Here is a 72,089-nt window from a genome sequence, read left to right on the forward strand (position 1 = left end):
CCATTTTTAGACACCTTATATTTTAAATAATTAAGATACTATACAGTTATACATCAACTTAATAATGAACATGTGACACAAAAGAATGTTCTAATGCTTTACAATAAGTAATTAACGCAATTATTTGAAACTTAAGTGGTAGTAAACTTGTACAAAATACCAGTGGTGCAGCCAGTGCCGGTTCTAGACCAATTTGACTGGGGGGGGCCAGGCTGGGGCCAGTTATTTTCTGGGGGGGCACAATAAATGACGAAAAAGATAAAGACAGTATGAAGTAATTGCGCATACACCTAAGAAAACAATGCAATACAGTTATTGGTAATTGTTTCATTACACATTATTATTGCTTACCTTTGTGTGCTGTTTGGGTCTGTGGGACCCGTTTTCAGTGTTTACTAAAAGAAAATGTATGCAATTTAATTATTTGAACCTGCCTTATTTGGGGGTGAACCTTCGCTAGGGGGGTCCGGGGGCATGCAGCCCGGGGAAGATTTTTTTTTAAATGTTGAAGTTAATTGCATAATCTGGTGCACTTTGAGCACAACATGAATTTATGGATACACTCTCAACACTCAGATGAAAGAGAGCTGTATACTTTTCAATAATCCAAACATCTTTAGAATATGATCACAACCAATAACAAATAATTTAAACTGTTTATTCTTATCTTATGTTACCTATAGTTAGTATTCATTCTTTTTATTTATGCATATTTTACCAATCACTCCCCTTTCAAATTTTTTTTTTTACTGTCCTATAGTACACATTGGAATGATTTCTTTTTTTTTTACAACACATTAAATAGATAAAGGTGTGCTCTCTCTAGCTCTCTCTCTCTGTCTCGCTCGCTCACAGAGCGTGACGATGACGGCGTGCGCAAAAAAAAAATCGAAAACCTATTTGTAAAGTGGGGGCTATTGAGGGCTTGCGAGATACCGGTAGCTCGTGATCGACGTGTTGGAGACCCCTGCTCTAATGGGTCCGACTAGAATGACAAATATCGTTACTTCCGCCTATTCCGTCAGCCAAGAAATCGTTTAATCATAAACTATTTTTATTTTTTATTTTTAGGGGGGTCCAAAGGCAGTGTTAGGCACTCACCCCCCCCCCTAGAACCGCCCCTGGGTGCAGCTGTTGTCATGTTCTTCACAGATCCCTCACAAATGAATTGAGCAAGTCACTAGTTTTTGGTCATCCGTGTCTCCCTTTCAAATGTGGGTTTTCCTGACCTTTGTGCTGACCCCCCCATAGATCCATTGACCCTTCAGCATTGAAGTCTTGGATTGGCCAGACTAATACATGTCTAATGTAAAATAATTAAAACCATTCACAGTTAAGAATTAGATATTAATAGTAATGTTTTAACTGTAAAATTAATATGTCTATATTTCAAATGTGTTGCCTTTTTATCGAAGTGATTATAATTTTATGCCAATATTTTCCTATGGTAAAGTTTCGTTTTGCACTTTTATTTTGGTAGTAATAAGATCGGGACTCTTATTTTGAAGGAACTTTTACCGGAAGTGAATGCACAACGGAGCAGAATCATGAGCAGAATGTACATATATATTTTGCCTCCCCAGACTTTACACATTTCCTCTTTGCTTTTCGTTCGGGTTCACCTTGCGCTCTATCAGTTGAATCACTTTGAACATTCGTTTGAGATGTTGACGGGTTGGCCGAACTTTTTACCCCACAGTCAAACAACTTAATTTGCTTAGCCGTTTTTTGTAAAAACAAACACACGGCGCACGTGCATCGCTTTCTGGCTCCGTAATCACACCAATTCTTTCACACACACATACGGGTATTGGGCCGTGCGCGACACCGTACTTCCGGTATCCACCGTTTTACACGAGGTGCAAGCAGCCGTACACCGTCTAGGTATTGCTAAGCTTCCTGTACTGAATATCATAGTCTATTGCCTTAATCAATATCTAGTCAACTCTAAAATACCACATATATGCAATGGCATGATAATATTATTGTGACAAGTGGGGTATTCACCTGGTGTTTCCAGAAGATAGACGTAGATGCTGCCAAAATCGACGAAGGCCACTTTCGAGAGTCGTTTTTCCATACATCTGCAGGCAGTCTGTAAGGGCAATCGGACAACCCACACAGCTCTAGTTTACGCTGGTAACGACCTAGAGCACACCCCTCAAGTCCAGAGATGTAATCCGAAGACATGCAGCGATTTCTTCGGTCGTTAATTCAGAAAAAAAACCTAGTGCGCTCTGCCTGGATAGTTAGCTAGCTGTTTATATTAGCGCCTCCAGGATATTTGCACCTCCAGGAAAATGGCGTATTTATATATATATATGGCGCGTGTTGCATTGTGGGTAGCTCGTGGCGTCACTGTGTGTGAAAGAATGCACGTGCAACTCAAGTCTCAGGTTCCGACTGGTCACAACAATAATTAAATATCACTCTTAATACAACAGTGAAGTCTGTGTCCAAAGCATTGGAGGTTGGGCCACTCAGTCAGTCTCAAGGCTTTAATCATGTTGGAACCGCTGTCCGTAGTCATGCAAACAAGACGGTCTTCTCGAAGCTTCCAGGAGGCCAGCGAGTCTTGTAACCCTTGGGCTATTACTTCGCCAGTGTGGTCGTCCGGGAAGTACGATGTCTGCAGGCACATGCCTCGCAGGGCCCATTCTCCGTCAATAAAATGCACGGTCAGACTCAAATATGGGTGTGTGGTTCGGCTGGACCATAGGTCGGTAGTGGTGGAATAATAAACTACGTTTTGCAGCTGCTCTGCGACTGTAGCTCTTGTTTTGTTATATAAATTGGGCAATGCAACTGTGGCGAAATGCTTGCGGCTGGGCAGTTGATATTTCGGGTCTATCGTTTGCAGCATCTTAATGAACCCGTTTTTTTCTACGGTATAGATGGGGACCATATCTTTTGCGATGTAATATGTCACCGCATCTGTGATCGCCTCCCACCGGGGCCCTTTCTTGTCATAAGGAATGACTGTTGAAAATGCTGCTGCCAAGGTTAACTGCTTTTTTGCAGGCGCTTTGTGGCTTGAGCTAGCATCTGCATCTCTTAGTGCTACACACTGCTGCCATTCCACTGCATGTCTCTGTCGCAGGTGCTGGAATAAGTTGGTTGTGTTCCCATGTTTTGCAGCGATCGTCTTTCTACAGACCTTACACAGAACAGTTGTTTGTTCTATGTCTGACTGCTTGTACCCGAACCACTTCCATACAACTGAACTTACTGAAGTGGTACCTTTTTTAGGAATGAGTTCTTCTTCATCTGTGTTCGTGGACATTTTTATGCTACGTCTGTCGTAGTGATGTGTCGGTCGCAAACTATTTAAGTGAACGACGGGAGCCGGCTCTCGCCCGCGAACGAGCCGTTTTTTTTGCGGAGGGATCGGCATGAAGGCACATTATGCAATGTGCAATGTGCACATTATCCCGCTCATCACATGGCCAAATTCTCAGCAAAGTAACGACATGACTCCCAATATTAATTGAAATGCTTTTATGGATTTAGAAAATGATTTTATTGATGTAAAAAATAGTTTTGTATTGATTTAAATTGACATGCATCCGCTAAGAAAAATAGTGCGTTGTTACCGTTTGAACTAACGTAGCAACGGCAGGAACTGCTTCGATAGTGTTTTTGAGGAGCTTTTTGATTACAGATCCAAAAAAAAAATCGCGGTTTTTCGGTTTAGCCATTTCACAAACCGTAGGAAAGTAAAAATGCAATTAATCGTGAAAACCGAAAAAATCGCCCAGCCCTAGTCATAGCCTTAGATCTCAGCAGTTCTCATCCCTAAACTTTAAGCGCCATGTCCTCTATAGGTGTGTGTATACTGTGCACAACAATTATTGTGTACAACCTGAAAGAATAGACCTATGCTCAGATCCAAGAAGCCCCATGAACTTTTTCATTTGATTAATGCTTACAACCTTTTGTTCTATCAATATATATTTTTCAGGAATGTCGGGAGTCATGTTATTCCTCTCATTGTTTCCTAGCAGATATGTCTTTGAGGGAATTAGGTGTTGTGTCCTATGTCTGATATTTGCTCCCTTTGGTAGAGCCGGTGTGCCAAACGTTATGTAGTGGAAAGATTAAGAACATCTATCAAATAAATCAATAGTCACGGGGCGCCATTTCATTCTGGTTTGAAGGTGTGCATACTCCCAGGTGCTGTGAAATAAATCTTTTAAGTTATACACAAGTTGTTGATTCAGCTTGGCATAAAATACCTTTCAATGAATGCTTGCCAACAGGACAGACTGATATCAATCTACGAGGATGATGAATACTATTCGCAGAGTCCATTGCTCTGTAAGCAAAACTGTCTTTCTTCCTTTTGCAGAATATGGCTTCGGTGAATATGACAAACTGGTGCGGAGCGATCACGCAGGAGGAGAGGGGAAGAGGACGATCTGGGAGGTAAATAATGTCATGTTTTACAAAAAGACAGCAGTATTTTATACACAAGCTGCACAGGAAGTCAAATTAAAGATTCATATGCTTGCAGGCAGCATAGTTCTCTTCATATACAAAACACTACAATAACCTTAATGACGATTTTCCTATATCTTTCCCTGTCTTTTCTCGTGGTTTTAGCAGGTAAAATATGCCCTTCCTGGCGCCTTAATCCCACCTCCACCTGTCTCCAATATAACCTAATCACCTCCTGCCCAAATCACCGAAGGCCCAAAGCTGCGTTCAAATAAAAGCATTAACAAACTACTTTATTTAAGGCGAGACACGGCAGGCAAAACATCGTTTTTCAAGTACTGGTCAATTTTGAGATTTTGTGCTATTTTGATTCCATAACATGTTTTCTTTCAGGCTTTTGAAGGAAAACGTACAAAATACACATTTAAGTGTTCATTTTACTATAGTTTGTCTATTTGCGTCTGTAGATTCTCCTAAATTCAACCAAAAGTTAGCATTTCTAACGTAACATAAAGTACCGCGACCGCTGTGTGCACCATGTCAACAGAGGTATCGCTGGAAAGCTCCGTCTCTCCTGCACAATCTCATCGGATCCAAATATGGTCATTTCCTTTGATCAGCAACAATCGTGAAAGCACAAAGGGGTCTGAAACCAAGAAACGAAATCTCATTGGTTGGTGTCAATTTCTGACAACGTGATTCGTTCAGATGCGTCACGTGGTGTGCTAAAACACTTCCTGGTTAGCTTTCCGCTAGAAATTGAAATCTCAAAATGCCAAAAAAACGTTCACAGAGAAGACGACAACAATTGTCACTTGCACGAAGCAAAGGTTATAAAAAAAAATGACCCCGAACATGAAATACCTTCACGGAGTGCGTCGATGCGCAAGCTGTCATCCAAAGAACAGAGGGTTTAGCTAGCGCCTCACTGCAATCTTTAAAGGTCGTTTTCTCAAAATGAGTTTTTTCTCCTACTCTGAGTTCGAAATTTCAACTTAAGTAGCACGTAGATTCACCAAACCTTCCAGTTATATTCCTATCAATATTATGAAGGCTTTTACAGAAGGGTTTGCTCATATATAATTCATAGCCTGAATTATACAACATTGTATACCTAAAAACATGGCGAAAATGGATATTTAGGGCTGTTGACAGTATTTTCTGATTTATGGAGTGAAAAAGAGATATCCAAAATCCCTTCTGTAAAAGCCTTAGATACTAATATGACTACAAAATGAAACAAGAATTTTGAATCTGGCTATATCCAAAGTTCATAACTCAAATAATTGCCTATAAAAGCAAGAACATGTATGTTTAGGGAGGCTGTGGCTCAGTGGGTAGTGTGCTGGACTTTGAACAGGTGATGGCAAGTTCAAACCCCCTCTGCAGTCAGCATGTCGTCTGTGTTTGGATTAAAAGCGGACTAACAATGACATGTCATGTAATGTTTAACTATTAAATAATATTAACAATGCCTGGCTCCAACATGTTCTATTTAATATATAACATAGGTATTACGAATATCAATCATTTAGTCATCAACATGTAGTATGGTAGTACGATAAGGAGGTGAACCAGTAAGGAGTGTTGGTTTCAGTAGTAGTGTCAATCAAATCAGAAAAGATCTTTAAAAAACCTTACTGGGATATAAAAGCATTTCTACTCACAGAAAGACATTATTAGTTAATACAAATAACACTCCGCTTGTTATCTGTCTTCTCTAACCTCTTAATGGTTGTTTGTTTCCCGTTTAAAGTGATTTGGAAGAAGATCTGCTTGGAGAGGATTGGCTGTCGGGGAAAAAGGTAAGAACATACAAAATCTCACTGTTTTATGTTTTCGTGCCAAAAGAACACTTGCATGTCCGTATGTTTCTCTGCTTACATGCAGGAAACAGAAAACATTGTCTGTGTGTTGGTAGAACATTTAGAGAAGAGAAGTGACTGGTGGCAGGTGGCTCCTCCACAGGGGGAAGTGTTGATGTGAAGCAGGAGGAAGTACAGTAGACAAAACAGAGCAGTGTGGACCTGCCCAGATTGCCTTCACCACATGGGAATCGATCCTCTGGGGTTGGAGGAGGTCCCCTGCCCTCAGGCCTTACAAACAACCCAAAGAAGACAATATTTAAAAAGCACTCAATAACAGATGACTTATTTATAGGCAGTGTTAGAAAATGTTTTTAGAGAGTCCATGGACAAGTGAGTTTGGCAATTTACTTGTCCGAATAAATGCAGGTCACCCTTGAAAAAGAGATCTTTTGATCTCAAGGGGCTTTCACCTGGTTAAATAAAGGCTACAAACAAAAATGTTTCTCTTGTAGCTATACGTTGTGTAAGGGAAACTTCTGCAGCAATGGAGAGTCAGGACTCAGAGAGACACGAGGAGAGTTGGAGCTTTGATGTCAAACAATGATAGTTTATTGCAAGGATACGGCCGGAGAATTCACATCACAAGTCACAGCAGCAAAAGGTTCTGACTGCACGGGTGGGTTGTCATGTCAATTCTGATCATCCTCGCATCTCGATAGACCTTTTAACTAGTTTACAGAGAGTCAAATCCACATATTGGGGATGGGCGTAAACATCTGCAGACACAGGAGATGTCTCTCACATCTGTGGAGCTTAGAAAGCCAGCTTTCTCACAGTTGTAACCCCCCCCCCTGTGCCCGGCAGGTCAGGCCATAAAACTTGACACTAAGTGCTGGAGCACATTCCTTAAAGCTGGCGTCACAAACAGGATTTGTTATTAACGTCAACAATAAGGTTAAATGTCTTAGGAGTAAGGAAGAATTATTCTCTAACACTTTGTACATGCTGCACCTATTTTAAATATTATTAAATATCAACATAAAGCATACAAGAATCTGGGTTACTGTAACTAACATTTTATTGTTTATTTGGCAAGAATTATACACTAGACTAGTAGTAGTGATAGCACAGTGTCAGTGGGTGCTTCTCAATGTCGAGGACGCTTGCTTGGTAGCACACGTCTTCCGAGTCACTTGCTTCAGAAGCGAGGCAAGAATCCTTCCTAGCCTCGGAAAACAAAGAATGGTGGAACAGGTGTGCGTCATATGCGAGGCCACGCCTTAAATGGAGCGCGATTTCCGCCAAAGTCCGGTGCCTTGCTCAAGGGCACCACGGCAGGGCAGGAGGTAGCAGTCCACACTCCATATTTAGGTCTGGTCAGGGACTTGAACCGGCGACCCTACGGCTCTCAGTCCAAGCCCCTACTGACTGAGCCACTGCCGGACGAAAAGGTCTCTGCATTTGACCCATCCTAGTGTTAGGAGCAGTGTAGGGAACGGTGCCTTGCTCAGAGACACCTCGGTAGCACTTGGTCTTTCCGGGAATTGAACCGGTGACCTTCCAGTTGCCAAGCCAAGTCCCTTCGACTTCGCCACCGCCGCCCTAAAATGGAAGTGATTAGTAAAATATCCATAAGTCGTTTTGATAAAATACAGTTTCAGTTGCACTTTTAATGAGAACATGTACGTTGTTTTGTACAGCTTATACAAATACTTTTCAGTCGTAATTTGTCCGCAGCTCATTCTGTAAAAAATAAAAAATCGTGAACTTAAAATCGTGTATCGAATCGTGAGTTGAGTGTATCGTTACATCCCTACTTCTTTCTGTTTCAGAATCCCTCAGAAGTGTCGGATGAAGAGCTGAATGACGACCTCCTACAGAGTGATGATGAAGAAGTCACCATGAGGTCAGCTGAGTTTTAGTGGATTGCAGTACAGTATCTCTTTTATCTGCAACCTACCAATAAATAACCTGAACCTTTTTTTGGTTGATTCTAAACAAACAAAGTCTTGGCTTTCAGAATATCAAACTCTTATTGTCATATTCAGATGAGCAGTGTGTGTGTGTTCAGTAAATACACACACTTACACACTCGTACCCAAACTGACACTCGCCAGCTTTCATCTGAACGTTCTCTCGTCAGAGGAAAAATAAATGCCCTCGTCCTTGAGGCTACTAGCTTAAATTGATTGAGCTTAATCGATAAGAATACAAAGATTTCAGAATGACAGCTAATCCAGTCGTGGGTCTTAGGTGGGGGGCAAGGGTTACTTTTACCCCAAAATATGAAGCCTCTTAAAAAACTAAAACCAGCAACCTTTGAACGTCTTTTCCTCAGAATCCTGTCTTGGTACTAGTCATGATGTTATCTGAAGTATTTTGCTGAATATTTGGAGAGTAAACACCATGATATCTTTGGAAAGCTAACCATATGCTCTCAAAATGTGTCTGAGCTCGATGTCTTTACTCACCACTGTTTTCCCACCGTGTGTTTTATTTTCAGCGGTCAGGGTGTCAACGCCACAGTCAGCTTGGGCGCATCCTCGCAGGTGGCAGAATACACAGATGACGTCGTGAACCTGGGTGAGGAGGAGGAGGAGGGTTACCAGCAAGAAGAGGAGGGATACACACAGGAATACAGCCAAGACAACAACAACACACAGATGCCTGAAGAAGAAGAACCAATGGATTACACTGGAGAGCAAAATGAGGGTGACGACGGCTACCAGGATGAAGTGCTAGACATCCAAATCAATGAGCCCATAGATGGGGAGTTTCAAGTGAGTTCTCACATTTGTTTACTCGTAAAAACACACACACACACACACACACACACACACACACACACACACACACACACACACACACACACACACACACACACACACCCCCTATTGTGTCAGAGATAATGTCACACTCGCTATAAACGGACAGTCGGGATTGAAAATCTATTCAGGAGAAGGAGATGTTTTTTGGGGATTCATCACCACGGTAACACTTTATATTACGGTACACACATTCACCATCAACTAGTTGTTAATTAGCATGCATATTAGCAATATATTGGCTCTTTGTTAGTCATTATAAAACACTTATTAATGCCTTATTCTACATGACCATATTCTCCCAGTACTACTACGAGTTTTTCCTCAATAACCCTCTAATTAGTACTCATTTATTGTAAGTAAGGAAGTTGTTGTACATGAGTTTTGGTCTTAATATGTTCAATAGTAGCAGTACCACAAGAATAGTCATTCTCCCATAATAACACCACACAAATATGGTATATTCTCATGTAGCAAGAAATGAAACTACAAGTGTTAATTGTGTCAAAATAACAACAAAAATGTGGTGTTTCTAACTCAGAATATGTTCCCTATTTGAAAGTGAAGTCTTGTTCATAACAAATAAGCTAGTAGTTTGTCTCTAATATGTTAATTAACAACTAGTTGAGAATGAATAAGTCCAAAAAACGTCCATTAGGAGAAACTGGAAACAAATCTGAAAGAGCTGAGGTTGACGTGATTTTTACAGATTTCATACGAGAAAAGGCAAAACAAATATTATTCTCTCTAAATGTATTTCTCTTAAACAATTAGTTAAATATACAAAATATTACTCAATACATTTTCTGCTAAATGCAAATAAACTACCAAACAATATCTTGTATATTCTCATGTTAATTAAAAAGTATTTCTAACTCAGAATATGTTCCCTTTTTGAAAGTGAAGTCTTGTTCATATCAAATAAGCTAGTAGTTTGTCTCTAATATGTTAATTAACAACTAGTTGATGGCGTTGTTTTAGGGATACATTCTCACTTCCTGCCCGTTCATTTCTCCGTCTTGCTGACAGAGTTTGTGTTGACAGCTTGTTTGGTTGCTGGCTCCCTTTTTTAAATCCCCGTGCCTTTGTGACCTTGGGTTCTGTATCTTTTGGGGCAGTAAGGAGCTGCTTTGTGTCGAGGAGATGTGCTGCCAATCGGCGGAGGTTAATGTGGGGGGCTTTTATCTCGTGCTGTAGACTGCATCTGATAAAGTCTCATGCAGGTGAAAAGATTATTGACCTTCCTGAGGACACCCCGTACAGTTTTCCAATGATTGATGCGAGTTTCCCTTTCATTCCTTTCCCTTCCCTCTTAGCCAGGACTAATAGGATCAAAGATAAGACCAGATCCATGTGCAAATGTCCGTTATGGTCCATTTACTAAGGTGCGATGGTGTTTGGCACCTGACGGAGATATATCAGCCTTCCTCCATTTCCCCAAACAAAGATAACAGATTGACCTTCTTACTCTGAAGCCTATTCACCATATTTTGGGGGGAATGTGTGCACGTGTGTTTGTACTATGTATAATATCTGTTTACAAGGTCACTAAACTGCCTGGCCTTGACATTATGCTTGCTGTGGTTTTCATTGAGTGCTATGTGGAACAGTTTAAAGGATTAAGCCGTTGTGTTCCCCCGAGGGCAGCCTGTCCATCCCAGTTTTTTCTGCATTAATATGTGCTGCTGTTTGGCAGGTTAATGGAGCGCAACACCAAACACCACGGTGTGACCTTCTGTCTGACCTTCTGTCTGACCTTATTTAGGAATGAGTTTTTGAGGGTGTTACGCAGAAAGTATGAGTGACTAAAAAGAGCCTATAGTGTTTGTTGTTAAGGATCAGATGTTATCTCTTTTCTGTAGGCTAATACTTTAAGTGTGAATATATACGCCTGAATCTGCTTTATGGTTCTCATGCAGCAGTTTATTGGCACTATGGGAGAGTAGAACGTTTTTTCACATTTTTGAGACGTTATTTAAAATGTTACCGTTAAAACACTCTCTATCAAAGACTAGAATTCACTACGGAGCTTTTTGTAATGGATTACATGTAACGTAATCAGACAAGAAAGCGGTATTCCCTTACAATTAGTGGTGCACGATAATTATCGGCCCGATATTAGGAATTATGACGTCATCCCGATAAACCCGATAACAGTATTAATAGCCCCGATAATATACAATATATTTTTTGGGTAAAAAGTAAGAAAGAAATACTGCGGTGTGGGTGGATTGGGATGAGGGGCGCTTGTTTTTCACTCAGCTCCTCCCGTTTTGCCAGTACTGTGGTATTAGTGGTTTAGGAAGAGGGGAGTTCTTCACAAATCCAGCGCTCCCTAACTCGTGCCTGGCTGTGACGTAAATGGTGTGCGGCCGTGAAGCCAGGACAGTAAACAAACATGTCGTCGGTAGTATGGGACTATTTCAAAGCTTCAGAGTTAGATAGGTCGCTTGCTATTTGTATTAACAAATGCAGAAGTTCCACGAGGAGGGAAAAAGGCAACGAGCTATAATACTTCCAACCTGATTAGTCACCTGAAACATCGCCATCGCTACGACGGTGTGTTAAAAGCGTACGAAGACGCCTGCGCTGCTAAACTAGCGGCGAATCCAAAGCCAGCTGCAAAGGCACCGGGGCTTTTACCGATCGACGAGGCTTTTGGAAAAGGCAATACTCAAAAAAATACTCAATTTATATTTATTTGGGAAAATAAATATGGTCACTTTGAAGAGTCAAAACTGTTCTTGGCTTTGTTTTGTTCATAGTAGTAACGCTCACGTCATTTGCTCACTACTAGTCTTTGTTTTACCACCAGGTGTGCAAAAGCTACAGGTACATTTAATATATATATTATATTATTATCGGTCTTGAGAAGCAGGAAGGTATCGGTTTCAAAAAACCAATATCGTGCATCCCTACTTACAATCACTTGAAATGGGGATAACGATGGGACAATACATCAATTAAAGATCCTATACATTAAATAGTGTGTGTTAGGGCTGCTCAATTAATCGTATTTTAATCGCAATTATGGATTGCAACGATTACGAAAACAACGTAATCGAAATAATTAAATAAAAATATTATTATTAATCTTTTTTATTTTTTTTTTATTTTTGGTTTTTCAGTTGAGTTATCCTTAAAGTTCAGGGTAATCAACTGTTAAAAACATACGGTTCACATTTTCTCTCCAATAAATGGATGTTTTCAAAGTAAATGGATAATCGTTTTTAATAATCGTGATATCAATTCAATAATTGATATCACGATTATTTGGGTCAATACCCAAATAATCGTGATATCAATTATTGACCCAAATAATGGAGATTATGATTTTTGCCATATTCGAGCAGCCCTAGTGTGTGAGCTTAACTGTGTTAAACTAAAACGGAGCAAGCTTAGATTTTATTTCTGCTTTTTTAAACTCGTGTTTCACGAAAGGCAGGTTTTCCTATCAATCTGTTAATTGTAATGAAATACACGTTTTTAAAGTAACCTTATCCCAACCCTGGATAAGACATTGTTTGCTGGATTATATAAAATGAATACGTCATGTTTTACTCGCTAGTAAGAACTGATTTGTCCTCCCTCACAATGTTTGTTTTTTCGGCATGGAGTCGTGAACTTAACGCAGTGATTTGCGCGGAGTCAGTCAATGATATTTTCACCATCAGTGAACTGGGAAGACGTGCTTTTATCCGTGCCTGCTTTTCTGTATATCATGTCAACATTTACATCTCATTGAATTTCAAATGCTGTCAGGAATAGTAATGAAGCCTTGCTCCCACTGTTATGGTAATTTGGGCTGGGAGAGAGGAAGAGGAGAGGGGGGGGGGGTTACATGGTGTCTCCCCCAAATCCTCCATCACATTTTAATGTCTGCCGTATGCTCCGTATACATTTGTTTTAATCTGTTTAACGTGCGGATATTCAAAAGTCTAATATCATTTTCTCCACGTTTTTTCATTTGTGCCTTTTTGGAAATTGTCCTCTTTGATGTCACTTATTGTTTTTTACTTGTACTTGTGTTCTGGTGTGTGCGCTGAGCCGTGAGTTGTTTGTCTGACTGTGCAGCACTTTGGTCTGGGGGTGTTAAAGTGCCTTATCAATAAAGCTGTATTGTCTTTATCGTAGCATAGTCACCATGTTATCAATATCCATGTGATCTATAAAGGATGATGAATACCAAACGTCCTATGAGCATGGAGTCCATCAGGAGGCCCCAGAGGAGCAGCAGCACGAGGAGGAGGAGGAGGTAGAGGGGGAGGCGCAGCAGGAGGAGGAGGAGGAGGATGAGGAAGAACCAGCTGATGGTTCCCAGCTCTTCGACAGCGAGGAGGTTTGTTGACACAATAAAAACACTTTCTGAATCGGCCGTTGAAACGCAGCAAAGAGGCGGCAGATATTTATTTATTGTGTGTGTGGTTTTAGCAGTGTATGTATGAGTAAACATTTTAAACGTTTAGCTTAAAATATATGGTTTGAATATGGATATTTAGTGTTAAATGTTGAACAGTATAACATATTTTTATTATAGATTGGACTGCCTTTTTCTTGATTGATCTATTTTATGATTTGATCCGATTAATTTCCTAAAAGTCTGTCACTATTTTCTTGAACTCTAGATGTCTCTAGATCTTTGAATAAGTTCTAGAAGAAATAATAATTAAATATCTTGTCTATATCCAAGGCCAAGATATTTGGTTCTAGAAGACTTAGAAAGCCAGAGAATATTTACTTTTAGAGGCAAATCTTATTCATTTTTGAAGCTGGAACCAGAGAATACTTTGCGTTTTGGCTTAAAAAGATGACGTGAAATGTATTTTGATTATCAACATTTGGGTAGATTTAACTAAAGGATCAAATGGGACCAAAACGGCAAAAAATGTGTATTTTTCAACTTTTGAAAATGCTTTTTTCTTGACTGATCTATTTTATGATTTGATTTTGATTAATTTCTTAAAAGTCTGTCCCCATTTTCTTAAACTCTAGATGTCTGTAGATCTTCAAATATCTTGTCTATATCCAAGACTGAGATATTTGGTTCAACAAGACTTAGAAAGCCAGAGAATATTTACTTTAGAGACAAATCTTGTTCATTTTCTGAAACCAGATACTTTTTGCTTAAAAAATGACTTTTTCTCTATTTTCTTGATTCTTCATTTGATCTATAAAATACCATGAGGTCTGTCACTATTTTCTTAAACTCTAGATGTCTGTAGATCTTCAAATATCTTTTTTATTCAGGCTAACTATCCGAAACCCAGATATAAGGTTCTAGAAGAAATAGAAAGCCACAAAATATTTACTTTTCAGGCAAATCTTGTTCATTTTTTTGAAGCTGAAACCAGAGAATTCTTGCTTTAAAAAATGCTTTTTCTCTAGTTTCTTGATTCATCTTTACCATGAGGTCTGTCACTATTTTCTTAAACTCTAGATGTCTGTAGATCTTTAAATATCTTGTCTATATCCAAGACTGAGATATTTGGTTCTAGAAGACTTAGAAAGCCAGAGAATATTTACTTTTAGAGGCAAATCTTATTCATTTTTTAAGCTGAAACCAAATAATACTTTGCGTTTTGGCTTAAAAAGATGACGTGAAATGTATTTTGATTATCAACATTTGGGTAGATTTAACTAAAGGATCAAATGGGACCAAAACTGCAGATAAACACAGCCAACAGTCATTCAAAAAAAGTGTATTATTCGACTCTGAAAATGTCTTTTTAGGTCGAAAACGAAGCTGGGCCTGCAGAGGAAACAAAAGAGGAATCGGATGAAGAGGATGAGGAAGATGAAGACGCTGGTCGCATACGGTTCAAATCCGAAAGGAAGGATGGCGCTGTTGTGCGGCTGGCTGATGCAGGAAGTAACCGGAGGAATATTCCCGAAACACTAGGTACGCATTATTCCTTTATGTATTTATTTGAGTGCTATTACTACGGACCTGTGTTTCAAGTCTTCCATCTTCCCTTCATTAGAACTGTCTGAGAAAGCCAAGCAGGATCTGATGGAGTTTGAAGAACAGGAAAGACAAAAGAAACAGAACCGCTTATGGAGGCCGAGGCATGAGAGGAGGAATGCAAGGAGGAAGAGGAGGAAGAGGAGGAAGAGGAGGAGGCTTCCCATCTTTTGGAATGGGAGATTTCAGAGGAGGGAAACAGAGGGAGAATGATGGACCAGAGGCACTCTCTGATGGGAGTTCCTATGAGCATGCAGGTAAACAATCATCCACCATTTAAAGAGTCCTCTCCTGCTGATGTTCAGGTGTATATCAGTATGTAGTGTCTCTACTTTAAAGAGTCCTCTCCTGCTGATGTTCAGGTGTATATCAGTATGTAGTCTCTCACTTTTAAAGAGTCCTCTCCTGCTGATGTTCAGGTGTATATCAGTATGTAGTCTCTCTACTTTAAAGAGTCCTCTCCTGCTGATGTTCAGGTGTATATCAGTATGTAGTGTCTCTACTTTAAGAGTCCTCTCCTGCTGATGTTCAGGTGTATATCAGTATGTAGTGTCTGTACTTAAAGAGTCCTCTCCTGCTGATGTTCAGGTGTATATCAGTATGTAGGTCTCTACTTTAAAGAGTCTTCTGCTGATGTTCAGGTGTATATCAGTATGTAGTCTCTCTACTTTAAAGAGTCCTCTCATGCTGATGTTCAGGTGTATATCAGTATGTAGTGTCTATACTTTAAAGAGTCTCTCCTGCTGATGTTCAGGTGTATATCCAGTATGTAGTGTCTCTACTTTAAAGAGTCCTCTCTGCTGATGTTCAGGTGTATATCAGTATGTAGGTCTCTACTTTAAAGAGTCCTCTCCTGCTGATGTTCAGGTGTATATCAGTATGTAGTGTCTCTACTTTAAAGAGTCCTCCTGCTGATGTTCAGGTGTATATCAGTATGTAGTGTCTCTACTTTAAAGAGTTCCCTCTCCTGCTGATGTTCAGGTGTATATCCAGTAGTAGTGTCTCTACTTTAAAGAGTCCTCTCCTGCTGATGTTCAAGTGTTATATCAGTATGTAGTGTCTCTACTTTAAAGAGTCCTCTCCTGCTGATGTTCAAGTGTATATTCAGTATGTAGAGTCTCTACTTAAGAGTCCTCTCCTGCTGATGTTCAGGTGTATATCAGTAGGTAGTGTCTCTACTTTAAAGAGTCCTCTCTGCTGATGTTCAGGTGTATATCAGTATGTAGCTGTCTCTACTTTAAAGAGTCCTCTCCTGCTGATGTTCAGGTGTATATCAGTATGTAGTGTCTCTACTTTAAAGAGTCCCTCTCCTGCTGGTGTTCAGGTGTATATCAGTATGTAGGTGTCTCTACTTTAAAGAGTCCTCTCCTGCTGATGTCAGGTGTTATGTCAGTTATGTAGTGTCTCTACTTTAAAGAGTCCTCTCCTGCTGATGTTCAGGTGTATATCAGTATGTAGTGTCTCTACTTAAAGAGTCCTCTCCTGCTGATGTCAAGTGTATATCAGTATGTAGTGTCTCTACTTTAAAGAGTCCTCTCCTGCTGATGTTCAGGTGTATATCAGTATGTAGTAGTCTCTACTTTAAAGAGTCCTCTCTGTGCTGTTCAGGTGTATATCAGTATGTAGTGTCTCTACTTTAAGAGTCCTCTCCTGCTGATGTTCAGGTGTATATCAGTATGTAGTGTCTCTACTTTAAAGAGTCCTCTCCTGCTGATGTTCAGGTTGTATCTCAGTATGTAGTGTCTCTACTTTAAGAGTCCTCTCCTGCTGGTGTTCAGGTGTATATCAGTATGTAGTGTCTCTACTTTAAAGAGTCCTCTCCTGCTGATGTTCAGGTGTATATCAGTATGTAGTGTCTCTACTTTAAGAGTCCTCTCTCCTGCTGGTGTTCAGGTGTATATCAGTATGTAGTGTCTCTACTTTAAAGATTCCTCTCCTGCTGATGCTTCAGGTATATATCAGTATGTAGTGCTCTCTACTTTAAAGAGTCCTCTCCCTGCTGATGTTCAGGCTGTATATAAGTATGTAGTGTCTCTACTTTAAAGAGTCCTCTCCTGCTGGATGTTAGGTGTCTATACAGTATGTAGTGTCTCTACTTTAAAGAGTCCTCTCTTGCTGATGTTCAGGTGTATATCAGTATGTAGTGCCTCCTACTTTAAAGAGGTCTCTTCCTGCTGATGTTCAGGTTGTATCAGTATGTAGTGTCTCTACTTTAAAGAGTCCTCTCCTGCTGGTGATCAGGTGTATATCAGTATGTAGTGCCTCTACTTTAAAGAGTCCTCTCCTGCTGATGTTCAGGTGTATATCAGTATGTAGTGTCTCTACTTTAAAGAGTCCTCTCCTGCTGGTGATCAGGTGTATATCACCTGATCATCAGCACCCTCTTGTTCAGGAACTTTGGGATTTGTGCCCTTGCAGACCATTAACATGCATTAAAACCTACTCCAGGGGAAACCCCAGAAAGCAGAGCTTCTTGAAAGGGATTATCTTTTTGAATATGACATCATACTGAGCCACTCCTCCTGAAGAGCAGCTCAAGAAAGCTTCACTGGATAACATGATTTGAAACTGCTTGACTTTTTACCTCCTTGTATCGTCAGTTACGGCGAGGCTTTGTACTTCACGTGTGTTTTGATCTCTCTTCACTATCCAAGACCTTCAAGTCTTTTGTTGGTTTACGCGCGACAAAGTCTGCTATCTATGTTGATATATGGATTATAGCGAATCATTTGGCAGTCATCCATTTAGACGGCATTATGCGAAATTACATTTGCCCAGGATTTAGTTTCTTGTGGGCTTTTAATATTAGATATCAATCCAAGCATTTAATCCTTTGATTTACATGGCTCATCAGTTCATACAAGACCGGTTTGAAGGTCTAGGGAAAATATCATGGCTACCCTGAATAAAAGAGTGAGGACTGATTAGCAGGGGAAGGTTATTCAAGTCCAGCTCTCGTTGGAACCATAATACCTTTCCTTAATTGTGATATTTAGGGATTTTGACAATCTGCCGATACCGATTTTTCCCGATCTTTATGCAATGCATTAAGGAAAAAAAAAGAGTTATTGTTGGAAGGCGATGTTGAACAGATGAGTTTTAAGGGTTGATTTGAAAATGTTGAGAGAAGGGGCGTTGCGGATTTCTGCAGAGGGTGGGGGCAGCGACACTGAAGGCACGGTGCGGGGGCGTGAATGGGGAATGGAGAGCAGGCCGGAGTCTAAGGATCGAAGGGTGCGGGACGGGGGGTGGAGGAGATCTGTGAGGTACTGCGGGGAGAGGGCATGGAGGGATTTGTAGGTGAGGAGGAGGAGTTTGTCGGTGATGCGGGACTTGAAAACTTAAACAAGCCCAAAAGAAGCAACACATACATGTTGTGTAATTTAAAACTAAGGCCTCAGGATGACTTTAAGACGTGAACATGGGCATTTGGTTTTGTAACATTAAAGGTGGGGTAGGTAAGTTTCAGAAACCGGCTTGAGATACACTTTTTGTTATATTCCATGGAATGCTCTTAACATCCCGATAGCAATGAATATCTGAAGTGCTTTGACAACAAATCCATACTATATAATACTGTAAAAAGTACAATTGCCGCCCTGTCTGTCAGCCTTCCATCTCGTGCACGCACAAATGTATCTCGTGCCCTCATTGGGCGTGCCCTCATTGGGCGTGTATTGCGCATTCATGTGTGTTGGAGGAGGTGCTCTGAAGGAAGGGGCGGATTCTTTTCGGCTGTGTACTTTCAAATGTTAGTGTACTCGAGCCGGTTTCTGAAACGTACTCCACCTTCAAATAAAAATAATAAAAAATATTGTATAAAAAAAAAAATCCCGATCCCCGATTTTTCTCTCCCGATTCCGATCTTTTGAAAATCACGTGATCGGATCGGGACATCTCTAGTGATATTCAATCATTAAAGGGGCCCATTACGCTTTTAGGGCTCTCCATATCCTGTCTGTGTAGTTGTTGTGCTGCAAAGGAGTTTCCCACATGCTTTTTCACCATAGCAACCGTTCCCATAAACAAAACTGTGCTTGAATAATAAATACGTGTTCAAGCGATTGTCCTCAAGTTGTTTGACTTTTCACTCCTGCTGCTATTATCATTATTATTTAATTCATTTATTAAAGGCTGTACAATTAAAAACATAAACACTGGACATACATAATTAATGACAGATGGACGACACGCCATGAACATCGTGCTGTTAATGAGCGTGTACTTTTTAAAACGTACTGTATATTTAACCATGTGACTTATTTGGTCACTGGCTTGTTTGTTCCTTAAACAGATAGACTTGCCAATTACCAAGCACTCATTTCAAACTTTGCTTGGTTGTTATTGTTCACTGGCAGCACATCACCCCCACCCTGATCCACCTCCACTGGCTCCCAGTCAAGCACCGTATCACCTATAAACTCCTTCTTCTGACTTACAAATCCCTCCATGCCCTCGCCCCCCAATACCTGTCTGACCTTCTCCGCTACCACACTCCATCCCGGAAGCTAAGATCATCTGGACAGGATCTCCTCTCCACCCCCCCGCACCAGGTTGCGGACTTTTGGTGACAGAGCCTTCAGTGTGGCATCCCCCACCCTCTGGAACTCTCTCCCCCCCCGAAATCCGCGGCGCCCCAACCCTGGACATTTTCAAAAAAGCCCTCAAAACGCACCTTTTTACCAAGGCTTTCGCCACTGTATAGTTAGGTTTATTTTTCCGCTACTTCCCCCCCCCCCCCCCCCTTAACCTGTCTGCCTTTTTTCCCCTACTCCCCCCCCCCCTACCCGACTTGTAAAGCGACCTTGGGTTTCCTGAAAGGCGCTATAAAAATATTATTTATTATTATTATTATTATCATTTATCTGTTGTTGATGCGTCTCCGGTTGGTATATTTAGATGTTGAAAGACTTCTTAAAGGCGTCCTTAAAGAGCATAACTCTTCAGGGGGAACTTTTTATTAAATCCATTTCGGATGACATCATCCATCTAGCTTGTGAATTGATTTGTCGGCGTGTCTGCAAGCACTTGATGTATCATAGATGTGTTCTAGCTTGTTTTGATTCCCCTTCCTCTCCTGGCCCCATTTCTCCTTCCAATTAGCAGCAATCCTCCCGAATGCCTCTTCCTCATCAGCCTCATCAGCAGCAAATGCACTCTCAGCATCACCCTTCACGTCCGAGAGGTCCTCCCCCCTTCCAGGACCACGGGCGTGCGATTACCCAGCAGCCATTGCAGCCCCTCATCCCCCAACACATGGCTCACCGCTCCCCCCCCATGAGGCCCCAGATGGAGCCACCACCACGGATGATGAGTTCTCCGCCACCAAACTTCCCCCAGCAGCAGCAGCAGCACCACCAACAACAACCCCCCCCACAGTCCAAAAACATCCACATTAACCCCCATTTCAGAGGGCCAACGTCATCCCCCGTGCAAGGTACGTCAACCCACTATAGTGTGCTCCATATTAATAATAATAAAGCTTTATTTATATTGCACTTTTCATACAACAGATGCAGCTGTATGTTGTAACGTGTGTTGTCCTGTCGCCTGTATCTACTTGTCTCTCATCCCTATTTATAACTAATGCTGTTGATGTGTTGTGATTTTAAAAAGGTGTCTATTTTCATCTGGCCGGGGACCACAGCTGGAAATGAGCAATGTTGACTAAAGCTAATGCTGCATTTACTGTTTTTGTGCCGGTTGATCAATAGAGAGGCGAAGTCTACGTCTACTTCCGACCCATGGGACCTTATTTCGGAAAAATTGTATTGAAGTCAATGGAGAGTTATCTTTCTATCTCGTTTGAATTGTGCCATGAATTTACACACATGATGTTTGTCAATTTAAAAGATAATTTCCATGTCAAAAAAGTCAGTTTGTCGTAAAACTGTTGAAATATAAGACTATGAAAAATACGCAACTAGAAAGACTACAAATCCCAGAGTCCCGGTCCCGCATGCTGGCTCTCACGGAACCGACTAACTCCCCTTGTGTGTATGCACAGCTCTCAACGCGCCCAGACTTGGAGTGATTTCCACCTCTTTTAATACTTTCCGCCTCGTTCTGAAAGAAAGAAGTGAAATGTTTCAACGTGACGGCCGTCTCGGTGTGTGGAGCGAGGCGGGAGATGTAGTTCATTGAGCGGTTTCAAACACACATGTTCAGCTTCACAGTTTGACGACACATTTTAATTTTCTTGACTTGCAAAATGATCTTTTAAATTGACAAACATCATGTGTGTAATTCGTGGCACAATTCAAACGGGATCGAGAGATAATCTTTCTCTCTCCATTGACTTCAATACAGACTTTTTCTGAAATAAGGTCCCATGGAGGAAAGGGAGGGACTTCGCCTCTCTGTGGGGACTCTCCACGACTCTATAAACAAATACACTAAACAAAATGACACATCACAAGTTAAAAATACACAACAAGAAATTCCCCTCAGATTATTTATGAAAGTACATGCGGCGAAATATAACATTTTAACAGGTTAATAGACTCGAGCCATAATTCTAATAAAGGTTAAACGATTAAAATATATAAAAACCAACATACAAATAAATATTGCTATTATGAAGCTGTTTTATATTTAAAATTATCTGGCTTTACAATAACGTCAACCCACCATTTTTGTTCTCAATAGTTTCCGTCATGTTCAAAGGGGGCAAGAAGAAACGTATCTGGCTTTCTAATCAATATAATCGAAGTCTTGCAGTCTCGCGTTGCTCGCTTCAAAAGTTGTGTTCAACTTTTCAAGCTTCGACGGAAGCGTCAGCCAATCAAATCATATGCCAGTACGAGCTCGAGCCAATCAAACCGCGTGCTTGTGGGTCTGGGGCGGGAGATTCATGTGATTGGTTGTTGGTCGAGTTTCAGACACGCCCACCGGCAAGCTTCAACGCACGCCGCCGTGTGGACGCTTCCATATCCACCAATTGGATGATTGATGTATTTTTTTGCCAGTCATCATCGTGTTAAATCCCATTTCTCTCTTATATAATTAGTTAAATACATTTTGGATCATACTTTACCACGATATTTATCCCTAATTTAAACATTTTCTCCTGTGAAATAACCCAGATCAGAATCAGGATACCTTTATTAGTCCCACGGAGGGGAAATGTGCGTAGTTACAGCAGGACAAAGAGCCACACAGCTTAATGTTACATCATTTAAAAAAATACACATCCTGTAACAGCTCTTAGGATTTAGCAGCCAGGTATATATCACACAGTTATTAACCACATTTATATATTGCACATAGTTTGTTGGATTTAGCAGCAAGGGGTGATATAGCCTGTGTTGTGTGTGTGTGTGTGTGGGGGGGGGGGGTCAACTAGGGGCTGTGCTGGTTGTATAGTCTGACCGCTGCAGGAAGGAAAGACCTGCGGTATCTCTATCTCAGATTAACTAGCATGTAAGTCATACATCATATCCTTAAGTGTCCATATCCACGCATTGACGATGATTTGATGTATTTTTTGGCCAGTCATCATCGTGTTAAATTCTATTTCCCATTTTTCTCTCTTATATAATTAGTTATATACATTTTCGATGATACTTTGCCAGGATATTTATCCCTAATTTAAACGTTTTCTCCTGTGAAATAACCCAGATATACAAGCATGTAATTAATAGACACATCATATACTTCTATCTTTTGCAAAACTCCATATTCTCTCCATATTTCCTCTGAGCCCTAAGTGTCCATTTCCACACATTCATAGATGATTGATGTATTTTCCAAATGTCTTCAACTTGTTCAATTCTATTTCCCATTTCACGTACACCATTTCCTAGATATAGCTTTTTTGCCAGGATATTTATCGCTAATTTAAACATTTTCTCCTGTGAAATAACCCAGATTAACTAGCATGTAATTCATAGACACATCATATCCTTGTAGTCTCTCCATATGTGAGTATTTCCTCTGAACCCTAAGTGTCCATATCCACACATTCATAGATGATTGATGTATTTGTTGCCAGTCATCATCGTGTTAAATCCCATTTCTCTGTTATATAATTAGCTAAATGCACGGTTCATACTCTAACATTTTTGATGAAATCCACATTTCCTTGTACCCAAACTCGTGCATCCCTGGTTTATTTAGGAAGCTTCTGAGTTGAGGTGCATGCTACGTCTGGCACTCTGACATCCTGAAAGGTGTCTGGATTAGAATGTCATTTTGTTGTTTGCTTGAATGACAAGTGAATAGCTCTCTCAGCCAGTAATGGGTTTATTTTATTTTTTCTGGCGGCATCACCATTTCATTCCCTGAGGTGTGTGTGTGTGTGTGTGTGTGTGTGTGTGTGTGTGTGTGTGTGTGTGTGTGTGTGTGTGTGTGTGTGTGTGTGTGTGTGTGTGTGTGTGTGTGGTGTGTGTGTGTGTGTGTGTGTGTGTGTGTGTGTGTGTGTGTGTGTGTGTGTGTGTGTGTGTGTGTGGTGTGTGTGTGTGTGTGTGTGTGTGTGTGTGTGTGTGTGTGTGTGTGTGTGTGTGTGGCTCCTGGGAGGAAGATGTGTTCTGGAAAATCAGGGATTGCCTGTGGTTATGATTATGTTTTTGTGTCTTTATTTATTTATATATTCTTTCAAGAGATCCAATTGAATGTTGACATACAATTACCCTAATTTTAAAGCAGCATAAAAAACCACATGTCAATCAGTTAATTGAAATCATTCTCATTAAGATGTGAGGTTATACATAATGGGAAAAAATTACCTTTTCTCTTCGCTTACAGATGAATAGATTTACTCTCACTGCAGTCAAACATAGACACAAATAAGAGTGGTAAGAGCAGAGCTGTGCATATTCACACTCAGTCTATGTACAACACTGTATACATGTAGTGTATTTCTAACTGTGTCCATAAAGGGTTAGAGCCATAAATATGTCTAGTAGTGGTATTATTACGAAAACATCCCTTCTGTTATTGTATGAAGTTCATGAACGTTGGGTAAGATGCACATCAATTAAAGGGGAGGGTTTCGATGTATATTCAACGGTTTTATTGTCATATGCACAAAGCTACGGTGTAGAAATGCTAATGAAAATTCTGTATACTGTTCCCTTATTGCAAATGTTTACTTCTCCCTGTAACTGCAAATATATTTCATTGCTGTGAGGTTATAAAATGTACGTCTTTGTTACAGCCGTAAGCATGGAGATGTCTAACGTCTGTCTCCTCCCTTTTTCTTCCATCTCCCCCCTCCCCGTCTCACCCCCTCTCTTTTCTCTCATTGCAGTGCCCTTGATGCCTCCTGCTCAAAGCCAACCCAGACCTGCTGTGGGTCCTCAGAGGTTCCCTGTGAGTAGCAGCTGCTCCTCTCCCTCCCCTTTTTTTTACCTCACTTTCTCTCCCCCTCTGCACACGGTTATTCTCCTCGATATCATTACGGCAATTAGAGCGCCCGCCCTGGCCAAATACTGTTAAAGCAAATCTGTAAACACTGATACGGCACAACTGGAAGTGCGTGATAGCGGCTTTAAGCGGTGGACTTTTTAGTAGGTCGGGGGTTTCTGCAGTTTGCAACTCTTCATGGGATGAAATGCAGCTTAAGAGCAGCCAGCTTGGCAGATAATGGAATTGTGAAACTAGGATATCCTGCCAGTTAAAATGCACTTTTCACCAAGTTTCTGTCCCAAAGGCACGGAGACCTTTTTTGCTGTGAACGGTATTTGAATTAATCAAACACACTGGTGGTGTAATGGAGCCTTTTTTCTTGCACCATATATTCTGAAAGCTGGATTTCACGTCAGATGTTAAGTCAGTGATTTTGTAAGAAAGGGTGCTTTATTTCACTCGCACAGAGCCAAGGGATGACGGAAATGCCTTTTTAAAGTAATTACTGTATTGGTTGGAGTCTGCCAAAGGGCCTTAAGTTACTTCGTCCTTCTAGTTAATGAAGCCCAGGCATCAGGTGCCGCTGCTCCTGACTGACATATCCCTGGAAAGTGCATTTTATATGGATTTATGCAAATGAAGCTTTGGAAAATAGCTGCGTCCAATTGCATGTGGATTTACAACCAGTTGCCAAATGAGCCACATCTTTGGACGGAAAACTGTATTTTTATTTACCTCCTTTCCAAATTTCCTGTGTGATTGTGGTAGATATTGATAGAGTGAGAGCCCTCTTATCAGACGGTAGACGGTGGGTTTTTATATTATTTTGATGAAAAGCATAGTGTCGTATTCCCCAGCTGTTTAGGCCGTTGCTGCCAAGGACACAATTTGAAATGCAGGTGACATTAACTCTCCATTTACCAGTGGGCACCTGATTACTCGTGATTATCATACATTATCATCCCATCACATTTAATTGTTAAAAGAGGGGGGGGGGGGGTCATAGCTTCTAATATTAATGCATTACATTTTTCCTGGTGGTTTGAAATATTAATCTCGGCACCAATTAAAGGTATTAGAATATTTCATCTTTTCGCATAATGACATTCAGTTTGACCGGGAAATATAGATGCCACAATTTATACTATATGGAAATGGTAAAGGCTTTGATTTGTAGTAGTTGAAGCTTTAAATGTGTTTATACATATATTTAAATCATTTATTCTATCCTCTTTGTCATTCCTAGTTAAAAGGTAGCAGTCAAAGCTCAATTTCTCTCTTTTAGACGGCATTAAATCCTGAAAACACAGAATATTTGTTCAGTTTTACCACAAAAATAATGATTTTAAGAAGCCACCAACCATAGTATGTTTAAATGTTGTCACTAGGGGTTCATTTATAGTATTAACCTTTTAATTTATATATTTGTTCCCTTATTATGGCCTCCTTGTTACTTATATTGACATTTTAAAGTCATCCTTGGTTAATTGGTAGCAGTCAGAGCTCCATATCTCTATTTTAAACGGCATTACATCCAGAAAACAATGATATTACACATGCTTATAGTATGTATTAGGTGATCAGTTTAACCATATATATTTGTTATAAACCCTTATCGTGTTCTCCTTGTTGCGTATATTGTCATCCTCGGTTAATTGGTAGCAGTCAGAGCTGCTTACCATATCTCAATACGTTGCAAAGCTTAGACTTTACATACAAGGCATGAAACCTAGAAACACAAGCTCCATTTAAACTCAGATTTCCATTCTTTATTTAACACTTTGACATTCGGCCCCTCTCCATTATGCTTGTCTTGGATATCCCCTCCCTGCTGAGCATCCGTTGCATATTGAGCAGCCCGCAGTCTGTTTATCAAGGATAGAAAAGCGAGAGGATGAGCGATTTGATTGGAGATTTATTACATGGACACCAGAGTCTCCATTGTGCAAACCTGCCTGTCTGACCCTTTTTTAGAAGCGCTATGATTGTGCCCTCATTGTGTCTCTGTAAGCCTCTTTGATTAACTTTCTGTTAAGCAAGTTTTTGGGACCTTCTAGCTTTTTTTTCTAACACCTAAATACCTGGAATAAAGATGGATTAAGCCTTGATAGCATCTTAAGTAATTTACAATGGGCTTGGAGGAGGCGAAGCAGCCCATTTGTGGAAGTGCCACGTGTTGAATAGCAGGTTAATTTTTCAACACAGATGGATGTTTAACGGAATAAAGGAGAAAGTTAGGAGGGGGGTTCGAATTCCAAGGAGGGATTAAAGTGTTGTTATCTAGTTTCCCCTCGGGAAGGTAGTAATGCAGTGAGTAGAGAAAGCTGTGGATCGTATAAAGTCCTGAAACAAAAGTCCTGAAATACCCGTTGAGAAGGTTTATCAACAAAGCCTCGAGTCGCAACTAGAACCGCCAACGGGTCAATTTTACCCGCAGCTGTTTTTTGATTGTATGTAACTTCTTTTCAATACAAATATTACGGTCTCCCAGTCCGTGACTCTTCCTGAAAGGGCGTTATGTAGCACCCTCTGTTGTTAAAAAGTGTCTATATGAAGTCAGATTGAAAAAAATCAGCGCCCCGCGGGGTAATATTTACCTCAGAAAATGCAGCGTAAACATGACGTGTTGCTATAGCAACGCCTTTTGTCGACTGCGGTTCCTTATAGATAGAGATGGATTGAGAGATAGATAGATATATAGATGGATGGATAGATAGGTAGGTAGGTAGGTAGTTATAGATAGAGATGGATTGAGAGATAGATAGATATATAGATGGATGGATAGATAGGTAGGTAGGTAGGTAGTTATAGATAGAGAGATTTGTACCAAAACACAAGTCTAACACCAAGCGTTTAAATCAGCACTGGTAGCGATATTTTATACTTCAAGCTATCTGCACAAAAGCTGAGAGTCCACAGATTCTATGGGTATAAGTCTCATCCCTGTGCGATCAAAACTCACTGTTCTGTATGATCAATAAAGAACATTGTACCTTAGCTGGTCAATTTGACCCGTTGGCGGTGTTAGGTACAGCGACCTCTGGCGGTTCTGGTGTTAATGCAGGTTTGCTCACAAATTCAGGCCAGCGTGTTTTTCCTTAATATTGCCATGCATATTGATGTTTGCAACTCTACATTCTGTGTCTTTTTTAATGACCCCATCCTTTCAATTACACGCAACAAAGTCCCATTTTTCATTAGTTGAATTTGTTTGTGATTATTGAGTTCCCTGCCTGGCCCTATAATTCATGAGTTCTGTGTTTTCCCAGGGTCCCGGAGACTTCCAGCAGCACATGTCAGGCAATTTTGGCCAATCTCAGAGGCCCCTTCATCACATGGAGCCCTTCAGGAGCCAGCCATCGCAAGGCCCCCAAGACAGAGAGCCTCTCTTTATGGGCGGTGAGTCTTCCAAAGCTCTCTTGGCATATTTAATCCAATTCAACATAACCTCTGGCGGTATACCTACAGGGTACGCTGCTAGCTTCCTGCTCTATCAGCTGCGCTCATGTTAAATGCATGTGTGTATATATACATCTGAATGAGCCTTTTGGAACTGCATTAAATATTTGTTTTCCCACTGTGTTAATGCAGTTTTACAAACACCCCAGCTTTGTTTACCTTGATGGAGTTGTCTGTAGATGCTGATATTGGCTCACAATGCACAAAAACTAACGTCATCTGAATGAGCCTTTTGAAACTGCATTAAAAATCTTTATGTTAGATATTTTTCACTGTTTTAATGCAGTTTTACAAACATTGTTTACCTTTCTCCAGCTGGTGTTGCGTATCAAAATGGGCTTTTTTTGACGTCTTTCCTTGGTGCATTTCTTCGCTCTTCCTCCACAGATCGTGCAGAGTCCACACGGTTTCCAGGGCAGCACATGTTTGATCACCAGGGCCCAAACTCTCTGATGAACAGCAACCACAGCCTCCACCAGCAGCAGCAGCAGCAGCAGCAGATTCAGGGTCACATGGGTTTCGGCCCACCAGGACCCACGTTCAACCAGCCGGGCCTAGGTCTTTTCCCCAGAGAACCGCCCAGACCCAACCTCCCTCCCCACCAGGGGCACCAGGGGATGGTAGGAATGAACCAACAAGGACCCCCAAATCAGCCGAGACCCTTCATGGGCCCTCGGCAGCCGTTTGGCCAGCAGGGGAGCCTTTTCCCACCTCCTGACGTCCAGTTTGGGATGCAGGTACGACTGAGAGTAAGTGATTCCTGTAGCTAATATATGTTTGTGTGTTGTGCGACAATTTGATGCCGTTTCTCCCAGTTTTCTTGCTAAATACCGTCTTATTTCAACCATATATTTTCTTTATCATTGCATATCTACCCTATAGCCACTGTGCATATAATAATAATAAATAATAATACGTTTATTTAGTATAGCACCTTTCACAAGAAAGAACAGTTAAAATGAAGACCACAGAAACATGAATACAATAACAACATGAGGCAGAAATGTAAGGTTAACATATGACAATGAAGCACTTTGAACCTTTGAAATAAGGAGTTTAAACCAAAGTATGGTGGTTTTTAAAGCATCCTCCCTTACGTATGACAACATGCTTTGTGTGCCATGAATGAATGATTTGTGTGCTTTAGTCTAGATTATTAATATTTCTGTAGCCAGAGCGATGACTGGAGTACTGTACACATGAATAAACTAGACAAGTTATTATATTCACTGCTATTGAAGCGTTAAGGAAAAACAGACTCATTCTCAGTTTGTTTGGCACCAGCTTTTTGTCACGAGACGTAGACAAGAGCTCCCTCTAGTGAGTGAATCACATGGAGGTTAATTATATGCAGGAGCTGTCCGATTCAATTTAGAGATTACTGATGATAAAAGAGGTATTATTACAAACTTCTGTTATTGTTTAAAGTTCGTTAACATTGTATAAGATGGATGGATGGATGGAGAGATGGATGGATGGATGGATGGATGGAGAGATGGATGGATGGATGGATGGAGAGATGGATGGATGGAGAGATGGATAGATGGATGGATGGATGGATGGATGGATAGATGGATAGATGGATGGATAGATGGATGGATGGATGGATGGAGAGATGGAGAGATGGATGGATAGATGGATGGATGGATGGATGGATGGAGAGATGGAGAGATAGATGGAGAGATGGATGGATGGATGGATGGATGGATGGATGGATGGATGGATGGAGAGATGGATAGATAGATAGATGGATAGATGGATAGATGGATGGATGGATGGATGGATGGATGGATGGAGAGATGGATAGATAGATAGATGGATAGATGGATAGATGGATGGATTGAACTGTGTTTTCATAAAGGGTTATAGTAACCAAAGGATGCAAGTAAAATAGCCATAAATATTTCTAAATAGTAGTGGTATTATTAGGGATGGGTACCGAGCCCCGGGGCTGAATTATTAAAGACTGTGGTACCGTTAAGCTCCAACATTATCGGTACTGGAGATATCTAAAACATTTGTCATCTGTATTATCGCTACACACACATTATATTGGAGGTTTAGTGTCGCCAACTCGGTTTCTAACACGCAAAAAGACTGCAAAATGCGACTATGATTATTTTTAGTATTTTCGATTTTTCCAATCCAGACGAGAGATCTCTCTCTCCCGTCTGTGTGCGAGGGGGCGGGGCAGTTTACACACACGCAGCTGCTACATGCAGCAACACACACACACACACACACACGGAGGAGATGGCAGAGAGAACGCGCTCCGAGGTGGTTAAACTTTACCCGTCTCGATGCTCGTTACCTAAAGTGCAATAAGAGTTCAGCATGTAAGGGCGGCAACACGAGCAATTTGTCTAAACATGTATCAAAAGCGCTCCACACCCAGACGGAGGAATGCACCGGGTTCCACTGTCTTTCTAGCAGCTCTGTAGCCCTGTCCACGAGTAACGTTTCCACGTCAGGTGTTCTGTATGCTAGCAGCAACACACGGAGTTAACTCAGTGATACAAACATGTGTTAATGATTAGAGGAAACTGAGTTATTTAGTCTGTTAAAGTTTCAGCTATTGTTTACAGTTCTGTCTTCAGATTATTTAATACGATTTGTTAAAACACTGTTGTTTCTTTTGATGTGAAATATTATTTATTTAATTTAAATAAAAAGCAATTTTAGTTTTGTTCACAATTAGTTTTGCCATTTTTTCTCCAAAAGAACCGTTAAAAGACCGGACCGATAAGCGGTATCGATAAAAGTTGTAGTACCGTTAAAACCTTAACGATACCCATCCCTAGGTATTATTACGAAAACATCCCTTCTGTTATTGTATAAAGTTCGTGAAGATGCACGTAAATTAAAGGGGAGGGTTTCGATGTAGATTCAACGGTTTTATTGTCATATGCACAAAGCTACGGTGACGACAATGGCAATGAAATCCTTCTCCTGTATACTGTTCCCTTATTGCAAATGTTTACTACTCCCTGTAATTTATATATATTTAAATCAATCATTCTATCCTCTTTTGTCATCCTTAGTTAATTGTTTTTTTTCAGGTATTATTGCTTGAAAAAATAATATGATTTGTCGTCTTTCTCTGTGATTCCAGGGCTTAATGGGACCTCCCGTTTCCCAGCTTCCCCATCAGCCCATGCACCTGCACCAGCAGCTGCATCACAGGCAGGACTTACCTCATCATCAGCATCAACATCCAAATGTCAATGAGCCGCGTCCCATGATGCACCACGGCCAGAATCCTTTCCACCAACAGCAGGTGCATGGAGGCCCCCGACAGATGAGTCCCCGCCCTCAAAACCCCCAACAGAGAAACATGTCCAACAGGCAGAGGATGGTGAGAAATTAATACGTTACATCAATTGTGAAGAAACCGCAGAAAGAATTGGGTCATTCTGCGAACAGTATGTAGTGTCTCTACTTTAAAGAGTCCTCTCCTGCTGATGTTCAGGTGTATATCAGTATGTAGTGTCTCTACTTTAAAGAGTCCTCTCCTGCTGATGTTCAGGTGTATATCAGTATGTAGTGTCTCTACTTTAAAGAGTCCTCTCCTGCTGATGTTCAGGTGTATATCAGTATGTAGTGTCTCTACTTTAAAGAGTCCTCTCCTGTTGATGTTCAGGTGTATATCAGTATGTAGTGTCTCTACTTTAAAGAGTCCTCTCCTGCTGATGTTCAGGTGTATATCAGTATGTAGTGTCTCTACTTTAAAGAGTCCTCTCCTGCTGATGTTCAGGTGTATATCAGTATGTAGTGTCTCTACTTTAAAGAGTCCTCTCCTGCTGATGTTCAGGTGTATATCAGTATGTAGTGTATCTACTTTAAAGAGTCCTCTCCTGCTGATGTTCAGGTGTATATCAGTATGTAGTGTCTCTACTTTAAAGAGTCCTCTCCTGCTGATGTTCAGGTGTGTATCAGTATGTAGTGTCTCTACTTTAAAGAGTCCTCTCCTGCTGATGTTCAGGTGTATATCAGTATGTAGTGTCTCTACTTTAAAGAGTCCTCTCCTGCTGATGTTCAGGTGTATATCAGTATGTAGTGTCTCTACTTAAAGAGTCCTCTCCTGCTGATGTTCAGGTGTATATCAGTATGTCGTGTATCTACTTTTAAAGAGTCCTCTCCTGCTGATGTTCAGGTGTATATCAGTATGTAGTGTCTCTACTTTAAAGAGTCCTCTCCTGCTGATGTTCAGGTGTATATCAGTATGTAGTGTCTCTACTTTAAAGAGTCCTCTCCTGCTGATGTTCAGGTGTATATCAGTATGTAGTGTCTCTACTTTAAAGAGTCCTCTCCTGCTGATGTTCAGGTGTATATCAGTATGTAGTGTCTCTACTTTAAAGAGTCCTCTCCTGCTGATGTTCAGGTGTATATCAGTATGTAGTGTCTCTACTTTAAAGAGTCCTCTCCTGCTGATGTTCAGGTGTATATCAGTATGTATTGTCTCTACTTTAAAGAGTCCTCTCCTGCTGATGTTCAGGTGTATATCAGTATGTAGTGTCTCTACTTTAAAGAGTCCTCTCCTGCTGATGTTCAGGTGTATATCAGTATGTAGTGTCTCTACTTTAAAGAGTCCTCTCCTGCTGATGTTCAGGTGTATATCAGTATGTAGTGTCTCTACTTTAAAGAGTCCTCTCCTGCTGATGTTCAGGTGTATATCAGTATGTAGTGTCTCTACTTTAAAGAGTCCTCTCCTGCTGATGTTCAGGTGTATATCAGTATGTAGTGTCTCTACTTTAAAGAGTCCTCTCCTGCTGATGTTCAGGTGTATATCAGTATGTAGTGTCTCTACTTTAAAGAGTCCTCTCCTGCTGATGTTCAGGTGTGTATATCAGTATGTAGTGTCTCTACTTTAAAGAGTCCTCTCCTGCTGATGTTCAGGTGTATATCAGTATGTAGTGTCTCTACTTTAAAGAGTCCTCTCCTGCTGATGTTCAGGTGTATATCAGTATGTAGTGTCTCTACTTTAAAGAGTCCTCTCCTGCTGATGTTCAGGTGTATATCAGTATGTAGTGTCTCTACTTTAAAGAGTCCTCTCCTGCTGATGTTCAGGTGTATATCAGTATGTAGCGTCTCTACTTTAAAGAGTCCTCTCCTGCTGATGTTCAGGTGTATATCAGTATGTAGTGTCTCTACTTTAAAGAGTCTCTCCTGCTGATGTTCAGGTGTATATCAGTATGTAGTGTCTCTACTTTAAAGAGTCCTCTCCTGCTGATGTTCAGTGTATATATCAGTATGTAGTGTCTCTACTTTAAAGAGTCCTCTCCTGCTGATGTTCAGGTGTATATCAGTATGTAGTGTCTCTACTTTAAAGAGTCCTCTCCTGCTGATGTTCAGGTGTATATCAGTATGTAGTGTCTCTACTTTAAAGAGTCCTCTCCTGCTGATGTTCAGGTGTATATCAGTATGTAGTGTCTATACTTTAAAGAGTCCTCTCCTGATGATGTTCAGGTGTATATCAGTATGTAGTGTCTCTACTTTAAAGAGTCCTCTCCTGCTGATGTTCAGGTGTGTATATATATACAATATGTATTTTATTTTCTCTCCAGAACACACCCATGTCTAAGCAAATGCAGCATCGCAACAGCAACCTGCGGGAGCTTCCTGTCGCGCCTGCCAACACGAACATGAACATGAACAACGCCCGCCCCGCCGCCAACATTCGGCCTGTTGCCAAGGCAATACCGGGTGTGCGTCCAGGGCAACCGATGCCCGACGGAGGAAGAGGAAGAGGACAGGTCGTTTCCAAGATGCAGTCACAGCCACCCGGAGGAAGGACGGTGGTTCGAAAGGAAATCCCAAGAACACCACTGGTCAGTTTCTTGTAAAACAAAATCAAGGAAACCAAAAATATATATTTCAGAAAATCAGAATCAAGTTTATTGCAAGGTGCGTTTACTCGTAAAAGGGTCTTGCTTTGGTGTGTGATGGAGCCAAAATGAAACAACATAAGGAAGTAAGTTGTAGGAGGTCAAAAATTCAACGATTATAGAAAGAAAATAATAAAAAAATAAAGATTTAACATAAGAAAAAGAGTATTTACACCAAATATAAATATACAAAAGAAACAAAAAACGTAGTGAAATGAATATATGATATACGACAAACTGCAGTGTGTTATATTTTAGTAGGGGGTTGTGCAGACATTATCAGTTTTCAATCATCATTTTGAGTTTCCTTCTGAATTCCCAGTGTCCGAGAATTGACAAGAACCACGAACCAATCAGTATGCAGGGAAGAGCTCCTTTTATTCAAAGCCCAATCATAAGGGCGATAATGACAGCGGTCTCAATCAATTGAACCCGGCCAGATCAATACTATTGCATTTCTTCTCTTGGGTTTTGCCTGTGATTACATCTTTAGTGTTGAATAAAAAGCACACCGTGATTCCCAGCTGTTTTTTGTTCCACAGGATCCCAACGAAGACGAGGAAACCCGGCAGTACCGTTTGAAGATCGAGGAACAGAAGCGTTTGCGAGAAGAAATTCTGAAAACGAAGGAAATGAGACGACAAATGCAAGCCGGCGTCAGAAAGAAGGAGTTGCTCGAAAGGATCAGTTCTCAGACTCCGACACCACAGATTCAACCTGCACAACAAAACCAGCAAATGCCACAACTTGTACAGCAACAACAACCACAACCACAACAACAACAAAGACAACCACCACCACCACAGCAGCCGCAGAGACAGTTGCCTCAGAGAGCCCCACAACCTTTAAATCAGACTTTTAAGAATCCCATTCAAGTCATTCCTCCAAACGGCAATCCTCAGATTCTCACGCCACGACCTAATGTGAAAGCACGCCTTCAGATGGTGAAAGGAAACATCCAACAACAACAACAACAACAAACCCCCCAAGTGCATGTTCCAGATCAGCAATGGACTCAACCAAACCCCCAACAGCGAAGGAACTGTGTTCAGATCAGACCTGGAGCTCAGATACAGACGCTTCCTCAGAAGAACATCCCGGTAACTCCTCAAATTCAGACTCCGGGGCCTCCTCAAGCGGGCGCGAAAAGAACCGTAATGCAGCGGACCAAAAGCGTCGATGACCAGCAGGTGCCACAAAAAGTCAGAGTCGTCAAACTTTCAGGAGCGGTGAGCATTTCATTTTGTATCCGTCACCTTCAGATTTCGCCCCACGAGGGAAAACGACTGATTGCCGCCACACTGTCTATTTTGTAATCTAAAAGATGTCTAACCTATGGGAATGACAGGCTGATGTGATGTGTCATTTTGGTAAAATGGATCTGTAAAGACACGATGCTTTCACGCACATCTTGCCTTAAGATCACAGGAAAGGCTGTAGGCATTAAAAGGGGCAGAATGACATTTATCTACAGAGTTAGGGACAGCTCGTCACTGCTTTTAAAGGTTGATATCCTTCTTTAAGGGCAGCACTTTGAAAGATATAGAGACAGTAACACCAACAAGTCCGGATATATCTCTCACTGCCTCGATAAGTTACTGCTGTGGCCTTAATTACACATTCATCGTTATTGAAAAAGCACAAAGGCATGCATGTTTAACACTTGTCACCGACGATGAGACGGGATAGTATTTTTGAAAATAAGCCGCTTTTCCGACTCCCATCCCAGAGGATCAAGCTGCTAAAAGAGAAAGAATCTCACTCTGGCTGCAGATGAAGATAACTGGGTGTCAGTGTGGTAATGGAAACCTGTGCACAGCTATCTGATGTAGCGCATCATGGAGGGAAAGGTAGAGAGGGATGTGAAAATGTAGAGACTTGTCTTGATGCTCCCTCTTCCACATTGTTCAGCTGTCATCAGCCAGCGCTTGACAATGTTATCTCGTCTCCTCTCCCCTTTTTTACTTGCTCCTTCCTTTCCACTTTGTCATCCCTCGGTTCCCCATCAGCCCCATCTCTCAGGTGCGAGGCAAACCCACAAAAGGATGCCAATCCAAAAACCCTTGTAATTAATCTTTCTTGCTTGAACGCCGGAGACATAATACCTGCGTAAGAAAGTTGCCACTTTTGAGGATTTGGATTTGTATGGCTTAGGCGCGCAGATAAGAGGCAAATTATATTTTCATCAGGGATAATACAAAGCAGCGCAAGGAGACACAAAAGCTGTGGGAATTTGGGGGGGGTGGGGTACACATCGAGCTGCTGTCGTCCCAGTGTAATGCAGCTTAGCATTTGATGGGTGCAATCAGGAGCTGTGATTTCTATAGGAGGGATTAATCCATTTACTCTCAACTGGGGACAGGTCAGAGATATCGCCTCCTTTCTCCCTCTGTATTGATCTGTCACATCTCTGCAGAGTCGCGGGATGAACAAGAGACGACCTTCAATTCCTCCTCTTCCCCCGCTCTGTCAACACACTCGAAGCTGTGACTTTATTTGATAATGAGACCATCACCTTGTTGGGTGGATCTTTATTCCTCGCAGCATGTCGGATAGGGATCCAACGCTGCCACTTTGTAGATATGGCCTTGTATTTCCCTCTTCGCCTGAACGATTGAATATGATTGTGATGCCTGCAGATTGATAGGAAGAAGCCTGGGATTTGGTGTGTTTGAGGGGCTGAGTGAGTGATATGAGCGGTCAGAAAAACAACCCACATCCACATTAATGATCCATCGTAGTCCATTAAAGGGAACTGAGAAAATAGTAAACTTTTAAACAAAAGATTCGAAGCTATACGGCGTATTATGGGTATCATGCGTTTCACCATATGTGTGACTATATGTCGCTATAATTCATCGATACATCCATCAACATAGAGAAAATACAATATATAAATAAGATACATATGCAAAATGGCTCAAAGTTCTTCCATCTTACAGGGTGTAGGAGTTGGTGTTGCAAATCCAGTTCAACAACAACAACAAGGCACCTGGACGGCATCACCTCTGACCCAAAGAAAGGTAACGATGGCGGGGCAACAAGGAGCAGTAGTAGCAGCTCCAGCTGGACGAGGAGTCACCCCACAGCAGAACAGGGTATGTGAGGAACCGCTGCATGCTATCCCCTGTGCAACACTGACAATATATCTATATTAACAGTGTGGGGCTCTGAAATAAAAGATTAAAGATCTCAAGGCTTTTATTGTCATTCGAACACAGCTACGGTGAAGTTCTGTCGATGAAATCTGACAGAGAAACAGATCAAATAGTGCAAGTATATACAATAAAATATAATAGATAAAAGCACCATAAGCTTTAATTGTGTGTGTAAAATAGTCACAGAAAGTTGAAAAACCGTTACCAGTAAAAGACAGAAAAATAGACAGAAATGAGCAAAGAATAGACTGAAAATGTGCGATGATATAACGAAGGATGGTGCAAATTCACATTGTGGTTACAACTTGAAATAATGACAGCGATGGGATGATATTAAAGCAAATAGAAACAGTTTAAGATGCATCAGAGTGCATTGAGAGAGTGTTGGCTACCTAAAAGGCGAACAGATATATTTTGAGCTTTGCTTCCATAATGTAAGATTAACTTAATTGATCCCAAATTGGTACATTATTGAAACAACACAATGCACATCACTTGAAAAGAGAAATATATACAAGGTGACGGTGAAAGATATGGGCAAATTCACATTGTGATAACCAGCTGAAATAAAGGCAGCGATGGGATGATATTAAGATTTAAGATGCATCCGAGTGCATTGAGAGAGTGTTGGCTACCTAAAAGGCGAACACATATATTTTGAGCTTATGAAGACTTCCATCGAGCATGCGTCCATAATGTAAGACTGACTTTATTGATCCCAAATTGTGACCTTTTCTCCGTCACAGCGACCTGTTAAAACAACACATTGAACATCATTTGAAAAAGACTAGAAAATAGAAATATATATTCGAGGTGACGGTGAAAGATTTGGGCGTAATTGACGCCGGCTGCCTCACATAGCGATGGAGCCGCAGCAGTGATAATAAGACAGGACAGTATGCCAGGTGCAGCAGTATATTGACAATTTGAGTGCAGTGTAACACGTGAGGGTAACATAAGGTCCCTCGGCCTCTTTCTACGCCCATCACCTGTCACAGAAACCAAACTCAGTGACGCTGAAAAGCTACGGCAGTCGGCACAACTCTTGCATCGCTCGTACGCTCCCCCGCCCCCAACACACACACAAAATATTCCCTTTCACTTCACTCTTTCCCTCCCCCTCCTCCTCCTCCTCCTCCTCCTCTGCAGAAGAAAACACATACCTCTCAAGCTCAAATGAAGATATGCCATGCATCGTGTTTTGACGTCAGTGTAGAGATATGATAAGTCAATCATGTGAGAGGGAAAACACGCAGCGGTTTTTAAAACGTTCTTTGTGCGGAGTATAGCTCGTCTCCACATGGTTGAAAGGTTATTTATATAGCCCCTTTCAACACAAGGCAATTCAAAGTAATAGTAGTTAGATATTTGGAGCATTATAACTGAAAGCTTCTGTATCAATAACTCTTCAGTACCAACACTATGTGCAAAATAAATATATATATATAGATATAAGATTTTATTAATCCCCGAGGGGAAATTCAGTTCAGGACAGCAAAGATTCACACAGATTAATAAAATCAAAAATAATTTAAATCAAGAATAAAATACTATAAAATAGGAGATGAGTAAAAATAAGAGTAATATAACTGTCAGCATATGTACATATTTGGTCATCTAAGTTATAGTACGGAATAAGTTAAAGTGAAAATGGACATCTGTACACATAGTGACATATCTATCTACCTTTTTGGTCTACTACTAATAATATGTTAGCATGGGTTGTGGAATATAACATGTGCAATATTATTATTATTAAGCTATAATAACGTGCAATCCCGTATCTGCCACTACGTTATTTACATTAATTATGCGACCTTATTGTTTCCTGTAGATATTTAATTGCTCTTTTTACTGCGCTGTCAGTGTACAGTTTTAATAATACAAATAATACCTTTTATTTAAGGCGTCTTTCGAGGACACCGTACAATTAGTTAAATATTCTAAGAGGTAAACGCAACAGAACGATAAAAACACAAACATACCATCATGGAGAGGACGATTTAAAGTGGACTCAAATGATTGGGAAAAGGTATTTTATTATTATGCTGCTGTGTTTATTGTATTTCTGTAACTCTGGCACAACTGTTTCCTTCGGGATAAATAAAGTCTTATCTTATTAACCCCCATCTTTCATATTGTGATATCATTTCCTGCATGTTTCTGGTAGTTTGTTCCAGATATTTGGAGCATAATAACTGAAAGAATGCCTGTAAAATCTTCTGTATCTCCGCCTCCGCCGCCGCCGCCGCTTTCTCCTCCTCACCCTTCCCCGATTTCATTTATTCTTTTTTTACCAAATGTGGGCGTTTTTTCTCACACTTTGCGTGGGGTGTAGGTGGTCGTTTCGGCACGGGGACGAGGGCGAGGGGTCGCTCCGGTTGGTCGAGGTCGGCCAATGTCCACGAGACAAAGTCCGAAAGCAGCCGAGACTGAACGCTGCACCGTTTCCATCGAAGGCCTTTCTTCTTCTACTACTGACGCACAACTGCAGAACCTCCTCAGATCCATCGGCCCCATAGAGGTAGGAACCGGGGTTTCCGTTAGGGGTGGGGGAAATAATCGATACGGCATAGTATCGAGATATTGTATCGATACGCGGACGCCAAGTATTGATGTTTTATGATATAGACTGTAGCATATCACTCCGAAAGATGGTCGAACACTTGACTGATGATTTCTCATTTATTGAAAACCAACGTAAGAGCTACACAAAGACACACAAATATTTATGAGCAAGATCTGAGTACTTCTACTTTTACTCAAGTACAAGATCTGAGTACTTCTACTTTTACTCAAGTACAAGATCTGAGTACTTCTACTTTTACTCAAGAACAAGATCTGAGTACTTCTACTTTTACTCAAGTACAAGATCTGAGTACTTCTACTTTTACTCAAGTACAAGATCTGAGTACTTCTACTTTTACTCAAGAACAAGATCTGAGTACTTCTACTTTTACTCAAGAACAAGATCTGAGTACTTCTACTTTTACTCAAATACAAGATCTGAGTACTTCTACTTTTACTCAAGAACAAGATCTGAGTACTTCTACTTTTACTCAAATACAAGATCTGAGTACTTCTACTTTTACTCAAGTACAAGATCTGAGTACTTCTACTTTTACTCAAGAACAAGATCTGAGTACTTCTACTTTTACTCAAGAACAAGGTCAGAGTACTTCTACTTTTACTCAAGTACAAGATCTGAGTACTTCTACTTTTACTCAAGAACAAGATCTGAGTACTTCTACTTTTACTCAAGTACAAGATCTGAGTACTTCTACTTTTACTCAAGAACAAGATCTGAGTACTTCTACTTTTACTCAAATACAAGATCAGAGTACTTTTACTCAAGAACAAGGTCAGAGTACTTCTACTTTTACTCAAGAACAAGATCAGAGTACTTCTACTTTTACTCAAGAACAAGATCTGAGTACTTCTACTTTTACTCAAGAACAAAATCAGAGTACTTCTACTTTTACTCAAGAACAAGACCTGAGTACTTCTACTTTTACTCAAGAACATAGCATTACTTTAGAATACCGTTAAACAAGTGAACTTCAAATAGTTAGCAATCCAGTATATAAAGGAATTAAGACATGTTTATCACAGTTAACACGAACCTTGTGCCTCTGGCTAACACTTCAATGTGTTCTTATTAAGAGAACAGTAAGTTTCAGAGGTAATTAATCAAAATAAGTAGCCTATGTTATTAAGGGAATCTCTTAAGGGTCGTGTAAAGTTTTATTTCCAAGTAGGACAAAGGAAGGTGGGTTTAAGAGTGTCCCAGTGGTTGGGCCGGGACGCCGAGAGCGATGCAAACTTTATCTTTGATATCGCCGTATTTAAACGTTGATATCTCCGTTAATATCTGTACTTAAGACACAAGTGGGAGGCTGTGGCTCAGTGGACAGTGCGCTGGACTTCGAATCGGGGGGTAGCAAGTTCGAGTCCCACTGCAGTCAGCATGTCGTGGTGTCCCTGAGACGCTTCACCCCAAATTGCTCCTGTGGGGATTGTCCACAGTATTGAGTACGTGAGTCGCTTTGGATAAGTGACATGTAATGTACTTTCTCTCCGTCAGGTTGTTGCTTTGGGAACAGTAACTCCCTGCTAATGGCTATATAAAACAGGAAGTTACGTTAAGACAGTATTCAATCGCAATGAAAGTAACAAAATCAACTCCTTTTCAGGTTCAAAGAACACAAATTGTGTTATTTACATAAACTATTCATATCCCAAATACATTTTACAGAGAATCAAATGCACGCTGAAGGCTCTTTCCTCTCACTGATCCTGCTGTTATTAAATGTTTGTTTTCCATGTATTGTGTCTTGATATTTCTTTATGTTGTTACACATGTACACATACCGTTAAAGTATTGTCGTATGTCATGATAAAAACATACATGTACCACCATAGGGGCATTTTTTCTCGTAGTGTGATCTAATGGCGCCCTCTGTCGTTGTGATTAGGTAGAGATTGTGAATAAATGCATTTCCCTACATCACCCCACTCCCTCTTGTGGATAAGAAGTAGATCTAGTTGTGAGCAGAAGACATTTTGACAGTAGCAAAAGCACGAGGATAATAGAAAATGTAATTTAGCTGCTTTTAATCGGGTTTAGACGTTGTTATTGTTATAAGAAGTGCTTGACTTACGTAGAAGTACTAATACTACCTTGTAAAAATACTAGGGATGTAACGATATATCGCGATATTGCGGCAAATAGATACAAGACTGACAATCTACAGCGATATATATATATTTTTAAACCTTTATTTAACCAGATGGTCCCATCAATCTCTTTTTCAAGGGAGACCTGTCCAACATGGCAGCAAGTAGGTTACAACATGAACATAAAACAACAGATAACACAAGAGGACATGGTATTTACAGGGCTACATGTACACACCTAGAGACATTGACAAGTACCAACAGTATATTTATCTCTGTCAATAAGCCTCACCTTCTTGGCAACAACTGTATTGTTGTTGAAGTGGTGGAGAGACGATGCACAGTTTGACCCACTGCTGTCACCCATGGCCAAAGCATGTCTCTCTGTCCCAGCAACATCAGTACCAAGCGAGAGAGTTGTTTCCACAGCAGGGGATTTTACAAACGCCCAAACATCCCAGCTTCTACCTGGAAATGTGGACATGCTCATATTCCTAAAAGATAACCTTGATGACGCTGAGTGAGTGAGTTAGAGTTGAGTTACTTGAAAAACTAAAGTGAAACTTGATTTATTCTATTGCCGGGTCTGATTATTATATTGTTGACACTTTAAAATACTACTATCTACTAAAATGCTGAACAAATCAGATTTATTATTTAATATCGCGATAAATATCGTACCGTGGACTTTTTAACGCGATATTATCGTACCGTGAGTTTTTGGTATCGTTACATCCCTAAAAAAATACTCAACTACATGTAATAGTGCTGTATTGAGAATGGTACTTAGGTTACAGTACTTAAAATGACCTTAAAGTATAAAGGGTGAAAGTAATCCTCGCAGAGAAAACGCATTTAAACTTTATTTATGTAGCAACTTTCAAAACAGTTATACAGGAACACTGTTCTTAATACACCAAGAGAAAAGAAAAATAGTAGAAGTAACTAAATCATCATCTAAATACAGAGGAAAACAACAACAAAAATCACAAAAGTAATTCTAGAAATGTCAGTTTTTAAAATCGGATTTATTTGTTTAAGCAAAAAACGGCCAATCTTCACATTTGAGAAGTTACGTGGTTATTTTCCGGCAGAATTGTCATTTAATCTTCATCACAACATCAGATGTTTAAAGGTACTGCAAAATGTATCTGTAGAAATATGAATCTAAAAGGCTTTAAAGTAACTTAAGTGAAATAAAAAGTACATTATTTTAAGTATAAAGCAGCATACAAATGGAAATACTGAAGTCTAAGTACCTCACATTTGTATTTAAAGGGGACCTATCATGCAAAATGCACTTTGTGATGTCTTCTCTCCATCACCATGTGTCCCCGGTGTGTCGGGGAACTCACGCAGCGTCAGAAGATAAAACCCTCTCTCTTTTCCTCCGTACCCACATCTCTAAAAACGGGGAACAACGGAGCTGATCCAGATTTGCGTCCGATATGACGTAATATCTGAAATGTGGACCCACGGCCCAATCAGAAACGTTGCTATCAGAAACAATGCCCGACCGTTTTGGACGTAATATGGTCGGTGTTTACATTAGCATCGCTAACACTCAGAGCTAACCTGTACTGGAGAGCATGTGTGTGAAGAAGCAGGAAGTAAAAAGGAACTCACCTTGTGGTATAACCGGCAAGAGAGAAAGCCTTTGAGCTCCAGACTGTTTCAGAGAGAATCCTTGATAATCCATGATATGGCGTTTCATCACGGCAGCATTTAGTTTAGACAGTAGCTGCCGGGTCCCGCATAAGCTCCGCCCCCTCCTCTTTAAAGCTTTATACCCAAATCAGCACTTTAGAAACAGGAAGTGAAATAGAGGGATATGAGGCATGGCTAGAATGATCTGTTTGGTGTTTGGAGCAAAACACTTCATAGACATGTATTTTATATATCTGAGATCTATGCTATTGCCTAAACATAGCCTGATAGGAGACCTTTAAGTACAGTACTTGAGCTAATGTACTTTCCACCACTGATTACAAGTGACACCTGTTTTGTTCCTACTATAATAATTCAACATATTCATATCCGTTTAATTTGCAGATGTTCAAAATGATGCCCCAGCAGAGGAAAGCAGTCGCCACATTTTCCAGCTCCCAGCATGCCAACAATTTTCAGATGAGCTTCCACAGGTAATCAATACTCCTCCTTTCTTCATCACATTTTAATATAAAAACAAATCAAATGATAACTGTGGTTTGTTGTTTACATGATGCCATTTAGTGCTGCTGTAACGACACTCTTTCAAAAGTGGAAACAAGCGCATTTTCAGAACAATTTTACCACAGAATTTTAACAACTCTATCCATTTTCTGTGATTTTTGGTGTTGAATTATATGTTTTAGACTCTGGGGAAGTCACATTTACAATTCAGACACTTCTTCAGGGCTTTTTTGTGTCATTTCAAACTCATCAGATAGCATTTTGGACACTAAACCACAAAATACTATTTTTCTATGTTAGCAAAATGAGGTACTGAACACCATGATGTCACTTCCTCTACTATTGCACTCCTACACCCCATAATACTTCCACAATGCATGTTTTATGGCTTAGTCGTGGTAAAAAGAAGCTTGTGATTTGGTTTCTACGGTCAAAAATGTATGATTTGACACCAAGATCATTTATACACACCAAGTAAAACTGTTATTATACCAAAAAAAAGAAATTTCTTAGCATTTCCACCATTATTGAGTGGCTTTTCTAAAACCTCAAAGAACTTAATGTGCCAATTTCTGGGATTTTTGGTGTTGAATTATATGTTTTTGACACATTTACTATTCAAAAAAACTTCATCAATGCTTTTTTGTGTCATTTTAAACACAACATTTTGAAGAAAGCATTTTGGACACTAAATCACACAATACTAGTCTTCTAAGTTAGCAAAAGGCACCAGTACTTATGACTTAGACATGGTAAAAAGAAGCTTCTGAGTAATTCCTGACGTCTATATTTGGTTTCTTCGGTCAAAAATGTATGATTTGACACCAAGATCATTGCTATAGTGCAAGTAAAACTGTTATTATAGCAGAAAAAAAAGAAATTTCTTAGCATTTCCACCATTATTGAGTGGCTAACGAGCTTTTCCAGAACCTCAAAGAAGTTAATGTGCCTTGTATCCACTTTTGAAAGATGTCCCTCGTATATTCAAATATCTGCAGCACTAAATGTGGCTTCTGTACATTTTTTAAGCACCACAACAATAGGCGCTTTCACACCGGAGTACTTTTCCCAGTATAGTTCCGATATAGTTCCGAAAATGTGCGTTCACACCAAAAGAATCCGGAATAGAACTTAGTTCATGAGAACCTTTCCTCCCCCGTTTCAGTCCCTGCGAGAGAGCAGGTACTTTCGTGGGAGAAAAAGGTTCCCATTTCTGATTGGCTGGGTGGATTGCAAACCACGCCCCGTAAAACTCCCGAAAAGTTTTGTGAAGCCGCCATTTTATTTGCTCGCATTAGCATTATTAGCATTAGCCCAGCGCACCAACGCAGAGAGACTAACTTATGGCAACACAAAAGAAAACATGGGAGCGGTGGAGATGAGGAGGTGTCGGCGATTTACTCGGCTTTCAACTCCGGAGACTTCGGGTGGCAGTATACGCCGTGAAGTGGTTTGCGGCCTGCCAGTAAACCCGAAGCAGAAGAAGACGAAGCGGCTCCATTTGCCTAATCCTCCCTCAGGGACTTATTCCGGTGTGAACGCGATCTGCTCTTTAGTTCATCAGAACTAAAGAGTTCTCATGAACTAAGTACGGCAAAGTACTCGGTGTGAAAGCGCCTATAGTCAGTAGCTTTAAAAACTCACACCTTATTATCGCATTAACCACACAGGCACATGATTGATTTGTCCCACATTGATGTGTCGCTGATTGATGGATGAGGAGCGCAATAAGAGCCAATTACAAGATTCCTCCCAACAACGTGGAAGCATCTCATCGGACGACGTTTATTTCTTCAGATTCTACACAGAAGCATCATTCATTCATCTTCTTATAAACTTGGGACAGAGACTATGTGTTCCTATCGCGAGCATGCCATTGTTTGACTTGAATTGTTGTACAAATGGCACCCGAAAAAGAGACACTGGACCGTTTAATAATCCTGCTTTTGATGTGAATGTTTTGTGCATCCCACACGGACACTAAGTGGAACTTATCATGGGATAATGGTTGCTCCCCTCCTCAGTTAGACTCAGTATTAAAACTAAACACGCAGACCACTTTGAAAGTTGTTTTTTTCATTGTTTGTCGTAGTTTTGAGCAGAAAATGACTTTCCACGTTGCGGTGCTTCTTCCCGCCTGTAGATGGCAGTATTTCATCACTAATTGTACTTCATTTTCTTTTTTACATCTCAAGCTCAGATAGTCTTCAAGCAGTTTTTGGGTGAATGGCACCATCTAGTGGAGAACTTGCATACAGGCACGAAGGTGGAAGCAGTGACTTGAAAACCAATTGGTTTTGGATGTAAACTTAAAAAGCTTTCCAACGGTTTTAGGATTTGTAAATGTTGTGCTTTCTTGTGTTTATTTTGTGGTGTTTTCTTGAGTTCAGATTGTTAAGTTTATCTCGAGTTACGGTCATTTCTCCTTGTTCTGTTCTGTTGTTGAATATTTTAGCTGTTACCTGGAAGTTTCCTTCAAATCCTTTTGGATGTATTTTTTTAGTTGTTAGTCTGATTATGCAGTATTTAGATTTAGTGTGCTTTGAGAGACTGGACTTTGCAACGTTGATAACTTCCAATTAATCGCACATTTGGTCACATTTTGATAAATCAGATTGAATTAGCGTACGGATTCATTTCTTTAAACCTTTGCCAGGTCATACATTAGGCCTCCTTTGTTCTGATATGACTCATTTAAATCTGCGTGACTATATTTTGATTTGTTGCCTTATCGCGGAGCTGCATGGTTGATCTGGATTAAAACGTTGATGGTTTGCCTTCAGACGAAGCTGTAGAAGAAAAATAACCTGATGACTTTCCCCCGTGAATTGAATTCCTGCCCCCTTTCATTGCATCCCCTAATTCCAATCAAGACACCCTTTGATCATTTTGATATTGCACTCTTACAAAAGATGCATTTCTTCATGAGAAATTGTAGGTAACACTTCTCCAATGCGTTTTAATTTTCCTCTGAACCCTTGTTTGGGAAGTGATGCCACGTCACAGTAAGAGTTTCCATAATGTCAAGCTTTTTTAATTTATCCCACTTTGTTCTTTGTCTATTTCGGCTTCAAAGATAGTCAAACAAAAGCAGTTATTTTAAAAAATACCACTATTTCCTTATAATATAGATCAGAAGTGAATCTCATGTACATTTTCACAAAGAAAGCAGAGGGGGCAACCATTATATCTATGTAGTCATCATGTACAAAAACCAGAACTTTCTCTCAATATTTATCCTGTTGAAACCCTTTTTTTTTATTCTTTACTTATGTTGTATCAAGTTTTTACATGTAAGGATATTCTGATGTGTCCAGACATAAATCATTTTACTAGTGTTTTGTTTCTAAGAAGAAAATGAAGAATGACTGGACCACATTTCTGTTTATAAGAAAAAAAGTTTAAGGGAAAATAAAAACATGGCCAATATACCGTGAACATGAAGGTATGTGAAGCCGGTTCAACTTTAGCCCAAAGACGTGTGGTTGTGTGTGATGTCCATGGTGCCTTTTTACGCTCATATTCAAGCTGCATTTTATACCTTAATTACTCTGTAAGTTCCTTGGTATTCACCTTAAACATATCCACCTTGTATGGCAAGAGATACTGCCTCGTATAAAGGGGGATGCCACTGAATTGGGGCGATGGATTGGTTGTTTTATAACCACAAAGGTAAAAGAAAATCCCCCCTTCCATTGAACTGTGATGTCATACTAATGTGCAGCTAAAGGTAGCTACGTTTTATATTACTGATGTTTAAATACATAATTCGGAGGGTTAACATTACGTTTCGATTGGTTAATCAACTGTGCATCTGGATGACATCACAGATTATGGTTTCAAGCCTTCATAACCTATGCTTGACTGCATGTGTGACTCAAATTCATCCATTTAGTGGTTTCCCTACTTATATCCAACTTTTTAAACATCTGGATTCTTGCCAGTAAAGGTTTTCTAGGTTCCTCATCACGCATGGAGTATGAGAACTGTTGGGTAAAATCAGAAAATGTGTCTAAACGTATTTTCTTCTTGTAAAACTGGAGTATTTTCTGCGTTGTACGGTTGTCCTCAACTGCCTATGTTTTATTCCTTTTTGTTTTGAGTTGAGGTTTTACGTGTTCCCTAACAATGTGTATTTCATGTCTTTCATGTTGTGGGTTGTATTTAAGTGTTATAGTAAATCCTGTGGGTTTAAAAGAGTACCGGCAATGCCAGTAATACATAAGTATACGAATACAAGACACATCTGACGTCTTGTAGTGACAGATCAGATTCATATTGAATCTTTTGTACCTTATTTTAAGAGTTTCGTACATTTTGTACCTTGATCTTTTAGACGTGATGTTCTATTAGTTATAGTAATCTCCATGAGGAAAATGGTACTAGCTTTTTGCCGACATCACATCATGTGGTTTAATATTTGACGAAGAAAGGCTCATATATGTGTATGGGTCTTTCTTAATGCTAAAAGTCTTCAGTTCGGCTGCTAGTATCACGATAATAGGTTAAAGCGCTAACTTCTTCTCAACAGGTCCATTTGGGGATCCGCAGTGTTTGGAAATAACTTGTCTTTTTCCTTTCTCCTTCAGGTCACATCCAAAGAGCTGTGTGGTCGGCTTTGATACCCAAACACTAAATCAAAGGACCATACCAAAGGGGTTTGCATGCTTGAACATTTTTACACATTTGGTTAGAAATGGGTTCAACGTTTCCCAACTTAGAGGCAGATGTTGGTTTTATGTCATGCTAATACTGCATTCAACTATTTATTGACTTGACATTTCTTTAAATACAATTCTTGATTGATTCCTTGTTGAAGTGTGTATGCAAAGCGCCAACATCTGACTTTTAAGTTGCGTAGTTTGTCCCTCTGATGTAATCTTTGAGAAAACCCAGCAGGTCATTTGAAAGCACTTGATACTGTTTTAAAAGAGTAAGGCTTTGGAAACTAAATGATTTGCTGCATGTTGCGTTTTATAATCAAATGTTATTCGACACATCCAAGAATATATAGCCTGTCATCCAGTATTCGTGTCACCATGGTTAGAGTTAGGGTTATATGTCTATAAGACGTCTTGATTTGGATCCGATAGCAGCTCCAAGTGTTTTCAAATGACCCATAGCTTTTGACTCTTATGCCCCTTTCACACAACGCGTTTTCAGCTCCGGCTCGGAGCCTGAAAAGTACCGTTTTTTCCTGTTCACACCGCAGAGGCGCCGCCTCTTAGCTCCGGAATCCGGTTCACTTCCAGCTCCAAAAAATTGTCGGTCTTGAAGCAAGAGCTTCGGAGCTAAGAGGCGGCGGCGCTTACGTCTCTCTTACGTCGAGGCGGGGGCGGGGGCAGATTCGTCGTTGATGCTGAAGACCACAAAGAAGTCTTGCATTTCGTATGTGATGTTTGTGAAGTTCCAAGTAAAGTCGTCCGATGCCTTCCATTTCGTTTCGTAAGAGGATAACCAAAGCGAACAGCGCTTCAATACAATCGGCCATTGTTGTTGTTGTCGATGTGAGGGATTTCCGCGCGGTTTGGATTTTATGAAGCAGGCACGTACACGGTGACGTCATGACGCAGCAGCGGCAGCTCTGGGCGGTGTGAACAGAGCGGGAGCAGAGAAGGGGAACCGGAGCTGAACCAGAAAAGCTCCCGCTCGGAGCTAGAAAGGGAAAAGCGCTGGTGTGAAAGCCGCATGAGTCTAAAATGTCTGAGTATGTATGACTATTGATTACATGTGAGGTACTTTGAAAGCATGCTAAACCTTTGGTATGGTCCGACACGTGTGGTTGAGACTGACTGAGCTTTTAGGGCTCACAACATCACCAACAATCTCGTATTAACACAATTATTTCTCAACAGCGCACTGGGTGAGAGGAGCCATTGACCACCGCTATGTCACTTTTCCTGCCTTTAATTCACTCACTAAACACTTATTTTTCAGCCACGCAGTGTCCGACTGTGACGTGAAGATTCCCTACGAACAGACCCTTTTCCATTTCAGCTCTTCCTCCCATCTCTGTTCTTCACACCATAGATTCAATTTGACTCGTCTTTTTCCCTCGATGCTGCCGTTGTTGAATGAACTTCTGTATCAAGCAGGGGTTGGCCTACCTGGATTACCAATGTGTGTTAGACCAGTGGATGGAGGTTTCCATCTTTGTGACGACAGCCGGGTTCACAGAGCAGATAACTCTAAAGCCGATTTATGGTCATCCCAACACCATTGTTTGGGTGACAAAAGACACTTCAGTTGGTTTCCACTTCCTGCACCAAATAATGACTGAAAAAAATCCAACCTTGACTCAAAACCTGTTGACGATCCATCCTGTCTTGTGTGTTCACGATTGTGATTGTGTACGACATGAAGTTACCATGTTTTGTGTTGGAAAAACGACCAAAGCAATCATGTAAAAGTATGTGATCGTCCAAAGATTGAAAGTGAATAATCCCTGAAAGAGATGGAATGTGTTGAATTTTGATACTGGAGACAAATAAATGTTTTGATTCGCAAACTGACGGCTTTGAGTTTGTATTTTACTTGTTTGTCAAGTGATTTTCTCTCAGATTAAACGCATAAAGCTCCTTTTAGACCGAGGGGTTTCTTTAACCCTCCTGTTGTCTTCGGGTCAAATCTAACCGATTTACTGCTTTCATCGATCATAACTTTTTTGTTTTACATTCGATTGCATTCAGGCTTCATGATATCCGTGCTCAGTCAGTCGGGGCTTGGACTGGGAGCCGTAGGGTCGCCGGTTCAAGTCCCCGATCATACCTAAATATGGAGAGTGGACTGCTACTCGGCGAAGTCCCAGTTCACCTCCTGCCCTGCCGTGGTGCCCTTGAGCAAGGCACCGGACTTTGGCGGAAATCGCGCTCTATTTAAGGCGGGGTCTCGCATATGACGCACACCTGTTCCACCGTTCTTCGTTTTCCGAGGCTAGGAAGGATTCTTGCCTCGCTTCTGAAGCAAGTGACTCGGAAGACGTGTGCTACCAAGCAAGCGTCCTCGACATTGAGAAACACCCACTGACACTGCTGTGACTACTATATGAGCAAGGCACCGGACTCCCCCCTTCCCCCCTCACTCCCATTGCTCCCCGGGTGCTGCCCACTAGCTGCCCACTAGCTGCCCACTAGCTGCCCACTAGCTGCCCACTAGCTGCCCACTAGCTGCCCACTAGCTGCCCACTAGCTGCCCACTAGCTGCCCACTAGCTGCCCACTAGCTGCCCACTGCTCCTAGTGCTAGACTCCTGGTACTAGGATGGGTTAAAAGCAGAGATGCTGTGTGACCATTAAAGAGGTTTCATCCCAATTCTATTCTATATCCTTCACTGTAGACATTTGAACATATCAAATGGCTGATCACCTCTTTCATTGAATTTTGGATGATTTAGTGAACTTTGATGACCGCCATAAAGAAAAGGAATTTGTAACCATCCGGATCAGATAAAACACACACACACACACACACACACACACACACACACACACACACACACACACACACACACACACACACACACACACACACACACACACACACACTAGATGTGTTCCCCCCCCTTATGTGCCCATACATGTTCAGTGTCTATTCTTTGTATATTTACTGCAGTGTTTCATGTATACCAGTATTCTGATACAATATTTATAGTTTGAAAGGGTGTTAAATGAAATGTGGTGATGATTAATGGTTTGTGTGTTAATGTAATAGCAGTTAAAACAGGACCGGTCAAATTTGACCGCGAACACCAAAGTAAGGGGGGGGGGGACGAAGACAACAGGAGGGTTAAATAACGCTGTATCCGCTTGCAATCCCTCGCCACTGATTCAAAATGTGTTATATTTGCAACAAGTGCTATTAAAGGACCTAATGTCGTAAAAAAGGGAATCATCTACTTTGTTGGTAGTTTAACAGCATTTTCCTACTTTGTTGCACCATGTAATATCTTTCCAACACTCGGATCCATCCAGCGAGTCTTCCAAAGGTTTCATGTGTTCAAATGTTGTTGTTTTTGATGTGTTTAAGCATTTTATAGAGATTTGAGACCTTGAGCATCAACAAGTCAATGACTGCAACAACATGGAAGCTCACAATCTAAGAGTTTGACCTTCTTCGTCCGTGAGTCCTTTGTTTCTCTCTTTTAGTAAACATCTATCCATGTTTACTTCTATTAAAACTCAGATTTACTTCATCTGATGTTGTCCGAATGCTAAGGGGCGGAACACGTCTAGAAACAAGGATCTACTTGGATGTAATATAACACTTTTTACACCACCAACTATCTTTCCACCTCTCAGACTACTCTGTCAAAAGTTGCACGTGCTACACGAAAGACTTATGTGAGATATCATTTTAAAAGGACCAACATTTTGATGTTAAAGTACTTTGATGCAGTTCAAGAGGTTTGAGCACCAACATGGACGCTAATGAGATCTCAGAAATAATTCAAATCTACAAGTTTGAATCGTCTATTCTCTCTTGTGTTGGGGAGGCGTGTGGTGCAGTGGGTTAGTGCGTTGGTGTTCAGATCAGTGGGGCACAGGTTCAAACCCCACTGCAGTCAGCATGTCGTTGTGTCCACTTCACTGGAGATTGCCCACAGTATTGAGTATGTAAATCGCTTTGGATAAAAGCGTCTAACATGAAATGTTTCTCTCTTAGTAAAAGACGATCTATCCATTCGTCTAGCCTTAATCTATCGAGCCATTTGTCTGACTATTGAGTGTTTTGCAACGCTTACACGTGTCTAGTTGAGTAACTCGGTGTCTGTGTTCAGTGTATTGACAGTAAGGGAGGAGGCCGTAAGTAAAGGTGTGTTGGATCCTTGGAAAATGTGTTTTTTTTTTCTCCCCTCCTTGAGCTCTGCTGCTTTCTTACCTCAGAGGAGTGAATGTTGCCTTGAAAGAAGCTCGGAGGGACTCTTCTTTTTGTTTTCCAGAATGCCAGACTGTTCATGTTTGCAAATGTCAACGTTTGTAAGAGCCGTGGTTGAGCTGCGGCAGACTTTGGGCCCCCGGAGGGATTAGAGGAGGCTCTGTTTACCTGCTCCGAGGAATGCTGCCCTGCACGGACGCTTTTGTATCTGCCAGAGACCCAAGGTCACAGAGATGTGCTCGCTTTGTCCTTCCCCGAAGTTTCCACCTCTCAGTATCAACAACACAACACAATGTGAGAGAAGGAAACGGCATTCCTGCTCATGTTGCTGCAAAAAAACTCATGTTCAATGCCCCCTTTTTTACCTTTTGATACGTCATTCATTTGTGTTTTAACATATTTTGGTAATTCATTTGCATTTGTGCTCTTGGTTCAGCTTAGTTTAGCTTCAAACTTCAAACTACTTTATTAAAAGCTGCTTCATTTCCTATGAAAATATAAATCTGCCCACTAATTAACGTATTTAGTTTTTAACTCCTAGCTGTATAGCATTTCGTAGCATTCTTGATCTGCTATACCTGCATGTTTTGTATTTAAATATATCGTATAATTCTACTTAAACTACTTTATTGAAAGCTGCTTCAGTTTACTCATACATCTGCCTACAATTTAACTTATTTAGAAAGGTACTTATAAATGGTAGATACATATCCTTTCAGTCTGTGATTTGTAGTCAATTTCCATTAAAAAAAACCCGTTAATTTATTTGCATTTCTGCTTAGTTTGGATCAAACGTACAACTTTATTGAAAGCTGTTGCTTTATAGACTTCTACATCTGCCTTGTAATTAACTTGAACTCATAAATAGTAGTTCCTTTCTGTCTTTAATTTGTAGTCAATTTTCATATTTAAAAAAATAAAGAATATGCAACCCTTTATAGTCAAAAAGATTTCCAGTTGCAGTACCTGTGTTTGACCACATGATGTCGCCCTTGTACAACTTTAAAATCAATGCTGGAAATCCTTCTAATACCACAGAAAACAACGGGAAGACGCACTAAAACCTCTCCATTACACGCACTTAAGTCCCTGTGGAAATATTGGTAGATAATAACGATTTGTAAAAAGATTGAGAAAATGTTTTTTTACTAAGCTGTGATTTAGACACCGCCTGCGTTTCTTCTTCTGTCAGTCACTGCAATGTGACCTCCACGCAGGGCCAACAAACACACTTGTGTTTAATTTGTCTCCAAGTTAGGAGGTATTTGCGGAGGGTAAACCTCGTTAAATCTGACATGGGCTCTCAACATTTCGCAAGCATGCAAAAGGTAGTTCAAAGCGCCATATTTCCTCCATTTTGTTAAAGCCTTTTGCAAACAGGGGGCGAAATTGTTTGCTGTAGCTTTCCCAAACGTATCCAATTAGCATTTAAACGACGTGTTATATGCTAATTATACCACAAATAAAGCTGTGTTCGTTAGAAAACTCGTCAAAAATACAAACCTGTGTTCCAACAACTCGTTTTAGACTTTAATTTGAGCGGAAAATGTTCGTTTTTTCTGTGAATCCCACTCAGACAAAGACATGTAACAACTGCAAGTTTGAAGATTTTCTTTATCTCATTTTGTAATAAACATATAAATAATAAACTCTAGACATTTTGACGCATCGCCCTGTTATGAAAGTTATGGTCTGGCTATATATAGACTATCCAAACTTTGCATCTGCCGCAGGTCATTTCTATAAAACTATTTCCCTATTACAAAATATGAAAAGAAAAATACATTTGTTTTAGTACATTTACAGGAGTTACTTATTAATTTATTTAACGAAACTGTTTCTACTTTGTTGACGATTTTACTGAATTGTCAGAATCTGCATTTAATATTTTTCTCAGAAGAAAACAGGAGCAATAGAAACACAACAGAAAGGAAAAGCAGAGAAAAATGCAGACATGAGGCAGAATATCTGTCCCTCTCCGACAACTTAAAACCAACAGTTTCCAACATAATACAATTCTTAAAATAAACCAAAGCAGTACAAGATTTTTTCCAATACTTTCCCAACTACTGTATTTAAATTAAAATATATTCTCATATCTTACACTATTTCAAATAACGAAATGTGATTCGGTAGCGATCTGTCAAAATCTAATTTACAATTCTGTGTATAAAAATATAATTTATGGAACCCCGCGAAGTTTGTTTCTCCCCAAAATATAACAGTCAGTTGCACACATATTTATGCACATATGAACATTACAACCTGTCAATAGTTAGCTCCTTTTCTACTCTTCTTCTTTCTCTTTGCGACATTTTTTCATGGTTTTTTTTCGTCGTTTTTTTCCTTGTTTTTTCAGTTTTTTGCATTTGAGATATACAAAAATAGATTATGCACAATTTGCTGCTCACACACACCCGTCGTCTCAGAATCCATTTGTGTGTGACAGCAGCGAGTTCACATGAGAATAAATTATTCAAAGAGAAACTTTTTTAAGGCTCCATTCATTCTTTGAAAGAGGGACACATGGAAAAAGTCACTGAAATAAATATCCCGTCTCCACTGGGGGCCTTTTGTCTTATTGTTCGTTTTTTTAATTATTATTATTATTTATTTTTAATCTACTGAATAGTTCATGTGTCCTACATTTTTAAGTCTTCTCCTAGAGGTTTCAACTCGTGTATACTGACATCCCAAGTGGATGGATCGAGTGGCTGTCCAAGAGCCATGTTCCTAACTGGAAAAGGATCTTGGAGTACCAGTGCACCCCATCGGTTTGGGCACTGGTTGGACGCTGGTAAAGCAACGAGTTCACCCAGTAGAAGAACCGGACTGGTGCCAAAGCCCAGTGCGCCAGATCGTGGTCCTGGATCACTGCGTAACAGGACGCAAGGACCTGGTCCACCACCACGGTTCCCTGCACGGTCACCGGTGCAAACGAGCCCTCGTATTCATGCGTAAAAATCCGTTTTACGCACACTGGTTCCAGTCGACGTCTCTCTGCGTCAAACACGAACACCGTCTGTCCGGTTTGGACCTGACTGGCGAAGACTGCAGACATTTCATCCGTGTTGTCGGTGTTGTTTTGACCCACGAACAGCAGGTGAGCTGCAGTGAGGGTGATTTTCTCCCCCGACTCGGTTTCGATCACGTAGAAAAGCCTCCTGGTGGTCGAGTCTTGGTCTATGAACATGATGAAGTCGGTGTAAATCGGGTTTCCGTGCGCATCCGCTGCCAGGACCCTGTCCCCGCTCTGGAGGAGTTTGACCGGCTTCTGGGTGCCATCCTGCAGGGTGACCGTGGAGGATCCTGGGAAGCAACCGCCTGACTTTGCAGCCACTGAGTTTTCTGTTAAAAATAAAACATTGTGTTGCTTAAAATACAGTTTTTAACACCATAAAACAGACTATCAACTATTCCACTATGGTACTGTAACATTATATAAAAAAAGTCAAATCAAATGTTCATAAAACTGCACTTTAAAACTTATTTTTATACCTAAACACATTACAGATGATTTAGGATTCGCCCTTTAAATAACCTTTTTTTTTTAAATTGTATTTGTTTACTGCAACATCTACAAACAAATCCAACGCATACAATGTTCATAAAGTTTGTCTCACATATAAATATAATTAAATACACATAAAGGACATTTTCCTGCAGAATAACCAATTACTTACTTTTCACTTTAAGTGCATATTACTGATAATACTTGTGTACTTAAGTAGGATTGTGAAAGCAGGACTTGTATTTTGACAATAACGTACTCTAGTAAAGCCTCTGAATACTTCTTGCACCTTATAACTAAATAAACTCGCAGGTGCCATCACAGCTCAGGATCCCCTCCCTATTCAAAAGCCCATTCAATAACCTTCCTTTTTCCTGCTTGTATTTGTAGTTTTCCTGCACATCACGGTGGGCCGTATGCATTTTGCATAATGATGTCTGCTGCTCCGTGCCAAATGCGTATTGGCTTTGGTTGTCTGAGACGGAGAAAACTGAAAGCCTTGGCTCATCTATTCTTAATTAAAAAACCCAATAAAGAGCAGCCATTGTTATTCTAAATCAGCTTGTGGATCGGTAAAGAACACTTACGCCTTTCCCAGCTTCTCTTCCCATATTTACTCAGGTGCAGAAACCTCCATGTGACAATTCACACAAATAGGCGACTCACAAACTACTATTTACCCAGCGGAGCCACTTTTCCAAGCCTCTCGAGTCGTAGATTTGAATTTAAATGAGGCACTCTTAAATGCTTTCTGTTGTGCAACATCAATGTGCCCTCTCTCTCGCGCTTTGTTGTCAGGCTTCATGATAATAATGTTGGCCTTGGTGGAGCTCTTCACATACCAACCAGTCTCTATAGGATCACACTGTCCCGCACACAGAAAAAAAGGGGGTTTCCTGCTCGCAATTTGGGGGGCTTTTAATCTTCTTTTAAGATTCCCGAGCATGAAATAAGGTGACAACCGAGCACCAGATTTACCCCAAACCAATTCAACATTGTTCGGGCAAATCCTTTTGGTAAAGTCGCATGACCCCCAATGACACGTCGGCCAGAGCCATACTGTGATCTCAAGACGAGTGTGCGGAATGATAAGTAAGGGATTTATCAATAAAGAGGGGGGGAGAGCACGGATCATCCGTCAGCGTGGAGAAATATAGTTTCTAGGTGTGCCTTGGGCCTGGAAAGCTATCCAAAAAGTAGCCAAAATGTTAAAAATCATATATTTAAACCTAGATTTCACGTTAAGTCCGAAAGAAAAAGCTCGATTTTATTCGTTTTTTCGTCGTAAATCAAATATATAACTTCAAAACCCTCACAACTTTCTTACTTTTATGTTTATTTTAGAGTATACAATGATGTTTCTAGGTCACACCGTTGGATTATAGTCGTGTTTCCCAGGAGACAGTGGGGCGAGGTAAGATCAGGAAATAACGCGCCATGAATTCATCATTCATAGGAATTTATTTCGTATCACCACAAATCTGTCAAAATTAATCTCTAGACTCCAACTACACCCCCCTGAAACCAAAAAATGAATTAACGTACTTAAATAATCACTAAGTGGATGATTATTTGGGTTTATTGGTCAATATAAGCGCATATAAAGACAGATTTTATCGCATTTTACGCGTTTTTCTTACGGAAATCAGATGTTTTTGGACACTTGGGACGCACCTGAACGTTTTCTTTTGACGCACGTCTACTATCTGCACCTGCTCTTTTTTTAAATCGCACCTGACGGAAATAAAGCTGACTTTTTTCTCTTTTCCTCCTTCAGCCATATTACACATGCCACTTCCTCTCATCTCGTATCCTTACCTGCTTTCACAGAGCAATGGATGTGCGCTTTGGACTCGTAGTAGACCCAGTCGAATCCCGCTTCCACCGCCAGTCTGGACAAAGTTCCGTATTTGCTCTTGTCTCTGTCCGAGGTGGTGATGTCCACGGCTCGGCCCTCGTAGTGGAGCGACTCCTCGAAGTGGTGCCCGTCCTCGTCCCAGCCCTCCGTGACCCGAAGCTTGACCCCGGGCCACTGGTTCATCACCGAGATGGCCAGAGAGTTCAGCTTGTCTTTACATCTCTGCAGAAACGGAGAAATGGAACAATTAGTCATCTGGAAGTTCTTTTTTTAGATGCGTGAAATGTGGAAAAAGTTTGATTTAAAAGCATTTTTTGCCACTAAGCATTGACACAATTTGAGCTTGTCTTTATCTCTCTGCGGGACAGAATAATGGACCGGTTAGTCAGCTGGATGGCAAGTTTAAGATGCGTAAAAGTGTAATTTAAAAGCAGCTTTTGCCACGAAGCCACTTTTCCATTCACACAATTAGATTTCTCAGAGACTTCAGCTTCACATCTGTGCAGAGACGGAGAAATGGACCAGTTGGTCACCTGTTGTGCATGGATGGCTCGTTTAGATGCGTAACATGTGGAAATGTCTGAATCAAGTGCTTTTGCAACAAGTAACAGGTGCTTTTTATTGACTAAAATATATTTAGTATTCATCTTTAGCAGTGTTGGATAGATACAAAGTACATTTACTTAAGTACTGTACTTAAATAATACTTGATACTTCTACTCCAGTACATTTTAGAAGCCAATTGTGTACGTTTGACTCCACTTCATTTATTTGAAAGTTACTTTAGATTTAGGTTATTAGCCATTACTTAATATATATGAATTATTTAATGGACTTAGCTCCACCTTTACCAGCTGTGATTAAATAGACATGAATAATCATCCGTAAATCAATGTATAACCTTTTCGGAAATTGGCCATTCTGCATAATCAGTGCTTTTACTTTTGGTACTTTAAGTACATTTCGATGCTTATACGTTTATTCTTTACTAAAGTAAGATTTTGAATGCAGGACTTTTACTTGGAACAAATGTAGCATTGCTGCTTTTACTGAAGTAACTCTTCTGGACACTTCTTCCACCACTGATGGAAGAATGAAGGAGAATTAAACTGGACCACATCTGCTTGATTTCCGCAGCCCTCAACGATTAGAAATCACTGAGGTGAAACCCTGAGTCTGAATCTCTGAGCTCAGCAGAGGGCACATCTCGGATAGGAGAGCTGTGATGAAATATTGATAAGGCACCGCATTCGCTTCACTGGCCTATAACATATGGGGTCTTTTGGTCTTGGAAAGGTGCGAGCACAAGCATCCTTTTCTCCCCAAAAAGTGTGTCTTTGAACAGACATTACAAATTCATGAGCTTGTATTAGGCCACGGAATGAACGAAATCCTTTGTTGGGTTGTCTGTTTGCTTTAAATCAATAATTGATATGCAGATGATATGAAGGTGATCTTCAAGAGCAGCTGGAGTTTGTCCTATAAATAAATCGTCCTCTCTCTGAATGAAGATGCTTGGCCTTCTCCAAGACAACTATTCTCGACACTCGAGCAATATGTCAAATAAAACATCACAAAGGGTCTTTTCAGGGAGCTTTCATTCTTCCTCTCCTGCACAGTCTGGCAGACGTGACATGCCTCCTTAAGTCTGGCTGTTCCTCTGACTGACAGACCTGTGAAATATCCACAGGATGGAGAGAATCGTCCCTTTATGCGCAGGAATGTTCACACAAACCCAAAAAACTCGTCCACATATATCTGTTTTATGAGGATATCACACTTGTAGAATGTGTTGAATATATATTTAAAAAGGAAAAACCCCAGCCCCCGCTTTCCAACAAGAAACCCTCCCACATTCTGAGTGGGATTGTCGGAGTCAAGAGCCGTAAAGCTTAACCTATTTATTAATTCATTAGGTCGTGTGCCGCAAATCAAGCCAAATTCTGCTCAGCCACCGTGAAGCCCAGCAGGAAGCTTTGTGCTCGGGGTAAGGTTGTTCAACAGCCTCCCTCTTAATCTTTTCACAAATGATTTGGTTAGGAAACACTTATCAGCTACCTGTCAGGGCAAACAAGCTTCCCGACACAGACTCTCAACAGAGCTACACTGCGGGGAGAAGGAGTATGAGGAAGTAACTAACCAGGGGAAATAAAGGGTTTTACTGGAGCACTTTATTCGGCTTTATAAGGTCTTTAGGAACTCGTTGAATTTAGGAGATTAAGGAACCTCACCTCTCCTCAGGAGGCAATCGAAGCACACAGTATTATACTACTAACCATTAAGCTATCGTTAGTGGATTAAACGCTGGTATTGATGGGATCATTATCTTTAATTGTCTGTAAAACGCCTCTGTTGGCAACTTTCCTGACAGTCAGCTGTTTCAGCGCTCCTTTCAAATCTCACATATTACAGTCTTGGCTGGACCTCAGTGAATTTAACTAATTATGTTACACGTTTCATGTAACACTCCGACATCTATTGAACCAAAGATAACAAGGAAAGTCTACTATTTTCATGCGTAAAATTCTGTGCGTAAAACCGCAAGAGGTTCATGCGTAAAGCCGTGGCACAGCGTAACTCCCCATGTGATAATGCTTATGCCACTGGCAGAGTCGCCTTCCTCACAGCTATGCCTCTCTTTTGGATGTACAAAGCCTAATTTGCTGGATTTACAATGTCATGCACGATTAGAAGACTTTCACCTGTTTTAAGTTACTCTGGCCCCCCGCTGACCAAAGGTCATAAGTTCAAATTGCATCTCCAAGATCAGTGAGGGGAGCCTAAAAAAGCCCCTTTTCTGCACATGTCACATTAGCGCCTGTTGTTGTGTTTTCTGTAAACGGATGCAAAGTGGAAGATTAACCAAAACTAACAAATAAGCGAATCTGTTCAACAAAAAAACCAGCTGCCAAAAACGACATTTAAAGATCCTATAGCCAAACTTCAGCCACATATGCTCTAAATAATCACCTTTTATCCGACAGACTCCCACCTCGTTTGCATTATTCCTCACAGACCTGTAAACACAGCTGTTTATACAGCAGGTGGTGTGTTCGGCTCAGATTAAAAGCCTTGCATACACATGTTACTCAATATCCCCAGACATGCATTAACTACACTATCCATCTTTTCTGCTGGATTGCCCTGAACCCCCAGGCTGGGCATCACATCCCCCTTGTCATTTCCCGTATGAGCAGCTATAGGTTTATGTCAGAAGAGATGTAGGGGAGGGGGAGACAGACCGCACGCACAGTGAATATTTCATCGTGCTCATGCATGGCGCGAGGCACGGGTTCAGGGACTCCGGAGCGCGCATGGCTTCATCACCACCATCACCACCGGCATTTTATTATTACTGAGCCAATATCACCCAAGCGCCTTTAATAATTCACCGGCATCTGAGTGCTAAAAGTCATGCTCATGCCGGAGAGACGCGGCTTCTCTTCCTGCAGTAAGAAAGACATCTCCATCTCTCTGCGAGCCTCGTCTTATGTCTGCACTGATAACTAAGCATTACAATAAAGATATCATCATCAAGTGAGGCTCCATCACCCCCAACTGAGTCCCACCCATGTATGAAGTCCTGAACACTCTCCCAGACATGTCACTGTCTCCATGCACTGCTGCACACCAAGCGAAAGGCTACATTACAGCAGCCTGTGCGAGGAAATGTCTGTATGAGCCACGCCATGCCTGTTTGAAGCGGTGCGCATCCACCAGCTCTTAGAATAAAGAATTTAAATTACCAACAAATACATGCGTTCACTGACTGAAATGTAGGAGTGTGCGCGGCGGGAAATAAGAAATAAAGCCTCACAAAGATACACATATAGATATGAGGAGAGTGGCACATTAATATTTTAAATACACTGTCACAATCATGAAGGCCGAGTGTCCTGACTGTCCGCGTGCACATCACTTCTCCTCCAGCTGGATTTCTACATCCAGCCTGCAACCCTTTCTGCAAACTCCCCGCATATAAAGCTTTTACAGGGAAGTTAAAAGGCTCAGTGTGAAGAGTTCACTTCACTTAAGGTGCGCAATGGGTCTGACAGGGAGGTTGTTGCAGTGCGCAGTGATGGTGGAGAGCACAGGGAATCACATATTACTCTGTCTCCTTACCTGAGTCATGAGCCTGTCCGCTCCGGTGTTCTCCTCATCCTTGAATATGATGTCTGTGTTATAATTGGGAGTCAGTTCTTTAAATCGCTCGGAGTTTCTGGTGATCTTGCCTTCGTATCTTCCGCTTGCCCCGAGGGTCTTCTCCGCCACGTTGGGGATGAACTGCTTGTAGGCAAGAGGTGTCAGTTTCTTCGGGTGTCTTCTCCTTCCATACCCCCTGCCCGGTCCACATCCCATCCCAGAGGAAACCAAGGACAAGCAGATGAGACCGACCAATACGATTCTGGTCCACAGCAGCATTTTGTGTCCTTTTTCTTTTTCTTTTTTTAAAGATCTCACGCGCTGTATCTCTCTAACCGTCTGCCTCTCGAAATGTCCTTGTCTCTTCCTCTACTTCGCCTTTCGCCCGGTCTCTACTGTGGCAGGTGCGGAAATGAACGACAAATGGTAATAACGGGGCACATCGAAGGAGGAAAAAAAAAAGTAGTGAGGGAATTAAAAGCCACGGGATCTCTGGTCGAGCTGCAGCCGGCTGTGTGAGGCAACCGCTTTTACTGCTTTGTATTATAGCACCGATCTATAGCAGGGGAGGGATTTGATTGGCTCTCCTAGACAAACCCTCCTGATGTTATCCCACAAAAAAACCTTAAAAGATTTCTTCCACCTGAGGGTGAGCCTGTGTTTCGGGGAGGAGGGGCTACTCCATGGGAAAACATCAATTATAAAACCCTCTTTTTTTCACCCTCCCATTTTCCAAGGTTTCACAGAGAAGGACAGACAGGAGCTGGAATCCAATCTGAAGCAGGGTAGTTAGGTGAAGTGATTTCTGTGTGTGTGTGTGTGTGTGTGTGTGTGTGTGTGTGTGTGTGTGTGTGTGTGTGTGTGTGTGTGTGTGTGTGTGTGTGTGGTGTGTGTGTGTGTGTGTGTGTGTGTGTGTGTGTGTGTGTGTGTGTGTGTGTGTGTGTGTGTGTGTGTGTGTGTGTGTGTGTGTGTGTGTGTGTGTGTGGTGTGTGTTGATGTGTGTGTGTGTGTGTGTGTGTGTGTGTGTGTGTGTGTGTGTGTGTGTGTGTGTATATGTGTGTGTATATGTGTTGTGTGTGGTAATTGAACTGCGTCTGGGATAACTTTCCGCACAGAATGCACATTACCCAGGAGAATAAAACTACTCGTGGACGCGCACTGCGCACTCCTGCTGGAGGATGTTGCCGTGACCTCGTATCCACCAAATGAATAAATAAACACAATTAACAGTTTAGCTACTGTACAAAGTGTTAAATGAGAGTGTTTGAATTGGAAATAGCTTCTTATCTGTAGAATCATGTTAAAAACATCGTGGATATCCGCATGGAAATGACTTTGGAGACGTTTTGGACCATTTGGTCATTAAAGTCTAAACAAATCCCATCAAACATATAGGTTTCTCTTTCCACACTTCTATTTTGTTCAAACTTGAAAATAAACCTGCACTAATATCTGTGCAGTGGCAGTTTGTGCGCCATGTTGGGCTATTTTGCGCATGATCTTAATATCTCTTTTAAATTCATATCATAACACTATATCTCTGACTCACATCATGAAGTAGACTTCTTAAGAATGAAGGTTGGGAAGGCAACACGGATGATGTATGGTGGCCTGCTCCAATAACAAACGAGGCCAATTATCATAAGCAGCAGATTGAGAGCCTGCAATGTCCTGCATGCATTTGTTATGGGCCAGTGATCATGCATAGGCTCTCCTACACATGACTCCCTTCCAAAGTCCACCTCTCGGACAGATTAAGCCTTGGTAACCACTGTATTTACTGGCTATATTTGCTGCAGACGTGTGTGTTTGCGCCTAACTGTAACTTCCTCTTGTACTCACAGCAGAGGGGGTTTCTGCCACACTGCTCTGCTGCTTATGTCCCCCCTTATATTAGATATTGTTTCAATCAGCAAGCCTAACACACACACACACACACACACACACACACACACACACACACACACACACACACACACACACACACACACACTTCCTGTGATTGGAGCCAATTACTAAGTTGTTTAGTATTGATGATTAAAAGTGCATGCCACCATGAAACCACACTTTAGTTCAGACAAAAGCAGATATGTGAAATGTCTCATGAAGGCAAATGATTTGTGTGATAACAAAGCCAGTGTTCCTGTTGGAGTAATTACAGGAAGAGGAGCACCTTTAGCTCTCATCACGCTGACAGTGTGGCTCAGGTGCTCTGCAGCAAGGACAGATCTGCCAGCCTTTGGTGTGGCTTCAGTCTCATTAAAGCTCTCTCTGGCTGACCTCCAGTCTGCTGTTCTCAGTCTGTGCCAGGTGAGACTACCTGCCGCTCAGCGAGCCAATGAACATCAAGTCTTGGCTAAAGAATTGGGCTTGTGCACTTAGAATGCCGTTTTAACCCCAAAGCAGATATTGCTCTGAATTCCCTCAGTCTTCTGCTAAATGTCATGAAGATGTCTTCACTGCACACTTGCTTCTGCAGTGCTGTTCAAACACTGCTCTGACAGCGGTTGTGGTTCCCTGAGGGACACCGGAGGCGCTGTTTGGCCTCGGGTCAGAGTCTTCACCGCTCTGAGATAATACCTGGCATGCCACACAAACCCATCAAAACCACACAGACAGGAAGAGGTGAGGCATCCCAAAAAAGGACAGGATGATAAAAACAGTTATTGTGATTATACAGCCTTGAATAAACGAACCAAGAGACAAAATCCGACGCTCAGAGACATGAATAATGCACACACTGCGATGAATAATGCAGCCCAAAGAGCAAGGTGTGCTGGTGTGACGGACCATCTGAACTTGAGTTTGTCCAACAGAGGAAAGCAGCCCGACCCGGGCAAATACTATTTGGGGTTCGGCCTCCTGCAGCGTTAGATGGGTGGAGTTAGGTCAATGGAAATCACAGCAGACTGATTCAACAGTACATCGAGGAGTCTAAATCCTTCTGATTGATACTGTTCTAAAAAACGACACTATAGGATCATTTTGCCTCCAGTTATAGACTGTTAAGACATTGCACTGCCAAGCAGAGTGGACATGTCTATCGCTATTGAAATGAGCTCCTTTGCCATGTGACTTTCTGGTACTGTTCTATTGACTTTGCAATATGATGGTGACACAGCAAACAAAGGCTGATTTAATGAAATAATTCTGCAGGGATTGGGGGCATTACACAATTCATATTAAGCATGTGATGGCTAATCCAGCATGAGGCGTGAAAACGGCCAATGACTCATCAGTTTTCCTGCTCCTTCTTTGTCACAAACCTGTACAAAAACACAACATGACCTTTCATCCACTGCGAGACATCTTTATCTGCACACACTTCCTTCAAACAGCTCCCTCTTCAGCCCGACATTAACTAGGATTGAGAGATACGCTTCAAATCAGACCGAATCCACACCCTTGTTTGATTTCTTGTGCCACAGTTTCTGTCAAGCATGAGCGAGAAGCAACTAGAAGTGGTTGAGTGTAAGTCCCCCCAATTACTGCTTTAAAGCCTCCTCCTGTCTGAATGTTTTGTAACATTGTTAGACGGATTAGAACTACAGAATAATCACGCACAAACATATAAGTAGTGTCAGGCTTTCTGTGTTGTTTTTCTGAGAGTTTCCTGCTCCACAGAAAGCCGTACAACTCATTGTGGTTTTTCTCTCGCAGGTGGGGTCTGCATTCAAGCCTTTATCCTGCTCTGACAAACACTTAATCTCACGGACACATTGCCTTCTGTCCCGGGAACATGTGTACTCTTTTGTCAGCATAATAAAGTTTGAATAATATTTCCTAAGTGGTTTATCTAAGCCGCACGCATCGAGCATTATGGAGTCAGCTGAACAGATTCAGGTGCCCCCGGGCTCCTCTGTGGAGCACAATGGGACATTTCACAATACAGTATCTGGAATCACAGCCCTCAGCGTGCCCCGGAGTCTGTAAAGACATTTTATTTGCACTCTCCAGCCGCTCCCAATACTTAAACATTAAACGCCAAGGCTAGACAGGCAAACCCACTTTGAACTGCAGTGCAGGGTGAACTCAGTGGGTGGGGAAGGAGGTGAGTGAGTGGAGAGCGGGGGGCTGGTTTCTGTGATATTTACTCCGCAGGTGAGTCAGCGCTGGCCATCGCAATCTTTTGCAAACGGAGAAGGGAAGGGCTCGCACTCATTGACACGTGGCTGTTTACTCTCAGACATAACTGTACACACAGTTTCTGAGGACACACCGTGAAGAAGTGGTACCTTTAGGCTGTTGAATACATTTCAATCTAAGGTGGTTCGCTATAGCTTAGCATAAAACAAGTTGTCTGGCTCAGTTTATGCTCCTTATCGTCACTCTAGGGATGTAACGATATATATCGAATATCGCGGTAAATAAATGCTTTATTCAACCAGATGGTCCCATTGAGATCATCAATCTCTTTTTCAAGGGAGACCTGTCCAACATGGCAGCAAGTAGGTTACAACATGAACATAAAACAACAGAACACAAAAGGACATGGTATTTACAGAGCTACATGTTCATACCTAGAGACATTGACAAGTACCAACAGTATATCTATATCTCTGTCAATAAGCCTCACCTTCTTGGCAACAACTGTATTGTTGTTGAAGTGGTGGAGAGACGATGCACAGTTTGACCCACTGCTGTCACCCATGGCCAAAGCATATCTCTCTGTCCCAGCAACATCAGTACCAAGCAAGAGAGTTGTTTCCACAGCAGGGGATTTTGCAAACGCCCAAACATCCCAGCTTCTACCTGGAAATGTGGACATGCTCATCTTCCTAAAAGATAACCTTGATGACGCTGAGTGAGTGAGTTAGAGTTGAGTTACTTGAAAAACTAAAGTGAAACTTGATTTATTCTATTGCAGGGTCTGATTATTATATTATTGACACTTTAAAATACTACTATCTACTAAAATGCTGAACAAATCACATTTATTATTTAATAAAGAAAAGAAATTCAAGTAAAAAAAAAAAATTACAAAAAAAAATCACATTTTTTTCTTTATTTTTCAATATCGCGATAAATATCGTACCGTGGGCTTTTTATCGCGATATTATCGTACCGTGAGTTTTTGGCATCGTTACATCCTTACGTCACTCTGAGATCACCAGGCATCCAATGGAGACACGAGGAAGTCTTAGGGCAAAGAAATATTCCTAAAACCCAGGAAAGACATAACACTTACCACTTCTGGTTCCCTGTTTTCACTCTTTGTGCTAAGCTAAGCTAATCGTCTCCCAGCTCCCAGAGATATTACAATGATTCAGATCTTCTCTTCTTACATCTTGCAAGAAATGGAATAAGCGCTTCTCATGTTCTGTACAATCGGTAGAATTTGCATGCAGATTGTTATTTGTTTTTAACCCTGAAATGTAGTTTTTAAGTCAAAGTAGTCACAAGAGAAAGATGAAAGAAAGACCAGGCCAAGATATCCGGATGTCTTGTTTTTAGCACGAGTCAGACTCTGGATATCTTTTGTCATTTGTTCCCTCTTTGTCTGGTAAATGCACATTCCTTCCAACGTCTTTCTCCAAGTTTGACACACGGTTAGACGGCATCACCGAGGTTTATTTCTCATACTTAAATATCTCCCTTCAGAGCCACAGAAAGCACTATTGTTCCCACAGGTTGTGTACAGAACTACCCCTTAAAAACAAGCGAAAAGGTGGCATATCATTCATTGTATTGGGGGCGTGTGGTGCAGTGGGTTAACCGTAGATGTTGGGATTAGGGGGTCACAGGTTCAAACCCCACTGCAGTCAGCATGTCGTTGTGTCCCTGACACTTCTCCCCAAAGTGCTCCTGTGGGGATTGCCCTCAGTGTTGAGTATGTGAGTCGCTTTGGATAAAAGCGTCTAACAAGTAACATGTCATGTGTTGGATTCCAGGTTACTGTTCCTGAACCAGTCAGATGTGTTAACACGGCTACAGATCAGCGTTTCGATCACACTGAATGGCAAAGCCTTGTAAAACAGTCTGATGCACCAACTTGATCAGAGAATCAGCTAAATATCATTCTTAGTGACAAGATATGTGCTCCAACATGATCGCTGCAGCCCTTTGCTTTCATTAAAGTAAGGACACTGATTGTATCGTTGTAATGAGTGCTTTGAGTTTTTCACCCCCTGGCTATAAAACATGGAGGTAATCATTCCCCTCTGAGGAAAATGAGGTGTAGGAACACAACAAACAGCAGGAAAGCTTAATCACACTACCAATGCAACCACACTAACCACCTGAGCGTCTGATCGTCACTTCTCATTGGTCGAAACGCTGCGTAGGCGTTCCTCTTTTCACTCAGCTCTTTCTCATCTGCCTTAATGATATCTGCAAAACAACGTCTGTCACCGAACTGACACATAGATGTTTGTTATTTCCACGGTTGGTTTGTAAAATACAGACTACAGGCATTTGTGTTCAGCATTTCCTGTGCCACATTTTCCACCGTGGATTTCACCCGATTACAAGTCGTCCCAGTTTATCACAAAACAGGAAGAGCTTGGATCAAAATTGATAGCAATCATTTCCCACAGCCGCTTCCCATTCACTAATCCAGGAAACTGATCAAAGCTATTGCCTGGAAGGAACAAGGAAGCTAAACAAAAGCGACACTTGGCTGATATCTAATGCTGAGTTGTGGCTTTGGATGCAGATCATTGTCATCTGGATGTTTCACGGCGATTAGTTTAGTGTCTGTGGTCTGCATAATAATCGATGCTATATGCGGGTAATAAGGGATAGGGATGAGAGGAGGCTTTGCATAGTGTGTTGATTTATTGATCCAGCTGATTTAAGAGGCCCTATTATGCTTTCCTGTAGTGTCTTATAAAGGTTTCTGTGCATGTAAATGGTCTGTGAAGGTTCAAATGTGGGAGCAAGACCCAGCAATGTGTTAAAATACTGCCTGATCTTCAACAAAAAAACATAACAATATCTTGAAACACTTGCAAAACCCATTCATCCATGCCTCCATGTTTGTCTGTCCCCTTTAACCTGTTACTGATTACACATCAAAGGCGGTTTTTAATGCAGGTCAATAGCCATTACCCACATTTTCTCCCAGGGATCCCGAACAGAAGCCACCACTCAGGCTAAACAAATCATAAAAATAGGAATGAGAGCCCAGCGGTTTTTTTATGAAGCTGCCACCATAAAGGGGATTTGAAGTATTTGAAGTTTCTCAGGGAGTTTCTGCTTGTTAAAAAAACATGAATGAAGACGTCTCGAGGTGTTTTTCAGAGTCAGTGGAGGAAGAGGTCATCGAGTGAGAGACGCAGTGCATTCTGGGTGATAATCAGACTCACATTTCCCATCAACACAGTGGCTCTCTTATACATCTCCAACTAGACTGTCTTCCATTATTGTTGACACAGGCTCAATGTTGTTAATGAGGCTCGCCCATTAACTCCTGTTATTCTCTACTTTAAAGAGTCCTCTCCTGCTGATGTTCAGGTGTATATCAGTATGTAGTGTCTCTACTTTAAAGAGTCCTCTCCTGCTGATGTTCAGGTGTATATCAGTATGTAGTGTCTCTACTTTAAAGAGTCCTCTCCTGCTAATGTTCAGGTGTATATCAGTATGTAGTGTCTCTACTTTAAAGAGTCCTCTCCTGCTGATGTTCAGGTGTATATCAGTATGTAGTGTCTACTTTAAAGAGTCCTCTCCTGCTGATGTTCAGGTGTATATCAGTATGTAGTGTCTCTACTTTAAAGAGTCCTCTCCTGCTGATGTTCAGGTGTATATCAGTATGTAGTGTCCTCTACTTTAAAGAGTACTCTCCTGCTGATGTTCAGGTGTATATCAGTATGTAGTGTCTCTACTTTAAAGAGTCCTCTCCTGCTGATGTTCAGGTGTATATCAGTATGTAGTGTCTCTACTTTAAAGAGTCCTCTCCTGCTGATGTTCAGGGTGTATATCAGTATGTAGTGTCTCTACTTTAAAGAGTCCCTCCTGCTGATGTTCAGGTGTATATCAGTATGTAATGTATCTACTTTAAAGAGTGCTCTCCTGCTGATGTTCAGGTGTATATCAGTATGTAGTGTCTCTACTTTAAAGAGTCCTCTCCTGCTGATGTTCAGGTGTATATCAGTATGCAGTGTCTCTACTTTAAAGAGTCCTCTCCTGCTGATGTTCAGGTGTATATCAGTATGTAGTGTCTCTACTTTAAAGAGTACTCTCCTGCTGATGTTCAGGTGTATATCAGTATGTAGTGTCTCTACTTTAAAGAGTCCTCTCCTGCTGATGTTCAGGTGTATATCAGTATGTAGTGTCTCTACTTTAAAGAGTCCTCTCCTGCTGATGTTCAGGTGTATATCAGTATGTAGTGTCTCTACTTTAAAGAGTCCTCTCCTGCTGATGCTCAGGTGTATATCAGTATGTAGTGTCTCTACTTTAAAGAGTCCTCTCCTGCTGATGTTCAGGTGTATATCAGTGTGTAGTGTCTCTACTTTAAAGAGTCCTCTCCTGCTGATGTTCAGGTGTATATCAGTATGTAGTGTCTCTACTTTAAAGAGTCCTCTCCTGCTGATGTTCAGGTGTATATCAGTATGTAGTGTCTCTACTTTAAAGAGTCCTCTCCTGCTGATGTTCAGGTGTATATCAGTATGTAGTGTCTCTACTTTAAAGAGTCCTCTCCTACTGATGTTCAGGTGTATATCAGTATGTAGTGTCTCTACTTTAAAGAGTCCTCTCCTGCTGATGTTCAGGTGTTTATCAGTATGTAGTGTCTCTACTTTAAAGAGTCCTCTCCTGCTGATGTTCAGGTGTATATCAGTATGTAGTGTCTCTACTTTAAAGAGTCCTCTCCTGCTGATGTTCAGGTGTATATCAGTATGTAGTGTAACTACTTTAAAGAGTCCTCCCCTGCTGATGTTCAGGTGTATATCAGTATGTAGTGTATCTACTTTAAAGAGTCCTCTCCTGCTGATGTTCAGGTGTATATCAGTATGTAGTGTCTCTACTTTAAAGAGTCCTCTCCTGCTGATGTTCAGGTGTTTATCAGTATGTAGTGTCTCTACTTTAAAGAGTCCTCTCCTGCTGATGTTCAGGTGTATATCAGTATGTAGTGTATCTACTTTAAAGAGTCCTCCCCTGCTGATGTTCAGGTGTATATCAGTATGTAGTGTATCTACTTTAAAGAGTCCTCTCCTGCTGATGTTCAGGTGTATATCAGTATGTAGTGTCTCTACTTTAAAGAGTCCTCTCCTGCTGATGTTCAGGTGTATATCAGTATGTAGTGTCTCTACTTTAAAGAGTCCTCTCCTGCTGATGTTCAGGTGTATATCCGTGTGTAGTGTCTCTACTTTAAAGAGTCCTCTCCTGCTGATGTTCAGGTGTATATCAGTATGTAGTGTCTCTACTTTAAAGAGTCCTCTCCTGCTGATGTTCAGGTGTATATCAGTATGTAGTGTCTCTACTTTAAAGAGTCCTCTCCTGCTGATGTTCAGGTGTATATCAGTATGTAGTGTCTCTACTTTAAAGAGTCCTCTCCTGCTGGTGTTCAGGTGTATTCATATGTACTGCCTGTACTGCAGCACCTCTTTTCACCCTCCGTCTGAAACCAGAGCCCACTCTGCTCTGATTGGTTAGCTTGTCGGCTCTGTTGTGATTGGTCAACCACATAGTGATGTCCCGCCCCTTTAGCCTATCACATACAACGTGTTGATATAGTTATCGTAGTGATGTCACTATGTTCTGGAAGTAAACAAAGGAGAAGCAGCTCATTTACACCTCACATATTGGTTGTTTATATATTGATTTTCTGCAGCTTTCAGTCACAGTTTGTCATCGTTCCCCCTTGTTTTTCCTTCACATGTATTTAAATGGCAGCCGGTCACATTCTTTCACGCTCCACCAGGGTTCACACAGTCCAAAGACTCCTTCTCCTGCTCGTCTGTGTACAGCTCGGTAAGCCGGGACTAATCCCGTCCTGCCACTGCAAATAAAACCCTGGAGAACTAATACATTTCTG

The 72,089-nt window shown here is 41.1% G+C and overlaps 2 protein-coding genes across 2 annotated transcripts; one reads left to right on the forward strand and one right to left on the reverse strand.

Annotated features, from left to right (window-relative positions):
• The first annotated feature begins 4,302 nt into the window (after positions 1-4,302).
• On the forward strand, positions 4,303-47,207 carry rbm33a (RNA binding motif protein 33a). The gene is given in 20 exon segments (XM_034208414.1): positions 4,303-4,425; positions 6,194-6,242; positions 8,078-8,151; positions 8,749-9,025; positions 13,245-13,409; positions 14,801-14,969; positions 15,052-15,122; positions 15,124-15,225; positions 15,227-15,289; positions 20,136-20,469; positions 24,283-24,344; positions 27,650-27,779; positions 28,227-28,588; positions 30,952-31,194; positions 33,404-33,667; positions 34,267-34,953; positions 36,667-36,822; positions 39,221-39,406; positions 43,612-43,700; positions 45,402-47,207. Coding segments are annotated over 20 exon segments (3,606 nt in total). The 5' UTR covers positions 4,303-4,351; the 3' UTR covers positions 45,451-47,207.
• Positions 47,208-54,198: 6,991 nt separating this feature from the next.
• shha (sonic hedgehog signaling molecule a) lies at positions 54,199-62,616 on the reverse strand. Its single transcript, XM_034208413.1, has 3 exons — positions 62,096-62,616; positions 57,934-58,195; positions 54,199-55,952 (listed from the first exon to the last, which is right to left on the reverse strand). Exons 1-3 carry the CDS (start codon positions 62,393-62,395, stop codon positions 55,276-55,278), a joined length of 1,239 nt encoding a protein of 412 aa, XP_034064304.1. The 5' UTR covers positions 62,396-62,616; the 3' UTR covers positions 54,199-55,275.
• Between the last annotated feature and the right edge of the window lie 9,473 nt (positions 62,617-72,089).

The sequence above is a fragment of the Gymnodraco acuticeps genome, unplaced genomic scaffold, assembly GCF_902827175.1.
Source record: "Gymnodraco acuticeps unplaced genomic scaffold, fGymAcu1.1, whole genome shotgun sequence".
Taxonomy (NCBI): domain Eukaryota; kingdom Metazoa; phylum Chordata; class Actinopteri; order Perciformes; family Bathydraconidae; genus Gymnodraco; species Gymnodraco acuticeps.

What these genes read in the sequence shown, in the direction of transcription:
- shha (XM_034208413.1), bottom strand. Translation starts at nt 62,395, where the DNA reads ATGCTGCTGTGGACCAGAATCGTATTGGTCGGTCTCATCTGCTTGTCC. An exon ending in CGGACAGGCTCATGACTCAG is followed by an intron (nt 58,196 to 62,095) that starts GTAAGGAGACAG and finishes CCGTTTCTGCAG; the next exon opens with AGATGTAAAGACAAGCTGAA. An exon ending in CCATTGCTCTGTGAAAGCAG is followed by an intron (nt 55,953 to 57,933) that starts GTAAGGATACGA and finishes TATTTTTAACAG; the next exon opens with AAAACTCAGTGGCTGCAAAG.